Below are 64,040 nucleotides of genomic sequence, written 5' to 3'. Positions count from 1 at the left end.
CAGGAAGCAAGAGGAAGAAAATCGCTATCAAGTAGGCATGATCAAAACAGGGAGGGAAAACCCAAGTCAAAGACTACAACTAGAAAAAGACTTAAGGAGAACAACTCAAATGGTATCACCTTCATTAGCAACCCCGGGTGAAAATACTCCTAGATTCATTCAAAAGCCAAAAGAAAGAAGAAAAAGCGACATCGAGGTAGAACTATGGAAGTAGGAAGTGTCTTGTTGCAAAAGGTGGACTCTATCTCTGAAAAAGATGGTTTCTTTGTTTCGAAAAAGAAAAGCAACAAGGCGTGGAAGCTAAAGTATCCCCCATAATTGGGGGAATGATGCGTCAAGCTAATGACAGTAAATGAGCATTGTTTGGGAACAAAGGAGGTATTCATAAATTTTATTTTACAATAATTAATTTTAAATTAATTTCTATTTTTTTCAGCTGGGTTATTTTTTGGGTTTTTGCTTTCATCTAGTAATATGATAATTATAACTTTACTGGTTGTGAGAAAACATACCCAGACTAAATGCTTGTGTGTCCTCTGCGCATGTCAGTATCCTTGAATTTTGATATTTCTGAAATGATTTGATGTGGTCTTCTTGAGATCTACTAAAGGTGGAACATGGTTATCATAACTGAGTGAGAAGTTGCATCACACAAGAGGTATTGTGGAGGTTATCAGCTCTATCCAACATGGTGAGAGCAGAAAAAGCCAAACACAATATTCATCATGAGAGAACATTCATATATGTCTTTATCATTTAGAACTTGCATACGTTCTTATTTAATTTTAGCTGCATGATTATACACACTAAGGTACATTTTTTGTGTTATCCTTAAGCCTTTCTAGCCATCCAATTTCATTATTATTATTATTATTATTTTTATTATTATTATTATTATTATTATTATTATTATTCGTTGTTAAACCCAGTTGAGCCTGTATCCATTTGTTTGTTACTATTACCGTATATTTTTAGCCAACGACCCAACACTTCCCTACCTTGTTCATAGAAATTGAATTGAATTATAGGATCTATGTTTCATTCTAAGTCTGGGGTTGCTGTTGGAATAGCAACCTTTAAGTTTGGGGTAGTTGTGCAACATTGGTAAATGTGAGTGCACCTGAAAAAAAAAAAAGAACAAATTTAGATATTTTGAAAAGAAAGAGAGAAAAGTTAAAAAAATCAACTGATATGAAATAAATAGAAAGTCATCATTAAAGGACTCATCAGAAGGAACCTCAGTTGGATACTATAGCGGTGAAATTTGTGAGACTAGAACTATTGATTGACTTAGCTCATATGTTTTGACAGAGTCGCCACCGCGCTTTATTGTTTCCAAAGGAAATGGGAGAAAGAGCAAAATAAAACCCACATAAGTTTTTAAAATCAAAACTAATAAACTTATCAGAAATTTGCGTACGAGGGGTTTGTTGTGCAAGGGGGAGGTTTTAAGCACCCCTCACATCTACGGTACTCCGTATGAACCTTTTTAAAATATATATTATTGTTGTTATTGTTATAAAATGCCTTTGTGTTTTTTTTTAAATAGAGTGGGAGGATGAGAAAAGAAAGTTTTAAAAGTGAGCTCGATAAGACATTGCATCTTAGGCCTACATATCCCTTAAGTGCAATATGGAAGTCAGAGCTTTTGTAATTTCTCTTAAAAGAAAAATAAAAAGCCAAGTGGCAATATCTTTTTGGGCGTTGAGCTTTAAAAATACTCAACGGGTTTTTAAAATGTTAAGCTTTAACAATACTTAACAAGTTTTTAAAAGGAATCAAGCTTTAACAATACAAGGCTAGGTTTTAATTTTAAAAGAAGTTGGTTGAGTTTTAACAATACAAAACAAATGGTTAATTTTAAAAGGTCAAATTTTAACAATACAAAACCATTTTTAAAACAAGTGGAGTGCAAAGCTTTAACAATACTATGCACAAAGTAAAAGAGTTTGGAAAAGAGAGTGAGTACCTTGACAATTTTAGTCAATATCATTCTCATTCCTTTGGAGTTTAGGCAACATCTTAAGCAATCATTCATGGTGAATATCTCAAGTGATATGTGTGATATAACATGTGTATCATGGATACAATAAAGAGTGAGTTCAACAATATATCAAGGTATAAACTCAAAGATAAAAGTTGAATGAATAAAAGGGTGACATACCTCAATATCATTTCATGTATGAATGAATATGATGTAATGATGGAGGGATAAATAAGTCATGCATGTGGGGTTAGTAAACAATATGTATATATATATATATATATATATATATATATATATATATATATATATATATATATATATATATATATATATATATATATATATATATATATATATATATATATTTATATATATATATATACACACACACACACACACACACACAAAGATAAAACCATAAACCAAGTATAAATATACAAGGATATATGTCAACAAGTATATGTACAAGTGTATCAACAAGTATATGAATGTAGGAGGATCAAAGCAATAAGTTATATTAACATGGTGAAGCTTGAAGCTCACAAATCAAAATTAGGGTTTTAGGGTTTTGTCTAACCTAAATCTAATTGATTTTAGAAATTGATTAAAACTAAACCCTAAAAGTGGATTCATTTAAGGGAGCATATTATCATCAAGGTTGATTTTAACCTAGCCCTAATTAACTCACACAAAAATATATAATTTACTTGGTGAGAAAATATTAAAAGAAATGAGTTAAAAAAAGCTTTTTAAAAACATAAAAGACTTGTTTTTGATTTAATTTGTAAATGACCAAATAATAAATATTTTGTGATTTTAAATTATATTCTCAAAATAGACAAGATAAATAAGAAGTTTGTAAAAAATCAAGTCAAAATAATTAACTTTTCTAATTTTAATAAAATATTAAAGTTTGAATAAAAGGTGAAATAAACAAGTTGCAAAAAATGAAGTTTTGGTCTTTGTGGGATTTGAACCCATGCCCTTCACACTACAATCCAAAAGCATAACCACTGGGCCAAGCGCTTACGGTGATCATAAGGCCCACTCAATTCAATACATAGTATAACATGTAGTAAATGGTTAAAAAATGAAAATAATTTCACAAAGTTGCAAAGGGGGAATTCGAACCTACGCCCTTGTATACTAACACCTTAACACACACACTCCTACCATTGGATCAAATGATGAAGCCAATTATGAAACAAAAACCATTCAAAATAAAATAAACTAAGTTCATAAGTTCGAAACTTCAACTTCATCTTCAACCTCACGACATTCATGATTTCTGGAAATTCAACATCATCAAAGCTCAACCATTTTCAAAAACATAAACATGAAAGTTGTTCATATATTCAATACGAATCTAACCATGTATCATTCATTCATTGATTTAAACTGTGACTCACTAATTTCCAGAAAAAGTGATGAACCCTAAAACTTTGATTTCAAATTAAATGACTAATATGCACAATCAATCTCTAATACCTTATGGATATTATTCATCACATCAAAACAAACAAACTAGTATCGATAAATGCAAAAATTGATGCTTAGATCATGGAGTTCAGAGTTGAGACACTTACCTCTGCAACTGGAAATCAAAAGTGGACTTAGAGTAGTTCTTGAAGCGTTATAAGGATCCTGTTAGCTTCACTGAACTCCCAGGAAACTATTGCAATGCTTGGTTTGGACTGAAAGTGCCTCAACTGTTTTGGGGACATCGAGTTGCAATGATGAACAAATGAGATTGTGAGGTTTGAATTTGTGTGTTTCAGTTGAGTTATAATGCATACAAAAGTGTTTATATGCTATATGGATGGTGTTTGAATGATTAATTTCAAAGTGGTTGGAAGAAATGGGAGATTCGAAGTTATGGACTTCAAAGCTCAAAAATGGAGAAATTTCACCAATTCTCATTTGAGAGAGTTTCAGAGAGGTTTGAGGGTGATTTATGATGTTGTTTGAAGCTTAGAAGTGATATATATTTATAGGGAAACAAGAGGGCCTGAGTTTGATCACATGGAGTCTTAAGGTTTCATAACTTGTTTTTGAAGCAAAGTGGTGAACATGGTTCCAATGCATAGTACAAGCATGCTTGAAGTTGTTGGATGCTTTAGACATGTTTTTTCTGAGCTTTTGGTGGAGTGTATGCAAAAGCAACAAGTTAGGAGCTCAAGGAGAGTGGACTTTGTGATTAAAGTTGGCTTTTTCAAAATGGAAGTGTTAACTTTTGTACACAAATGACATGAAATTTGGATAATGCTTGGAACACTTGGATTATAGCTCAAAAGCAAGTTTAATCTTCTAATTATAGGGTATTGAACAAGTTATAGGACCTGTATTTGCAGATTATGTGAGTTTGAATTGGTTTTGCAACTTGATTCCTCTTGGTTAGTGACTTGAAATTCAAGAATGAGAGGCCAACTTCATGCCTTCGAAACTCTTTACTCAAGAAGGCTATGGAGATATGCTAGTACTCTTTGGAAAGCTATAATAATGCTCTTCAAGTTCCTTGTTTAGTGTTTTCCCAAATTCTTCTTGCATCTTGGTGTGAAATTCCCATAAAGTTAGGAAAAAAACTAGGTTAAAACCTCTTTGAAAAATTGTTAAGTGTTGGAAGAAACTTCATGAGCCCATAACTTTCAAATGGTTGATCTTTTGGAAAAAAAGTTGTCATTACCAAAGTTATAGTTTGGAATGAGATCTACAACTTTCATGTTGGAAGTTTTTTCAAATTCAGCATGTATCATGGTGTAACTTGTGCCTGAAGTTTGGTACTTTTAAGCTTAAAATACTTAAAAAAATTCTAAGAGCTTGTTTGGCCAAACTTTTTATCTACTTCTCTTCTACTTATAAGGAGATGGAGGGCCAAACACATTTTTAATAAAGTACTTATTTAAAAAAGTAACTTTTTTTTAAAATAAAAATATGAATAAAAAGAGCTTATAAAAAAAGGTGTTAAAACCAACTTTTGAAAGACTTTTTCGGAGCTTTATCAAATTGGGCCGTGACTCGAATCCCAATGTGGACACTTTTAAAAAAAATTATATATAAATTTCTCGTGAAATTTGTGCCCTACTTTATTTCACTGTTCCCGCAAAACGGCGCCAGAGCAGCAGAGTAAATTGCAGATTTTAGGTCAACACAGCAGGGCAGATTGCATTATTTTGCAGGTGTAGTTCAATTCTTTTTTCTCTTATTCTATGCTAGATGATTAGATATTTTTTGTTCTGCTATTGACTGCTTTTTCTTTTTTATTTTGATGTGATGCCTTATATATAATACTATTATTATAATAATATAATCTATGGCTTTACAGTTTACTGTATATGCAATACCCGATGAATATCAGTTCAAGAACTCAACTCAATCAATACCAAAAAATAATATAATCTATTGGTGTACTTTATATACAATAATAATATTATTAATATATGTGGTACTATCTATTGCTTATATGTGTGTTAGTCTGTACAAATTTTTATGGAAAAAAATGCAAACATGTGCATGTACATACATGTACATAATAAGATTTTAGTTCGTTTTTTTGAACGATTTATCATTAAATAGAATTTTTTTTAAATAATTCTGAAAATTTAGTACTATTAAACAAAGTTTTTCAAATATTTTTCTGATTCATATATTTATAATTTTTTTAACTATTGCAGTTAATGACTACTAAAGAAAGTCTTCCAAATAGTTATGAAAATGTAGGAAAAGCAAAGTGGGATGATTTTAGTACCAAAGTGTTACTTGAAAATTGTATAAATGAGATTCGTAAATGTGGAAAACCAGGAATTGCTTTTAGAAATAAAAAATGGGAAGAAATACGTGAAGAATACAATAAACGTACTAATAAAAACTATACCCAAAAACAGTTGAAGAATAGGTTGGATAGTTTGAGAACTGATTGGACTACATGGAAACAATTATTGGGTAAAGAAACTGGTTTAGGATGGAATCCTCATACAGGAAAAATTGACGCTGATCCTACATGGTGGGATGCTAAGATAAGGGTTAGTGTTGTAAATATTTTAATTTTTAATTATTTAAAGTTAAGTAGGAGAATTTAGATTGTCTAAATTTTATCTCTTGTTATTGGTTACACAGGAGAATGTGAAATATGCTAAGTTTCGTTATCAAGGTTTGGAATTTCGTGATGAATTGGAATTTATATTTGGGGAGATAGTGGAAACTAGTCAATGTGCTTGGACGCCAGCTATGGGCGTACCATTAGAATCTTCAAACCAAAATACTACTACAGATGTGGCACACGAAATTATTGATTCTGATGATGAATTTAATATTGATGAATTAAGCCCTGTGAGAAACACCCAATCAAAAAATAAAAGGAAAATTTCACCAAACATGGGTGAAAGATCAACAAAGGGTAAGGCAAAGGTTGGAACTGCGCCAACAATGAGGAAAACATTAGAAAGATTAGTTCAAGCAGCGGAAGGTCATAATGAAGTTGAAAAGGCTGAAATTGCTGCAACATCTCATATTAATGGACAATATTCTATTCCAACTTGTGTTGAAATATTAAAGAGTGCAAAGGAAAAAGGACTTTTGAATGGTCAACAATTTAGTTATGCTTTAGAGATGCTTAAGGATGAGCAAAATAGAGTCCTAATAATATCTTTAAAAGATTCTATTAACGATTTGATAGAGTGGATTCTATACAAGTATGAGTGAAATCCTCTAGTATGATGTTTAAGATTTAATTTTATGTTTTATGTTTTTATTGACTTTTATGCTTTAAGTTGAAACTTGAGTCTCTAGATGTATCCTAAAGTATCATATCATTTTAGTTTTTAACTTCTATGTTTTTGCTTAAGATATTTATGCATTTCAACTACTTCAATGAATATGTATTTGCAATTTGTAATGTTCTTGTTTTCAATTTATTTAACAGATGCATTCTAATTTCTAAACAAATCAATGAACGATCAAAAAAGGTTAAAAAAAGACGATGCAAGTTCTATAAAATATATTACAGTGCAATAGCAATTGCATTTGACTATCATATGAGGTACTTACTCAAACAAGGTAATAGATTTCTTTATTCTCATGGATGGACTTGGGTTAGAGAAACTCTTAACACCCCGGGTGAAAGTTATAACATGTTTAGGATGGAAACTTGCGTTGTATTGAAACTTGAAAAATTATTAGTTAGTAAGGGATGGCTACATCCATCCAAAGAAATGACATCATTGGAGGCTTTGACCATGTTTCTTTGGAGTTGTGCACATAGTGAAACTAATCGAAATATCCAAAATAAATTTGGAAAATCAGGAGAAACTGTAAGTAGGAAGTTCAGTGAAGTTCTAGAAAGTGTATGTTTATTAGCAAAGGAAATTGTCAAGCCTCCTGATTTTAACTTTGAAGAAATTCCATCAAAAATTAGAGACGATAATAGGTATTGGCCTCATTTTCAAGGATGCATAGGTGCTATAGATGGAACACATATTCCTGCCATTGTTCCTACTAAGGATCAAATACGTTATATTGGTAGAAAGGGATTTCCAACACAAAATGTCATGTTGGTGTGCAACTTCGATATGTTATTTACTTTTGTTGTTGTTGGATGGCCTGGTACTGCACATGATACACGTATCCTTTCATCTACGATTGAAGAAATGAAAAATGTGTTTCCTCATCCACCAGAAGGTAATCATAAAATATCATTTTGTAATCAAATTAATATATTTATTGATTTAAATTTGCATATGAACTAAAAAATGTTTAATTTGTTAGGCAAGTACTATGTAGTTGATGCTGGTTATCCAAATATGAAAGGGTATCTATCACCATACAAAGGTGAAAGATATCATATTCCTGATTTTAGAGCTGGTGGTCAAGCAGAAGGCATACAGGAAGTATTCAATCATGAACATTCTTCACTAAGAAATGTAATAGAACGAACAATTGGTGTCTGGAAGAAAAAGTGGCATATTTTATGTGATATGAGACCATTTCCGCTAATAAAACAACAAAAAATTATAGTTGCAACAACGGCACTTCATAACTTTATTCGAATTTGTGGCTTCGTAGATGAAGCTTTTAACAAATACGATAACATTTCTGGATATATGACTGGCAACATAGAAGAAAGAAATATTCATGAAGATTTAGGTTCATATAACCCAAGAAGAGTACAAGATGGAGGCTATATGGATAAAGTTCGAAATCAAATAGCCATTGAATTGATTGAAAATAGAAATCATTTGAGCTTATGATTGTTTATGTTTCTAGTCGTGAATTATATATTGAATATTATTGAACTTTTTTTAGATCATTTATTTTTAATTAAATATATTGAAAAAATATTTTATATGATAATTTATGAATTTTTATTCATATTTGTATTTCTTTTAAAAATATATTCATTTATTTATATCTTATTTATATCTTATGTTATCCTACAAATTTAATTTGTTAAAAATTATTTTATCAAACAACTTTTAGCTTAAAATTAACTTTGGAGCTTAGAAAAATAATCATAGCCAAACAACTTTAGCTTTACTTTAAAAGCTATTATTTTTAACTTTAGCTTTCAAATAACTTTTAAGACCTAAATAAGTCGGGCCAACTTTGAAAGTTATTTGAAAGCTAAAGTTAAAAATAATAGCTAATATTTAAGACCTAAATAATATAAGCTTTCAAATAACTTTAGCTTTCAAATAACTTTTAAGACCTAAATAACTTTCAAATAACTTTCAAATAACTTTTAACTTTGTATTATATGTTAGTCTCTTTAATTTTGTATTTATTTATCTTTTAAGTATTCCAAATATTTTTTTATCTTTTTGGGAAGGTTAACATGTTTTGTAGGTCGGAGGAAGTCAATGATATGGCTGGAAAAGGAACACGACGAATTTTCAGAAAGATTGGGAAAGTCTATATTTCAACATGTTTTACATTATGATAGGCGTGTGGTATTTTGATCATAACTAGATATTCGTAACTCAGAATGATGTGGCATCGACAATAAATGAAAGCTAGCATCAACGTCTACAACTTTCATGAGGAAACCAAAGACTAATTGTGTTCTGTCTATACGCCTATCAGCTGTCCCATACGCGTATCAGATCTCAAAAAGTTTGCATTTCTGCCAATACGTGTATGGGATGCACCCATACGCCTCATACGCATATGGGACACCCCCAATATGCCTAAGACATGCCCTATATGCTCTCCATACGCATATAACACCCTTCATACGCGTATGGGCACCCAGAATCATAAAAAAAGCTCATTTCACTCTATTTAACAAAAAAACACGAATTTATGGGGGTTCGACGGTTTTTGACGACAAAGACACATTTAGAAGGCTAAAAAACTCATATTTTCAAGGTGGATCAATATCTTCGAGAGCTTTTCGTGATTGAAGACTAATTCATCTAATTTTCTATAATGACTATGACTTCTTTTATGTTTTTTTAATTCTATGAGTAGTCAAACCTCCCATTACTAGGGGGTGTCCATGATTTGGATCTGGTTAATGATTTTGGATTGAACCTTGTAGTGAAAAATACTTTTTTAATCTATTTTATTTGTTTTTGATTTGTGCTTAATGCTTTCTCTTTTAAAAAAATTGAGATTTCATCTAGGGTTAATTGTTAGGCCAAACTGTCAATGTTAATGCCTGATTGAAAGTATTTTGTAGTAAATCTCACCTGAGAGTAGGGATACCCTGTGGAAACCAGATTGTTTTTGATAAATAAATGCTTAATTTCATCCATAATTCACTATGTACATATGAATTAGTTTGAATGTTTAAAGGTCTACTCACTAAGGACTTAGGAGTAGACATCCTTAAGACCTGATAGTCAATAGTATCAAGTAAGTTGTTACAAGGTTAGTTTAGAGTCGTTAATAAATCCAATCATACACCTTCCCTAGTATGTTAACTTATATTAATTTAAATTTTTTCAACAACTCTACTTACTTTTATTTATCAGTTTATTTATAATTAGCAACATTTCCAAACCAAAACCCCTAGTTGCTTCTTTTTAACTATAGTGAAATTTCGTCTCTATATCACCAAGTAGTCATCGAGATCGATACTTGGGATTTTGTATTATTACTATTCTGGAAGATTAGTACACTTGCTAATTTACTGATCAATAGGCTATGTCACCGAAAGAATGGTTGTGGCTCAAAGTTGTTAATAAGGGATATAATCATATTAAAACAAATGGCTTAAAAAGGCTCAGAGTTTTCACAAACAATTGCCTCAGTGTATTTATCAGACTAACAGACTTAAATTAGATACAATTTGAATTCGAATCCGATCATACACCTTCCCTATAAATTATTAATTTTTGTTTTTGGTCCTTATAAAAAAAGTGGCATATTTTGGTCTCTACAAAATTATTATGCACATAGTTGTAGTCCCTACTGTTAAACCAATGCGTATTTTTGAATGATTATTTTGCAGACATGTTTAGAATGTTTTTAAAAGTTTCTTAAAAAAAAGGAACTCAAAATTTGATTTCTTAGTCGAAATTTTCATTACTTTTATCATTATTTTTTAAAATTTAAAAAAGGGTTAATACCTATTTTCACCCCTGCCATATGGGGTGTATTTGAAAAACCCTCTGCGAAAAAAAAAGTTGCAATTATTACCTTAACAAATTTTAAAATTTTCAACTTGGACCTTTAGCCAGCCACATCATCAAAAAATCTGACGTGGCATTTTTTTTAAATTTATTATTATTATTTTAATTGCGTGGCAGACTTATGTGGCATAATTATTATTTTTTATTTAATTTAATTCCACGTGGCATTGTTATTCTTATTATATTGTTTAGTTTAAAAATCAAAGTTTAAAAAACTGGTCCCAAGAGGTATTGAACCCAGGAACCATAGCATCTATTTCCAACATCTTACCACTGCGCTGAGCTTCACATTAAGTCATACAAATGACTTAGCTACTTTATAATAGTTGTTGTTCACATTTCATTATTAGTTTTGATTTAATTACTATTTTCTAAATTAAATTAATATTAATATTATTAGTTAATAATTAATAGTTAATAGTTAATATTATTAATTAATATTACTAAATTATAAAATAATGATTAATATTTATTTTACTGTTAAACTTAATTAAATTTTAAACTAAATTAAATTAATATAAAATAATATTAATTAATAACGTTAATAGTAAATTAAATTAAATATAAATTTTAATATAAATTGTTTAAATTAAATTAATTAACTTAAATATAACGTTAATAGTAAAATAATATTAAATAAATTAAATAAAAATAAATTAAATTAAATTAGTTTAATTAAATTTAATGTTTATATTAATGTTTATATGTAATTTAATTTAATTAATGTTATTTTACTTTTAACATTATATTTAACTTAATAAATTTAATTTAAATATTTTATATAAATGTTTATATCTAATTTAATTTATTTTACTGTTAACGTTATTAATTAATATTTGTTTATATTAATTTAATTTAATTTATATTTTCTAATTAATATTAGTTTAATTTAATTTAACATTTATATCTAATTTAATTTAATTTATTTTTATTTAATTTATTTAATATTATTTTACTATAAACGTTATATTTAAGTTAATTAATTTAATTTAAACAATTTATATTAAAATTTATATTTAATTTAATTTACTATTAACGTTATTATTTAATATTATTTAATATTAATTTAATTTAGTTTAAAATTTAATTAAGTTTAACAGTAAAATAAATATTAATCATTATTTTATAATTTAGTAATATTAATTAATAATATTAAATATTAACTATTAATTATTAACTAATAATATTAATATTAATTAATAATGTAAACATTAAGTATTAATTTTGATAACGTAAGCAGTAGTTAGTATATAATTCCTAAGGGAAACACACATCATAAATGAAGCTGCAGCACAGTGGTTAAGTGTTTGTTATGGAGGCTATGGTACCTGGGTTCAACACACATTGGGACCAAATTTTTAAACTTTGATTTTTAAACTAAACAATATAATAAGAATAACAATGCCACGTGGAATTGAGTTAAATAAAAAATAATAATAATGCCACATAAGCCTGCCACGCAATTAAAATAATAATAAAAAATTAAAAAAAATGCCACATCAGATTTTTTGATGATGTGGCTGGCTAAAGGTCTAAGTTGAAAATTTTAAAATTTGTTAAGGTAATAATTGCAACTTTTTTTTTTCGCAGGGGGTTTTTCAAATACACCCCATATGGCAGGGGTGAAAATAGGTATTAACCCTTTAAAAAATTCATATTTAATTCTTCTCATTTTAAAAAATTCTAAAAATTTGTAAATAAATATTTTACAGTATTCTAAACTTGTACAAAAAAAAATATTTAAAAATTTAAAAGTTAAAGGGTAATTAAACAACTTTTAAAATGTTAGAAAATAATAGGGACTAAAACTGCATGCATAAAAAATTTATAGGGACCAAAATATGTTATTTTTTAATAGGGACAAAAAAATAAAATTCGATATATTTATAAAGACCAAAAGCATAGTTAACCCTTCGAGAAAATAACTAATGTACGAATACTCTCTTAAGAAGGAAAAGTGAATAATGGAAAAATTTGGCTCAAACCTTACTAGCTGAGGTATTTGGAGATTGAGTATAAATAATTGGCTTCCCTTTTTTTAATTAACTTTCAATATGAAAGGGAACTTCCATGTTGATCTCTTATTCATTATTTTTCCGGTGACTTTTTCTTTTCTTTTTCATAATGGCACTGGTAAAGTAGCAATTAAAACTGAAAGAAACAACAAAAGCAAACAAGTTAATTAATTCAAGCAACAAAAAGTTTATGAGACTGTTAGTAATATATATATATTTTTTGAATTTGTAATTAGCTTAGCTTATAATATGTTTAAATTTTTTTTCAATATATAGAGTTGTGGAGCGACCCAATATGTTGAACGAAGTTAGAAATAAAAGGCTCTGATTTTATATACGGCTATGGTAAGTGGATTACTTGTGACATTCATTTATCTATAATTACATGTGTGGTTATATATTCATGTAATGTTTAAATTTGTAGACAAGGAAACAAAAAGGAGGATACGAATGTGGTTATTATGTCATAAAACACATGATAAACATTGTCTCGACCGATATTGTTGATTCTTAGGAGCAGGTATATATATATATATATTTACAATAACATATTAATGATTTATACCGCATGCATACAAGTTTGTTATTATTTCAAACCAAGTGATCTTAAACTTCCTTCAACTTTATATAGATGTTTAACTACACTACACCATTCACACCAGAAGACTTTAAAGACGTTCGTACACTTTGGGCATCTTGCTTCAATGCGATTTATAGGCCAGACTGATCACATTGATTTTGTAATGTTTGCAATATTTTTGGGTTTGATGTACATAATATGTATGTTTGTTTAATATTTTGGTACTATATTGAAGTCATATTTTGGTGCTTATATATAATGTATAGTTTGGCTAAGTTTTTTATGTATATGTTGGTTCATATTCTATTGTGGTATAGAATATACATGAAGTAAAAAAGGGGCATATATGGAATATTTCAAAAAAATTATTATAAAATAAAGTCTTTCACCATGGTGGCACCACTCTATCGTGGTGAAAAGTGGCACGCCAAATATTATATACCATGGTATGACTGAGAATCAAACTAATAACCTTTCAAAATTCACCATGGTTGATGGTTATGAGCATGGTGATGTGTGATGCGCTATCTAGTTTCTCACAACAGTCACACGTCTGAGTGGAAAGTAGCATACTTACTACCACACCCTTTGTTACCACAGTCCATCACTCATAATGATATCCATTTTCCAGCCGTGGTGAAAGACCCTTTTTGTACTAGTGGTTTTACTTGCCCTTTCACTTAACCAACACTTCCGTCTTTAGGCTCCTTATCTTATTCTCTAGTTGTAGACCAAGGTGAACCTACTCCAATTCTATACTATCTCACTCTACGAAAACTCCCTTTGCACTAAGCTGGAAACTCCTATTTATAGAAAAAATTATGGACTTTTCGCTAGGTGCACCGCCTTCTTTCCTAGTGCGCTTACCCCGCTCTACCTAACCTCATTTTCTTCCTTATAAAGCAATGCTTGCATGTATGCCATATGTCCCTATCCGCCCTCCCCGTCTAGTGCACCACCAATTAAATTAGCGAGCTAACCCTTGCGTCACCATGAAGTAGTTGCAACTAGATGTGCCATCTGGCCAGACCATCCTTTGCCTAGCGCCTATGCTGGGCCTAGAGTGCTTTATTCTTTGGGTTTTTTCTCTGGCCTGGCTTCTGCATGGTTTTCAAGTTCTTTTTACCTATTTTTGATTAATACATATTAGAAAAGTCCAAACATGTATTTTCTTACTTTTCATAGATAAATTGGAGGTTTTTGTATTGATTACTTGTGAGTTAATAAGTGACAGCGTATTTAACATAAATATGGAACTTACAAATTCTCCCCCAATTTATCTTTTTGTTTGTCCTCAAACAAAATTAATTCGATGGTTAAAAAACATTTGAGTGCATGTTTCTTTTGACATGATTGACTAACTTAGGTCAAGAGTTTGAAGTTGTTTTTGTGGCTTGCTATTCTTTTAAATGCAAGTTCATATTAAATATCATGACTATCCATAAATCATAACATACAAATGAATCTTTTGCTTGACCAAAGTAATATTTTTAAAACATGTTTAGATCAATAGCAAATCATTTATTAGAATCATAATCTCAAGATATATCATCAGTCATGGATCATTAAGGTCTTTCTTTAGGTTTTGACGTGGTTGAGCTTATAAAAAAAATATTGGTTTTCTTTGTATTCAAAAGCCTAAAGATAAAATATTTTTTTCATGAATTTTTCTTATTTGTTTTCACTTTCTTACAACCATTTTTCGCGCCCTTTTATTTTTGTATGCTTGACTTTTGATTTTTGAATTTCGTTTTGTCAAAGCATTTTTATTCCCTTTTCATTGCATAAGTACTACTTGAGTTTTTATTTTGAAGACAATGTACTTTTTTTCTTTTTTTCCCCAACTTTCATTTTTTTCAATACCATTACTTTTGTATGATCTCCTATCCTTAAGATAAGGTAGTGAACATTGTTTTTCTTTTTAAGTTTGACTAAGAGGTTGTGACTTTGAAAGAACAAAATCTTTTATCGTACGACTCAGAGGGGTTTGTCAAAGGATTTGCACCCTTACAAGGTGGACTTTTTAGGTCAAGTAGTTATTCACTCAATACAAACAATGCCTTGATCATATCCATGACTTTCAAATACATCAAGTAATTAGCAATACTAATGCAAAGTCTACATAGTTAGCATGCATGTCTACTCTCATTATTTAAGTAAATCATGAAGTTGCATACATCTCACTTCGGTAGGCTTATGACTCCTGACTTATGACAACATGTTTTCTTAGACAGTAGAAAAATCAAACTTTGAATAAAGTAAAGAATTCATAATCATGTTATATTTCACATATAGTCATACATAAATTATGAATGAAGCATTTAAAAAGAATAAAATCTTTTTTTCATGTCATTTGTTCTTTGACCTTTTGTTGTCAACCATTAGTGGTTTCATGCATTTTGACTATTCAGATCATCATCAAAACCATGTGCAGTTAAGCTTCCTCTGGTAGGACTTTTTCAAAAAAAATCATTTTTTTAAATTGACACTTAATTATGAAAACAATTAAAATAAACAGATATAGGTTTAGCTTTGATAATCTTTGCATTCCGTCCCTGTGGAAAACATTTTCCTATCCTCAGACAACAAAATAATGAGTGGTGCAAAGATGACTTCACCTATGCATCTACGCGCTAGGCACACTGAGTCGCGCTTAGCGCGCCCTTTGTGACATCACCCAATTTGTCTTTTTTTGTTCAATTTCCTTGATACAAGCATATTAATTTTAAAAGTAGGCATTCACTTATGGTCAAAATATTTAGAAAATTTTGAACTTGATTGCGGTCATGTACTCAGTACAAAATGACCAATATGCCCAAGTTCATTGTGCATGGACAATGTTAGTAGTTCTACTACATAAACCAAAATATAGTTTTAATAATTTTTCAATCATAAAATAAAATGAAACTAATAAAAATTGTAAATACTTCACAATGATGAAGTTAATGTTGTCCTAGTCAATCACTCTCATCTGCATCATCATCATCTTTCCTTTTAGCTTATTCTTCATCCTTTGCTTGGGCTCCCGATGCTCCACTCCCACTAGCACGACCTCTGTTTCATTCATAATGAAATGGCCTATTAGTAGGCCATTGCAAATAAATGCTTTTTTCATCCCGAGTGGGAACTGACTCAAATGAAGCATCTGGCTCTTGCATCCGCAACTGCAACATGTTCAAAGAATCATTTATAGATAGCATACCTTTGTAGTATGCCTCAGAGACATTCCAATCATAGGAGAAACAAACTCTCATAGTAGGTTTCATGTTTTCCAAGCTTATTGTCTGACGTTAAGGTTCACTAGGTGCAACAAGAGGCTCTTGTGGTGGTGGCATTTTCTCTGCATCATGTGCAGTACCAGGTTATGATGCGTGTCTAATCCAACTTAACCACCTGCCTGATATGATGATGATCTAAAATGTCAACACCATGATTCTTCGTAGAATCCACAATCTCCTAGATTTTGTTGGAGATTACTCTAACAATATCCACTTGTTTCCCTTGTACCAAATCAACTATAGAGTCTTCATAGTAGCAGAGGAGGTGCGACTCACAAGTATAACATTGTTGATAAGGAAGGTCATCCATATCTAAGTTTGGAGGGTCTGACCTTTTTGATGTTAAAATTAATGATTGATCTATGTTACTTTGCCTTTTACCATAATATAAGTCAAATGATTATCTGATAGCTCTTAACTATGATACTCTCCCAACATTCATGCAATCTTTTCCATGTCTCATATTAGATTGTTTTTAATTTGACAAACTTTTATTAGTTATAAGTTAACAATTTAATTATATATATATATATATATATATATATATATATATATATATATATATATATATATATATATATATATATATATATATATATATATATATATATATATATATATATATATATATATATATATATATATTGTAAAATGAGTGGGAGCACCGGTCCATTAGTTTGAATGAGCCTATATATTAAATTTATTTATTTTCTTGAACATTTTCTCATAAAAAAAACAAAACATGAACTTTTATTTCTTCCATATTATTTCTTTTATGGGAGGGAGGATCACACTTATTAAATCGATGTTGAGTAGTTTGTCCATATTTACTTTATCTTTTTACAAAGCTCCGTTGAAAGTGATTGGGGAATTGAATAAATTGCAAAGTAATTTTTTGTGGGGTGGTTCGGAGGAGAAAAGGAAGATGCATTGGGTGAGTTGGAATGACTTGTGTCTTCCGAAGGATAAAGGGGGGCTTGGTTTTAGAAGGTTGGAGGATTTCAACAAAGCGCTTCTTTTTAAATGGAATTGGAGAATTTTTGGTGCTTCTAATGAGTTGTGGTTTCGGGTTTTAAAAGCGAGGTATGCGGATGTGAAGTTAAGGGCAACCAGTGGTTTAAATTGTAGCGTGAACACAAAAACTTCATCGGTGTGGTGGGCGGATTTGGCTTCGGTGGGGAATAAGCTTCCAATGGATTTTTTTACTAACAATTTTATTTTTCAGGTTGGGCACGGTTTTTATACTTCATTTTAGCGAGCTAATTGGTTGAACGGAGGGATTTTAAAGAACCTTTTTCCGAGTCTTTTTAATGTCTCTCTTTTGCAAAATGCTTCAATAGGTGCTATGGGAGGTTGGAAAGATGGGAGGTGGATTTGGGGGGACTTTGGTATTCCGGCAGCCGCTTCTTTGCAAGTTAGTGAGGATATCAACCGCTTTCATATGCTGCTGGAAGGTGCTCCGGTTTTGCGGTCCGACAGCCCCGACACGGTTAGATGGAAGCATGGTAATGATGGCTTATTTACCGTCTCTTCTTGTTATAGTTGTTTGAATTTACAGCACATTCCTCTTGGCCCGGATAATCGCTTCCATACCGCTTTTAGTGCCATTTGGAAGGTGGAGGTGCCCGTAAAAGTGAAGGCGTTTGGTTGGAGGTGTTTTCTAAACAAGCTCCCGACGAAAGACTCTCTTTTTCACAAAGGTATTCTCAATTCTTCCTCGAATTTAGAATGTGCTTTTTGTGGTGATTGTCATGAAACATTATTACATTCCTTCTTATCTTGTCGGAATTCTGTTATCGTTTGGAGGGAGATGTCCGATTGGGTGGGAATGAATTTTCAAAGCTTTTCGGATTTTAAAGAGGGGTATTGTCATTGGAGTTCTTTTTTCCGGAAAAAAAAAAGTCAAAAAGGGAAAGGAGGGGATCTTTTGGTTGGCTATTATTTGGAGTTTGTGGCTTAGAAGGAATGATATAGTCTTCAACAATGCTACTTGGAACTCTAGGGATGTGGTTTGGAGTGTTAAGGCCTTATTGTGGAGGTGGTCTTTCATTGAGAAAATTACTCATTCCTATTGTAATTTCTATGAGTTTAGCACCCATTGTTTTACTTATCTTAGAGTGTGTTTGGATGGAGCATTTTAATGAGGGAAAGTAATTTTTTGAGGGAATTTAAAATGATTTGATCAAAATCCATTGTTTGGATACAAAAATGAATTGTTAAAATGATGGAAATTTATGGAGTATTTCATCTAAGTTAAATTTAATCATTTTGAAATGACACCAAAAACCAAAGAATTTGAAATTCCTTTCATGTTATTTGTTATTATTATTTCTTCAAATTTTACAAATTGGTCCTCATATTTTCCAAAATTATAAAATTGACCCCAAATATTTTCAAAAAATTACAAATTGGTCCTTAATAATTTTTAAAATTTACAATTTGGTCCTTTAAATTTTTAAAAATTGCAAATTAGTCCCTACTTTTTATTTTTTAATTTGGTCCAAAAAATTTAAATTTTGTAAAAAATGACACAAAAATCTAACAATGAATTATCTTAATACTCCATCCAAACAAAATAATTTAAAAATGAATGGATTTGAATTGAATCATTTGAATTGCTTTGAATTTTAAATTCCTTTAAAATTTCTAATTACCTTATCGAAACACACTGTTAAAGTTGCAATCGATTTATAATTTTCTTTGGTTTTAGTCTTGTAATTGTTTGAACCCGTTGGTGGTTGTTTTATAATATTAGTCTCTTGCTTTAAAAAAAAAAAAAATTTCTTTTATGTTCTGTTTCTTTTTTATTAGTTGTTCACTCCCTTCTCTAAACGTGAAATATATGCTCAAATATGCGAGTCATGTAAAGCACTTGTCAAATGTTGATTGGCTTGAACGCGTCATTTGCTCTGCAATCACTTAATAGTACAGTACTTTTTGTTTTGTTTTAATATAACACGTGTCCACGTGCGATGATAAATATATGTAGTACCAAAATAAAAATGAAATAACTAGATATAAATACAAAAGTTAGCCACAGACTCATTAAAAAATCGAATGAAACAATTTCATATTATAGGGTTAGAGAGAAGTATTCATGTATAGGGTTGGAAAGTGTCTAGCAAATCAGAATTTAATTGGTTTGAAAAGTGTCTAGCAAATCAGAATTTAAAATAAAAAATGAAAAATATGATATCAATTGTTTTATATAGAGTATCTAAAATATTAACAAAATAACTAACAAACTGTATCTAATTAATCAAATAACTTCTATATTGTGTTACTTGTTTGATTAAAGGTCTTTTTTATTTTAGTTTTAAAAACATTTTTTAATATTTTTAAGAATAATTTTTATAATTTTCTAAATATTAAAGTTTTTCAAATTCATTTTTTATAAATTAAAATATTTTTACAAAAAGAATAAATTAAAAGGTAAATTTTACAATTCAATATAAATATAAATTTGAAAAAAATCAGATATTTTGTTAAAGATATTTCAAATATAATTTTTTTGAAAAAGTAATTCAAAACAATTTTAAGCTTAAGTGGTTTTTTAAAACTTTAATGTATAAAAAAGTTATTGTAATCTAGAAACATTTAAAAAAAATATTTAAATTAAGATTTTATTTAAAATTAGTTAGTAAGAGTATGCCCCTCTTAAGATTACATATTTCAATCGAGTATCGTGTATGTGGACGGTGAAATTGATCACTTGAATTAATTAATCAAATAACAAAATTTATTTTTTTAAAAAAATATAATACTATAAAAATTATATAGAAAAACCTAAAACTAAATTTTTTCTAAAACTTTAAACCACTAAATCTCATTAAAAGTTCAAAAAATAGAGAATCAATTCTTTATATTAACTATGAGAAATTGAAGTGCAATCTTTCTCCACAAGTTCAATGCCTCTATAACCACTTGAGTCACATTTATTGGGTAGTATTAATTAAAGTACTACAGAGCAAAATACTAATTTTAAAAGACTAATTTTAAATAGAAGAAGTTAATTTCAATATTTAAAAATACATAAAATAAACTTAATAATTTTTTCTTATCAGCTTAATTCCAGTAATTTAATTTAGATTTTTATGGTTTTGTTTTTAGTTAGCTTTTGGAATTAATTGAGGTATAAGATATATACAAAAATTATATTATTGATTTATGATAAGGAAGCTAAGCATGGAAACCGTGATAATCTAACTCTTTGTTTGTTCCCGTGGACTCAACAAAGAATCCATAAATTTCAAGCGAGAAATAATCTCTCTCTCTCTAGAACCCCTCTCTCTCTCTCTCTCTCTCTCTCTCTCTCGAGCTTCGCTTGACGAGTCTTGTACTTATACTCCCTTCTTCCTTTGCCAACAAATTAAGGAACTGTGACTGAACAAACATCCATAACTTCCCCATTCTCACTTTTCTTTTTTAATTTACTTTTTTTTTTCTTTTAATAAAGCAAACTGTTGATAAATAAAATCGATCTCTGAATTTTGAGATTCTCAAAACCCAGTTGCGGAAAAATGAAGCTTCAGAGCTCATCTCTGGCTTTATTTTTATATCTAGGGTTTCTCTTACTATCGTTGACGCCGTCGTGCACGGCCAAATTCCTGGTGGAGAAGAACAGCTTGCGTGTGACGTCGCCGGAGTCTATCAAGGGAACATACGATAGTGCGATTGGCAACTTCGGGATTCCTCAATACGGTGGTAGTATGGCCGGGAACGTTGTGTTCCCGAAGGATAATCAGAAAGGGTGTAAGGAGTTTGATGAGTCGGGGATTTCGTTCAAATCGAAAGCTGGTGCTCTTCCAACGTTCGTTTTGCTCGATCGAGGAAGTATGATTCTTATACCTTCGATTTTTTTGTTATGTTGTGAATTTTTTAGCTTGATTTAGTTTGTTCTAGAATATTGTTTTCGTTGTAGTTGATGGTTCTGGTTGTTGTTGAGCTAAAATTGGCTGATATTGTTTGTTTTGTAGTGTGATAGTGTCACTTTAGTGTTGTTAGGTTAGTGAAGACTTGCTATGACTTGTTTTCCTATGCTAATATGCTTGTTTATCTATTGCTTTGTGTTGTGTATGTTTGGTTTGGCTTTTGGAAGAGGCAAAAGCGATTCTAGAATTGTAGACTTGATTTTGGAATGATTTTGAGGTGTTTGGTTCTGCCTCCATAATTGAATCTACTAGAATTTGTAGCTTTTGAGTTCAAACGTGATGTTTACATTGAAATTTATTGTTCAACTCAATTTTGCAAGAATTTATTTGAACATAAATCACTTTATCTTCAGTTCACTTTTAGCCAAAATCAATTTTACAGAATCAATTTTTTTCACTGCAGAACCAAAGACATGTAAGTGTTACTTGATTGCTTCATGTTCAAAGGATTCTGCATGCTAGATTTAGTATTTAGGTTTTCAAAGTGCTATATGGTGTACCTTTAGTTTGTTTGAATGGATTGGTTGTTTATGGTTGTTCTTTATGTTTTAATTGATGATTGAACACGTATGGATCCAGTCATCTATATTTGTGTTTCATTTTACACTTGCACTGAGGAATTGAGAATGTGTTTGCATGATATACTTATAATGATGCTTGTTTTGATGTCTTAGATTGTTCTCTCTTGTGGATTTTTAATGCGGGTTACGTGTTTATTGCAGGTTGCTTTTTTGCTTTGAAGGTGTGGAATGCTCAGAAGGCTGGAGCTTCTGCTGTTCTTGTTGCGGATGATATTGAGGAGAAACTAATAACCATGGACACTCCTGAAGAGGATGGATCATCTGCAAAATATATAGAGAACATAACAATACCTTCGGCTCTCATAGAGAAAAGTTTTGGTAAGAAATTAAAGAGTGCCATAAGTAATGGGGATATGGTGAATGTAAATCTTGATTGGAGGGAGGCCGTCCCCCACCCAGATGACCGTGTGGAGTATGAGCTGTGGACCAACAGCAATGATGAGTGTGGAGTTAAATGTGATATGTTGATGGAATTTGTGAAGGATTTTAAGGGTGCGGCACAAATATTGGAGAAAGGTGGCTTTACTCAGTTTACCCCCCATTATATAACTTGGTACTGTCCTCAGGCATTCACGTTAAGTAAGCAGTGCAAGTCTCAGTGCATTAACCATGGAAGATATTGTGCACCAGATCCTGAGCAAGATTTTAGCACTGGTTATGATGGGAAAGACGTGGTTGTTGAAAATTTGAGGCAGTTATGTGTTTACAAGGTGGCAAATGAAACCCAAAAGCCTTGGGTGTGGTGGGACTATGTCACTGATTTTCAAATTAGGTGCCCAATGAAGGAGAAAAAATACAACAAGAAATGTGCTGATGCTGTCATTGAGTCACTTGGCAAGTGAATCTTCATTGCTTTTGATGTTTTTCTAGGGTGGTTGAAAACAACTTCTCAATTATGATTATTCAATATTTGCAGGTCTTGATATTAAAAAGATTGAAAAGTGCATGGGAGATCCAGATGCCGATTCTGAGAATACTGTTTTGAAAGAAGAGCAAGATGCCCAAGTACTCTTTTATAATTTTAATTAATTTGCTTATGTTGTCGTTTAATTGATTGTACAAGATTGCTATGGTTTTTTATGTATGTATAGAAGGATCTTTAACAAACTAGTTTTTATAGATTGGGAAGGGATCACGAGGTGATGTTACCATATTGCCTACTCTAGTTGTCAACAGCCGTCAGTATCGAGGTTTGTACAATGTGCTTCGCTCATTCATACTGCTTGGATTTTCAACTCTTAAATTATTGTTCATTTTTGTTTTTGCAGGAAAATTGGAGAAAGGTGCTGTTATGAAAGCTATTTGTTCAGGTTTTGAAGAAACTACTGAACCAGCTGTTTGTTTGAGCAGTGGTAAATATTTGCTATCCCTTGCTCATGAGGTGGATATACTTTTGTTTAACTTTTAGTTTAAAACCCAACTTTTTTTGATTGGCAAACCTTTTACTTGATAGAGGTGGAGACAAACGAGTGCTTGGATAACAATGGTGGTTGTTGGCGGGATAAAGGAGCTAACATAACTGCATGCAAGGTATTGTACTTCATTGAAAATAAGTATCTAATGACAGGCCAAATTGAATTCCAGTTTCTGTATTCAATATTCATGTATATATATGTGAATATTTATGCAGGATACTTTCCGCGGGCGAGTATGTGAATGCCCTTTGGTAGATGGTGTGCAGTTCAAAGGAGATGGTTATACGACTTGCGAAGGTTAAATACACAGCCTTTACTTCTCTATTTGCATAAATTTCATCAAAATGTTATCTAAGTCTGTTCATGTTACTTAATTGAAGAAAAAGACAGAGATTAACTTGGGATGATCCATATTTGACATTGTGAACATTAATCCATGATCTTCCTAGGCAAGAAAGTTACTCTCATGAATCATGATTCCTCATTTTTATTTTGCGAATTTATTAAACTTCACTGAAATGAAGTAGAGAGGTTCAGGGATTGGTTACTTATTGTTATCATTTCTATTTATTGTGTTTTTAAGGTTAAATTATTTTGTAGGCTCCTATAGTTCATTTCATTTTTTAAATAGTTTCTATTGTTTCATTTCATTTTTAAATCCCTATACTTCTATTTTATTAAATAGATCTCTCGCAGTTGGCGGTTGTTATTCTCTGTCAGGATATTCCCAGTCATTTTCTAGCCATTTTATGTTACTATTACTGATTTCATTGACTTAAATATACAACTTCGTAATAACTTAATATGTAGGGACCTGATTGAAAATTCAGGTGGTGTTTGTAAGAGCTTATTTGAACTTGTCTTATGACATAAACACTTGGGCAAGTGTTTGAAAGAGCTTAGAAAAATAGCTTTTGATTTTCCCATTATTCTGTTTTCAACTTATTCTCATAAGCCTCACAAGATGGCTCATAAAAACAATATATGCATAGGATATATGGACTTTATCCTGATTATCTCTTTGATTGTGAAACAGCACATGCATAAATATTCATATGATGAATACTTTTTGAATAATTACTGAATTAAATTGTTTACTCGAACACGCTCCTCAATTATACTGCAAGAACATGTTCCAAATTTTAGGGATCCTGTCGAAAACTTCTAAACGATAGAGATCTTGTCATAATTGCAGTAAAAATATAGGAACCTATAGAGTAAGTTACCTTTTTTTTAAATAATGTGTATTCATAGTTTCACTCAGCTAGTTTATTATGGGTTTACAGCTAGTGGACCTGGACGGTGCAAGATAAACAATGGAGGTTGTTGGCATGATGCCCGGAACGGACATGCATTTTCTGCTTGTTCGGTTAGTTGCTTCTCTTGACACTTCACTAACTTGTTTTGTCTTCACTAAATATTTAGCATTTGAATCTTTTTGAAAACGAATCATGACTTACATTGTCATACCTTCATGAACAGGATAATGGAGTGGTTAAATGCGAGTGTCCTGCAGGGTTTAAAGGTGATGGTGTTAAAGATTGTACAGGTCAGATTGTTTAAATGTTATTTGTTTATTTTATTTACTTTTTCTGTAATGTACCTTGAAGTATTAAGGTTACTCCGAGCACTAAGTTTATACACCTAAAATAGAATCCTGGACCTTGTGTTTAATATGTTTTTCAAAACAAATTGTTTTTAATATTTCGTCGTGATAGGTGGAAATTCTCATTAATCTACTAACATGTGAAAAATAATATCACTGTTTTTCCGTCTCAAATTAGATATCACCGTTGCCATTTTCTGCCTCAAATTATTTGTCCTTTTAGAATACCAATTACCAATGCAACATCTATAGCTTTTTCCCATTAGTTTATCCTTATTTATTGTTTTTTAATTCATCTAGCTACTCCACTACCTACTATTAATAAGTGTACCTACTATTAATAAGTGTATTTTAGTAAAGGACACTTGTTTTATCACTTGATTCAATTTGGATTAGTTGTTATAGCTTGTGTGGAAGCTCTTCAATTTTTATAAGTATTTGTTTTCTTACTAAAAGAATTCTTATAAGCTCATAGTTTATGTGAAAACATATATGAGAGCATCTAAAGTCGAGGTGCAAAGTTGGGTTTTAAGTAATGCCTGCTTTTAGAAGACGCAATGTCGTTGGCAAATGACTTAAAATACTTGATCCAAAAAAAGGAAAAGAGAAGACTTAAAATTGAAAGGCATATTGCTATCTCAGTTACTAGTTAGTAAAATATTGGTAAATTATACTTGGATAGATCTTATTTTAACTCTATCTCACGGTTGAAGTACTTAACTAGTCATAGTATTCCTTCAGCTCAAATTTGTGACATTGGTGATACCTGGGAAAGTTTTATCATAACTAGACCAAATGGATATCTGACATTGAACTCCTTTGTGCATCATCCTTGCAGACATTGATGAATGTAAAGAGAAGAAAGCTTGTCAGTGCCCTGAATGTAGCTGCAAGAATACCTGGGGGAGCTATAACTGCACTTGCAGTGGGGATCTTCTGTATATCAGGGACCATGATACCTGCATAAGTGAGCTACACACTTGTCATATTTTTTTTCATTTTCAAACATTTGAATAAGCTTTTTTTCATATTCTCTTTTCGGTATTCTGCAGGTAAAACTTCTAGCCAGGAAGGAAAGTCTGCTTGGGCTGCATTTTTGGTCATTATAACCGGCTTAGTTCTGGCCGCTGCAGGGGCATACCTTGTCTACAAATATAGAATAAGGGTAAGCTTGGTTGTACTTTCCCAGTTTAATTTGGTGATGTAGCCTTCTTTATTTTCAAATTTTGTAAGATTTATCGCATGCTTTGAGATTCATTAAATTCCATACCAAAGCTGAGGTTTTTGTTTGACACTCTACTACTGAAACACAACAAGTGTACCAGAGAAATTTGCACCAGGCTACTACATAGACATTTCTTCATTTATCATTTTCTCCTTCTGTAGAGAAGGTAGAGACATTTTCTTCATACTATTTGACTGTATTTTGTGGGTGTTTTTGCAGTCATATATGGATTCTGAAATAAGGGCCATCATGGCACAGTATATGCCCTTGGACAGTCAATCAGAAGTTGTAAATCATGTCAACGATGATAGAGCATGAAACTGGAAAGAGCATGAAACTGAAAATGCGCCAGCCTGTAGGCAGAATCATGTGTTGAGACCAAGTTGTGGCATTCCTTGTACCTTTTCAACTTTTCAGAATTCAGAGCATTGAATTTAATTAATAGACTGTATCATATGAACAATAAAAAGCTGAGAATTAGATAGATGTCCTGTGTTTTTTTAGGGCAGACGTTTAAGTTATTTGAGTAGATCTGTAGATTTTCTGTTTATGTGACATCTTGTTCCACTCATATGATTGTAACTTATTTTGCTTTTAGTACAGGTTTATGTTAACACTGTTCTTCCATTGATTGCCGGTGTGTTGTACTTTGTTTATTTTCTTTCCTTTGTTGGCTTTGACAAATTTGTCGAAAAACTAACCCTGGGGAATTTGATTTGTGGTGGCTACTTGATCACACAGGTGAGTTCGGGATGCATTATGGAATTAGTCATCATATCCTTGATCGAATGTACAGATGAATGTACATCTCTGCTGACATAAATCCATTTTAATATATATTGAGTTTTAACCATTTGGTTATTGAAGAAAGAGAGGCCTTGATAATTCATATTAGGGTTAATCTTATTCATTTATGTTGAGGTTCCAAACTCATTTAGCTGTGACAGCATTATAGGATTACAAATTAATTTTGGATTTTTGAAATTCAGTTGTGACAGTAATATGCTATTCCAAACTCATTTAGCTGTGATAGGATTATAGGATTACAAATTAATTTTGGATTTTTGAAGTATACAAGGTATGATGCCCAAACTCATTTAGCTGTGACAGGATTATGGGATTACAAATTAATTTTGGATTTTTGAAGTATACAAGCTATGATGCCATTGCCAATGACTAATGACCAGTAAAACGGTTGAAACAAACTTCAATAATCAAGAAACAATGAATAATATCTCATGGTTCAAAAATACACATGGTTAATCCTTAGGATTAAATAAACGGTGCTAATGAATAATTAAATACCTATCAACAGAATAGAAAAATCACAAAGTTCCAAAATGGCATGCTGCTTCAACTCTTTATATTCTGCTAAATATCTGAAAATTTGGTTGGTGTAATGTTGAGGTTTAATCCAATGTTCATTCCATTGTAAGCAATGGGAGCATACATCCAGTGATCATCAGAGCTAAGAAGCTGTTTATTTGAAATCAAAAGATAAACAAACACGAATTAGTCTCAATATTTCTAAAATATATAATATGAACTTTTTTGGCACTGAAGTAAAATTTGGATTCTTAGTAAGGACTAAAGAGGATTCTCATGTTCTTACCTTAATTTGGACCTGCAAAAACTTCACATATTGCACAGCTTCCTCAAGCATGGTACTGATATCAACCTATAATTCAGAAGTAAGAAAATTAATTAATTTTAGCTTAACCAATTGTTTAACTATTGTTGAATTGTCATTGAGAAAGTTACCTTGGTTCCATTGGGGACTAGGCTTTGTAGAATTTTCAACCTTTCATTTATTCTTTCTCTTCTTTTCTGCATTATACAAAATGAAAATCTACTGAGATCTAATCTTTTAAGAGTTCAAAATCTCAGCAATCTTGGACAACATTTCAAAAACAAAATTATTAATAATGATATTTTGAGGATATGCATTTGGATTTGGTAGACATACTTTTGCATAGACACCTTGTGGATCAGTGGAAGAACCTCTGTCACATCTTGATTTTCCTTTTAACTTCATAGATGTGGAATAGTTCCGGTTTACGATTGAAGACCCTTCTTCATTTAGCCTCTGAGAAGCATTGAAGTCATCCTCCTCTGAGCTCAAATTCTGCTCCTGAAGATCAGGACTTTCATCCTCTTCAGTGTTGCTTATAGACTTTGACTTCTTTCTAGGTTTGATATTTTTCTTATTCTTTTGTACCTATAGAACCAATAAAACCAAAATCATCAAATCAAGGTGAGAACAATACAAGATCAAACACATAAAAATTCTTCTGAAAAAGAAACCGACACTCACAAGACATCTTTAGTGTCGGACACTTATAACGGACACATTTTTATTTTTTCAAATTATTATGATATCTATATATAAATATCAGTGTCATGTCCTGTATCTCTGTCTGTGTCACCGTTCCATAGACAAGAAATGATTAAATTTAAAAAGACAAACAAGATTTATGTTATCCTACCTTCATTGAGCTCCTAGATCTTTTTCCTGACTTCTCCATGTTGATGTTAACACCATCTTCCACTGATTCAGAAACCAGTAACTCTTCACATTCCATGTGAGCCTGAAAATTCTTGTCACCAATAACCTCTTGACAAAACTCTTCATCAGTGTTGTTTTCAGTTATCTGCGCACTATCATTCCTTTGAACACTATAAGCGCCGAAATCACCATTCAGCATCGATATGTATCCAATGTTTGCTACTTGATCGTCATTGAAACAGTTGTAACCACCATTTGCATCAGAAATTGTGTCACTTCCATGTAAAAAACTCAAAAAATTGATGTTACTATTATCAACATTTTGAGGAAAATGGTCACTGTTATTCATGCTCACTATTGTGGAGTCATGTCCAGGCCATAATGTAGATGGAACTTCAAAATTGAAATTTGGATAATCATGCTGAGGGACTTGACAGTTATCAAGTAACTGGCCCATAAAATCAGCTTCCTCAGCTGTGTAAAATCCACTAAGTGAACTCCATTCTTCACAACTTTGCTCACAAGGATCCATTTTCTGAAGAATTTTATATGGTTTGTATTCTTTGTGAATTGTGATTGAGAAGCTTCACTTGATAATACACTGTATTTATAGGTAACTAAAAAGTGGAAATAAAATATCTATTACAAATAAACTTTATCCCTATAAAAAAATCTCAATTTATAATTGCCAATTATTAGCATCTGACTAATTCCTATAACTTTATGCAATATACATAAGTCAATGATGGAATCGCTTATAAGTTAGTATAAGTTAATTCCTTTGTTGTCCTATAAACACACGTCTTAAGGAAACTATTAATTACCCTAATTCCATAGAGAAATAATGTTTGGACATAAAAAATATTAATGTCAAATTCAATAATTTTGGTTTTTTGTTTTTATTTTTATTTTTAAAAATGTGTGTGTCTAAAAAATTAAAAGTAGGAGAGAGACATATATAAACACATACGAGTGTATAAGACATTATGTAGATTGTTAATATTTTGATGTTGAAATATAAATGTTGTGAAGGTAAAATAACATTTTCAGATGAAATTAATATACATACTACAGTAGTAGTAGGAATTAGGTGGAAAGATTAACTAATGTATCTGGTATTGAAAATCGATTTAGATATTGAGTCGACAAAATATCTAAATCATGATTTGATTTTGATTGAACCATGATTAGACCAAATGACAAGTAAATATGTAATTTTTTAAATAAAAAACTACAAAATATAAATAAAAGTTACGGAAATTAGTCAATTTTGAGAAATTTTTCATCCTTCAAAATACTATTACGAGTGATATGTTAGAACAAGATTGAGAATCTATGTTCAGAATCTGGTTTTGATGATAACAAGCATAAATTTTGTGGGTAACAATTTTATTACTAATGATTTCCTTGAAGTGTGCAAATATTATGTTACAAGCCATATACAACAATATCAAAAAATAATACATGAGTTTTCGGCAGAAGATCATCAGAAGTTCTAAAGGTGCACGCATAAGACAGATAAAAGAAACAAACAACAAAGTCACATGAGAACCTTGAAAGAAGATACAACTTCAGTCTACAAAGCGAATAAAAGACAACAGCGTTCAGAATCAAAGAAAAAAAGCCGTTAAAAACATAATCATTAGCCAAACAACTACAACACTCCAATGGAACAACTCCCGAGGTTGATTGAAGAAAGCAACCCACACGCAGTTCGTTGGAGAAAACAAAAGTAAGAAAGCAACACAGAAGTTTTTAATGTGCTCTCCAAAGATCAAGATAACAGATACAATCTAAAGGGGTACAAATAGAAGAAAGATCCATCATGGAATGTGTGGATTAGAAAGATGTAGTGCTCAAAACTGAAAAATCACTAAAGTGATTAAAAGCTTAAACAGAAGCAATCTGAAACACCACCATTGAATAAGAACTGTTGTTCTTAATCCGCTTGGAGAGAAGAATAGAAGATCAAAATAAGAAGCATCCTTGAATTAGAAATGTTGTTCTTAATCCGCTTGAAGAGAAAAATAGAAGATCAAAACAAGAAGCATCCTTGAATAAGAACTGTTGTTTTTAATCCGCTTGAAAAGAAGAATAGAAGATCAAAACAAAAAGCAACTCTACACAAATACTATGTTCATTATCTGCTTTTAAAGAAGAATTAAAGATGAAGATCAACTTGAAGAAACTCTCAACAACTGAAGCTAATGCTCTTACTCTGCCTACTCATACCAAGTTAAGATCTCATCAGAAGATGCAGACAAGAAGACTCCAACAATTATTCATTTAAAAATGATTACTGGTCATTGTATCATATAGTTTATACTTAGAATATCTGCTTATTAGGAAGCACTGTATTGAAACCAATTTAATTTGGTAATGATGCCTTGAGTGACCAAGAAAAGGTCAGAAGCTTGAGAAGACAATGATGATGTCCATTGTGGAAATTCTCTTGGAGACCAAGTGAAGGTCAAAAGTCCAGGAGTCAATGAATGTTATATCTCGTGGAGATCACTGAATAGTTCATTGGATTTAGTCAGAGCAGGTAGCTGTGCAGGGAGTTAGTCACAACAGGTAGTTGTGCAGGTTACTAGATTGATTAACGTTATATCCATATGGGATCACTGAACGGTTCAATCATCTAGGGGTTATTCACTCGCGGTAGCTTGTGCAAGGTTAGTCACAGCAGTTGGCTGTGCAGGTTGTTAGTCACGACGGATGATCGTACAGGTGTAATCAAGTTTGGTTATAATGGATTAAGTCCTCTGTTGAGAGGAAAATCACCTGAGGAAGGTGGATTGAGGTAGCTTTATTTAGAAGGTGAACCATGATAAAAATGAACGTGTCTTTTAGAACTGTACTGAAACAAGTCAGAAGTTCTGATGATATAAAAAAGTTAAAATGGATATCTCATTGGTTATGCAACTCCATTCCAAGCATGTTTCCGTAACATTAAAGCATATCCAGAAGATGAGATACTAAGAGACATAAAAGAATTTGGAGAAAGGGAATTTTAATTAAATAAAGAACACAATTCAATCCCCCCATTTCTCGTGTTTTTCTCCACCTTCATGATATACATATTTGAGTCTTGAGAGTTTAAATTTAGAACCGTTCCTATAGTGCAACACGATACTGAAAAATGTATCTGAGTTATTTGAGAAAGTATCAAAACGCCTTATACATATAATTAATACGCGAGTCAGCCTAATAATCTTTTTGTGGCAAAAATGCTTTAAAAATATTTTATTAAGAAAACAATATTGTAAAGGATTTAATGAAAATACATTGATAGTATAAAATAGTTTTATCCTGTCACTAAAATCATAACTGTTAATTTTTTTTATAGATGTTTGATTTTTTTTTAAATCTCATATAAAGTATTTTTTTTAAGGGTTGTGATGCATTGATCGTGTAAAATATTTTACACTGACAGTACACTACCTTTAAACTCTACTGTAAATATATTTCTTTCGTTCATGTCTATCAAAGATATTATCGCTTCTCGTTCAACTGTTTTTTTATTTCAACAATCTTTTTAAGTTTGAGGAAAACAATTTCAAACAAAAACATTAAAAGATGCTATTTTTCTTAACAATGACAATTTTTTTAACAAACTGACAAGCAGAAAAGGCTAAAGAATTAACCTTATGACATGAGAATGACTATAATTGCAAATTTTTATTTTAAATGAACTTGCTTATGATTTATATGACTATTACAGTGCTTACGAGACTATCAAAGAAATCAAGACTTCATTAAAAAGAAATACGATATTGAAGAAGCTAGTGCAAAAAAAATATGTTGCGAGCCTTTTCTTCAAATATCATATGACTGATGAAAAATAAATGGAAACTCGATCCTACAAAATCAAAAAGATAGCTCATGAAATGAAGTAGGGCTTTTAGATGAAAAAAAAATTCAATTGGCGGTTATAATTGACAAACTACTCCCCTCTCTTGAAAAGACTTAAAAAATTCTCTATGCCACAAAAGGAAATAGTTTTCTATAGAAAGTTTGATAACCTATTTCAATATAAGTGGGGAATCTCGGAAATAAGATTAGAAAAAAGAAGTGTTGTTTGTTTCAAACAATTATGTGAGATATTAGATCGAACTCTAGGATAGTTTTTTGGTTCGATAATTCGACACGATCTTAGCATGTCTTCGAAGTGTGTTCACATGGTGTAGTCAAAATCAAAGTATGCTAGGATCGTTAGCATGTCTAATTGGGCCTATTTGTTAAGCCCAACTGTTTAAGTTAGCTTGTGTAATGGGACTGTGTGTAAAAACCTATTAATTTAGTGTGTTAGTTTCTTATAAATAGCATACCAGTCTCTCATCATTGTACAATGCAAATTCTAATTAGGGGGAGAGAGGTTATTTGTTACTCTGTAACACTTGTAATCTTGTTTTAAAGAGAAAGTAAAAATAACAGTTTATAACTAATTCATTGTATTCTTCTTGCTTGCCTCTTTTCTACCCTTGTGGGTTTCTTGTAGATAAAGAAACCGATTATACTTTGTTATTTAGACATTGTTTTTCACAACAATTTGGTGTGGTGAGCATGGAGAAGATGCCGTCAACAAATTATGAGATTAAAAAGTTCACCGGAATGAACGATTTCGGTCTATGGCACTTGAAAGTCCTACTGGTTCAGCAAGGTTGATCAGAAGCATTGAAGGGAGCCGAAGCCATGGGTGATGCGTTAACGAAGAAGGAGAAAATGACTATATTAGAGAAAGCCCACAAATCTATCTTATTGAGACCTGGTGATAAGGTTCTCCAATAGGTTTCGAAACAGACGACAATGTCGGGTTTGTGGTCAAAACTCAAAAGTTTATACACGACCAAATCGTTGGTCAACCGCCTCTACCTGAATCAAGCTCTATATTCATTCAAGATGAGTGAAAACAAAGTCTTGGCTGAGCATTTGGATATGTTCAACAAGCTGATTCTTGATCTTGAAAATATCGATGTGAATATCAATGATGAAGATCAAACATTATTGTTGCTGTGTGCTTTACCATGTTCTAATGATCACTTCAAAGAAACCCTCTTGTATGGAAGATAGTCTTTGACCTTTGAAGTAGTTTAACCAACCTTGTATTCTAAGGATTTGAACGAATGTAAGGATCATAAGCCATCTTCGACTGATGAAGGCCCATCGGTTAAGGAAAAATTCATAAGAGATGGCAAGTTCTACAAGAAGAAGGGTAAAAGTCAACAGAAGTTTCTTGTAGATAAAGAAACCGATTATACTTTGTTATTTAGACATTGTTTTTCACAACAATTTGGTGTGGTGAGCATGGAGAAGATGCCGTCAACAAAGTATGAGATTAAAAAGTTCACCGGAATGAACGATTTCGGTCTATGGCACTTGAAAGTCCTACTGGTTCAGCAAGGTTGATCAGAAGCATTGAAGGGAGCCGAAGCCATGGGTGATGCGTTAACGAAGAAGGAGAAAATGACTATATTAGAGAAAGCCCACAAATCTATCTTATTGAGACCTGGTGATAAGGTTCTCCAATAGGTTTCGAAACAGACGACAATGTCGGGTTTGTGGTCAAAACTCAAAAGTTTATACACGACCAAATCGTTGGTCAACCGCCTCTACCTGAAGCAAGCTCTATATTCATTCAAGATGAGTGAAAACAAAGTCTTGGCTGAGCATTTGGATATGTTCAACAAGCTGATTCTTGATCTTGAAAATATCGATGTGAATATCAATGATGAAGATCAAACATTATTGTTGCTGTGTGCTTTACCATGTTCTAATGATCACTTCAAAGAAACCCTCTTGTATGGAAGATAGTCTTTGACCTTTGAAGTAGTTTAACCAACCTTGTATTCTAAGGATTTGAACGAATGTAAGGATCATAAGCCATCTTCGACTGATGAAGGCCCATCGGTTAAGGAAAAATTCATAAAGAGAGATGGCAAGTTCTACAAGAAGAAGGGTAAAAGTCAACAGAAGTCTTATAGTGGTGATACAGATGGTATTTGATGTTATCAGAGTAAGAAGGTTTGTTATACATATAAGAAAGCTATGCCTTGAACGCATGAAAGATCATGAAGGAAAGGATAATGGAAACACAACCATTGTTGAAGATGATTTTGACTCATCTGATATTCTTGTGGTTTCAAGCAGCAACTCGAGTAAGGAGTGGATTATGGATCCAAGTTGCACTTGGCACATGAATCCAAACAAATACTTTTTCGAGGAACTATGTGATCAAGATTGTGGATTTGTATTGCTGGGAAGAAACAAAGCTTGCAAGATTGCTAGTGTTGGATCTATGAGATTCAAGCTCCATGATGAGCCAATAAGATTGTTGACTGAAGTCAAGTATGTACCTGATTTGAAGAAAAATTTGATTTCTCTTGGTGAATTTGACCAGAAAGGATATGTTTTCCAATGAGAGAAAAGTATCCTAAGAGTCATGAAAGGGTCGAAGGAAGTCTTGAGAGGCGTGAAGAAACAAGGCTTGTATACCCTTGTGGCTGAAGTTATAAGTGGTTATGCAGATGTTGCATCCACGAAATCTTTTTCCAAGATAAAAATTTGGAACATGAGATTGGGCCATGTCAGTGAAAGGGGCCTGGTCGAACTGGGGAAACAAAATCTGCTTGGTGGAGACAAAGTCGAAAAGCTGAAGTTCTGTGAACCATGTGTACTTGGAAAATCTTCCAGAGTAAAGTTCAATAAAGGCAAACAAATAACACATGGATCCCTTGATTATATCCATGCTGATCTTTAGGGGCCTGTATGTGTCCATCACATTTAGAAGCAAAGTATTTTCTATTCATAGTTGATGATTATTCCAAAAAGTTATGAGTATTCATCCAAAAGACTAAGGATGAAAATTTTGAGAATTTTAAAAGTTGGAAGACTTTGGTTGAAAATCAGACTGGCAGAAAGGTCAAGAGGTTGAGAACCGACAATGACCTTGAATTTTGCAATGAGGTGTTCGAGAGTTTTTATGCAACCTATGGTATTGCAAGGCATAGAACTACTGCAGGTACTCCCCAACAAAATGGTTTAGCTGAAAGATTTAATCAAACCATTTCGGAAAGAGTTAGATGCATGTTAACTAGTGCTGGATTAAAAAAGGTCTTTTGGGTAGAGGCTGTCTTAGCATCAATATATCTGATAAACAAATGTCTTTCAACCGTGTTAGATACGAAGACACCTGAAGAAGTTTGGTTGGGACATCCACTAGATCTCAACAAACCTAGAGTATTTGGCTGCGTAACCTATGATCACATTAGGCCAGACAAGATCGAACCTAGAGCTTTGAGATGCATGTTCACGGGATACCCCAAAGGAGTCAAAGCTTAGAGGCTATGGTCACATGAGGTCTATCACCAGTTGAGATGTATTTTTTAATGAGTCTGAGATGACTTTCAAGAAAACTGGTGACGTTGTTCGAAGTGCAGAGATATCTGAAGAAGAGCCGGAACAAGAAGAGATTCCTGTTGAGGTGGATCATGTCGATGCTAAGTTGCGTATCCCAGATCAAGTCAAAAAAGAAACACAAGATGCTGAAGAAACTTAGGAAGTTGAGGAAACTGTCGATAACTACTTGTTAATAAGAGATAGACTTAGAAGAGTCATCAAGCCACCTAAGAGACTTAGATATGCATATCTCATATATTATGTATTAATTTTTGTAAGTGAGTTTTATATGAAGAACCTAAAGACTATAAGGAAGTTACGAGGATTCGAAATAAGACTACATGGATAAAGGCCATGGATGAAGAGATGAAATCTATTCATGATAACCACACTTAGGAACTGATCAAGAAACCAGCTGGAGCCAGGTTAGTCAACTGTAAATGGATTTTCAAAGTTAAGTAAGGAATCAAATGAGTGACGTCAAAGAGATACAAGGAAGGATTGGTCGTAAGGGGTTTCACTCAAAAAGAAGGTGTTGACTTCAATGATGTATTCTCTCCTATTGTGAAGTACAAGTTCATTCGAATGTTACTTGCATGGTGGCACATTTTGACCTAGAATTGGAAAAAATGGATGTAAAAATTACTTTTTTGTATGGAGATCTAGATGAAACAATCCTGATGAAACAACCTGAAGGGTATGCAGAAAGAGGAAAGCAAGATTATGTGTGTAAGCTGAACATGTCATTATTTGGTCTGAAACAATCTCCTCGATAATGGAATAGGAGATTCGACAAGTTCATGGCACACATAGGTTTCATTAGAAGTTTGACCACTGTGTTTACTTCAGATTTCGACCTTGAAATTCATTTATTATTTTGTGGCTTTATGTGGATGATATTCTCATAGCAAGCAACAATTTTGAGGATGTAATGAAGGTGAAGGCTGAACTGAATAAGAAGTTTGACATGAAGCATCTAGGAGTTGCATCCAAGATTCATGGGATTGACATCTGAAGAGATACAAGGAAGGATTGGTCGTAAGGGGTTTCACTCAAAAATAAGGTGTTGACTTCAATGATGTATTCTCTCCTATTGTGAAGTACAAGTTCATTCGAATGTTACTTGCATGGTGGCACATTTTGACCTAGAACTGGAAAAAATGGATGTGAAAATTACTTTTTTGTATGGAGATCTAGATGAAACAATCCTGATGAAACAACCTGAAGGGTATGCAGAAAGAGGAAAGCAAGATTATGTGTGTAAGCTGAACATGTCATTATTTGGTCTGAAACATTCTCCTCGATAATGGAATAGGAGATTCGACAAGTTCATGGCACACATAGGTTTCATTAGAAGTTTGACCACTGTGTTTACTTCAGATTTCGACCTTGAAATTCATTTGTTATTTTGTTGCTTTAAGTGGATGATATTCTCATAGCAAGCAACAATTTTGAGGATGTAATGAAGGTGAAGGCTGAACTGAATAAGAAGTTTGACATGAAGGATCTGGGAGTTGCATCCAAGATTCATGGGATTGACATCCGAAGAGATACAAGGAAGGATTGGTCGTAAGGGGTTTCACTCAAAAAGAAGGTGTTGACTTCAATGATGTATTCTCTCCTGTTGTGAAGTAAAAGTTCATTCGAATGTTACTTGCATGGTGGCACATTTTGACCTAGAACTGGAACAAATGGATGTGAAGACTACTTTTTTGTATGGAGATCTAGATGAAACAATCATGATGAAACAACCTGAAGGGTATGCAGAAAGGGGAAAGCAAGATTATGTGTGTAAGCTGAACATGTCATTATTTGGTCTGAAACAATCTCCTCGATAGTGGAATAGGATATTCGACAAGTTCATGCCACACATAGGTTTCATTAGAAGTTTGATCACTGTGTTTACTTCATATTTCGACCTTGAAATTCATTTGTTATTTTGTTGCTTTATGTGGATGATATTCTCATAGCAAGCAACAATTTCGAGGATGTAATGAAGGTGAAGGATGAACTGAATAAGAAGTTTGACATGAAGGATCTGGGAGCTGCTTCCAAGATTCATGGGATTGACATCCGAAGAGATAGAAAACAATTTACTTCATGCTTATCTCAAGAAATATACCTATGGAATATTCTCGACAAGTTTGATATGTTGAATTCAAAGCCCATTGTAACTTCAACAAACCCTCAACTCAAGCTGATTATAAATCGGTGTCTCAATACTGAGGTCGAAAGAACTTATATGAATAGCCTCCCATATGCTAACATAGCATGTTCTTTGATGTATGCTATATAATGGCTATATGTGGCATCTTACCAAAAAATGTAAAAGTAACTATAACCAAATAATGCTTATTCTTTAGTGCTATATGCAATAAAGTTCTTGATTTAAAAAAATTAGAAAAATTAGAAGATGAGGCTGCAATAATCTTGTGTCAATCAGAGACGTATTTCTCTCCATCATTTTTTGATATTGGAGTTCACTTAACTGTTCATCTAGTCAGATAAATTAGATTTTATGGTCTAGTTTATTTAAGGTTGATGTATCTAATAGAGCTATACATGAAGATCTTTAAAGGATATACGAAGAATGATTACTAACCGAAAGCTTCGATCGTAAAAAGGTACATCACAGAAGAAGTTGTTAAGTTCTGTTCAAACTATTTGTTAGAAGTAGAGTTTATAGGAATTACAAAGTTTCATAATGCTGAAAGATATTAAGGTAGAGGTACTCAAGGTTTAAATGTTATGCCAATCCTTCGGGATATATTTCTTCAAGCAAATTTGTACATATTGAATAATGATGATGAAGTTCAACCTTACTTATCTACTCATAAAAGACTTATCAAGGAAAATATTCCCGAATGAGTGACAAGTGATTGTTGAAAGAGTATAACAAAAATTTAATAAGTTGGTTTAATGAAAATATTTCCAATGGTGGTAGTGCATCCAAGACAATTAAATGGAGATGACATTAGTAAGTTTTTATTTTATACAAAATTAAAATATGATCATAGTATAATGCAAATAGAAGGGTTATGGTTGAGGCCGAATCGATGTGATTCTCTAGTTCGAAAGATAAGAATCCTATACTGGCATCTAGAGCGTACTTTGGGGTCATTGAGAAGATTTGGAAGATTGATTATGTTTTATTCAAAGTGCCTTTATTTAAACAGCAATGCTATTTGTACACCAAAGTGTACACCTACACCATATGTACGGACGACACTGTTCATGTACGGACGGTACTATTCACCGTCCGTACATGAACAGTGCAATATTATATTAATATATATATTTTTTTAAATATTAATTTTTTTAAAAATATTTTTTTTATGTTTTTTAAAAAAATATTTGACAATACCTGCAGATTTACTTCCGGATTTACCTGCATTTGATATTACCTGCGGATTTACCTAAATTCGTAGGTAAATTCGCAAGTAAATCCGCAGGTATTGTCAATTTCGTAGGTAAATCCGCAGGTATTGTCAAATCCGTAGGTAAATCCGCAAGTAAAATCTGCAGGTATTATCAAATTCGTAGGTAAATCCGCAGGTATTGTCAAATATTTTTTTAAAAACATAAAAATTTTTTTTAAAAAAAAATATTTAAAAAAAGCGTAAAAAAAAATTAATATAATATTGCACTGTTCATGTACGGACGGTGAATAGTACCGTCCGTACATGAACAGTGCCGTTCGTACATACGGTGTAGGTGTACACTTTGGTGTACAAATAACATTTTTCTTATTTAAATGCAAGTGAGGTAACAATAACACTGATGTACAAACTGATGAGTTAGGATTCACACGAGTTGACCTTAGCAAGACAACTTATATGACCGAGCCATTCATCACGACTACCCAAGTAAAACACGTGTTTTATGTGATTGACCCTCATGAAAAAAGATGATCAATTGTTCTAAAAAAAACATTCCTCACAGTGATGAAAATCATGATTTAAAATTTGGTATTTCTCCGACTTCTTACGATACAAGTGCCAACTTTATATGAAAAAGTTGATAGGGATGATGTGCATGCTATTCGTAATGATCATAAAGAATGAATATGGGAAAATTAACAAGTAAATAATTTTTATTGTTTATTCATAATTTATTTTATGCTATAATTTATGAGGTTACATATTAACAAATATTATTATTTAAAATTATAGGTGTTTAGAGTTTAGACTTCAAGAGACAAGACACATTTCTCAAGTTGTAGATATTATTTAATGTAGTGATGTGTAAATTGTATGTTGTTTTGTGACATTTTAATTTTGATTTAATACAACTTTTAGTTCTTAATAGTTTCCAACTACGAGTGTGGTTCACAAATGATTTGTGTTGCTGTTTCTAATTTATTTATGATTCACAAAAATACACGTTAAAAATTAGAACTATCTAAATTAATAAACGCCAAAAATAGCGTTGCTGGGTATTGAACCAGAGAATTTTTAAATTAAATTTTTTCACTATAGCTGTTGTTTTTCTTCTTCTTCACTACAGTTGTTTATTACAACCATGATAATGTGTAGCGCGCTTTCCGATTTATTATCACGACCAATAGTCCGTGATAATAAGTAGCTCACTTACTATCACATCTTACTTTACCACAGACAATCAACTGTGATTATATGTCCATTGTATGACCAAAGCATTACAAGTTAATGCATTATCTTTCTAATTAAGCCATTTGACAATAATATATATATATATATATATATATATATATATATATATATATATATATATATATATATATATATATATATATATATATATATATATTATTCTCCTCTTAATATTTTAAAAATTGGATCAGTCATCAAATCAATGTGGGTAGGTCACTAATTTATAAGTCGAATTATTTAGTAACCGATCGAAATGCATGGCTAAATTGGATTAAATTGAGTAATTCACTTGAGAAATCGAATAACTCAGTTGAATAAACCGGTTTTTCTAACAAGACTATATAATTATTAAATCTATTGACCAAATGATTCGATCCCTATAAAAATCACAACACCGACCACATTTCAAAATTTAAAAATATCATAATTTAACAAATTTATTCTTTAAATTCAATTTTTAAGCATAATCGCCGATTCTCATTGATTTAATATCTTATCCGATCTAAAAATCAAATCAGATCGACGACCCTTCTGATTTTCGGTTTGATTGGCAGGTTCAGTCCGGTCTTTGAAACATTATCACCACCTCTCAAATTTCTCTTTCACTTTTATATTTCCTAATCTCTCATATTTGATAGACGATTTTAATTATAAATGCATTTCCTTAATAATATTATTTCTTATTCTTAATATAATTTATTTTATTTTTAAACACACTAATATATAATGTTTGGATCTGCCCCTACCTTCAACCATTATAAAATGTGTATTCTGTAATAGTGTGTGTGATAGCGAATATTTTTTAGTAAAACTTTCATCCATTATGAAAAGGTATAAAATTTTCATCCTAATTTTTTCATCACATCCTACTTTACCACGCACAATCAACTGATTATATTTCCCTTCAATCATTATGAAAAGGTATAAAATTTTCATCCTAAGTGTTCACTCTGTATTTTTTTTTTTATGGCAGTTCACTCTGTATCTACATACAATAATAATAAGTTTTATTTCACTAACTGAGATGATATATGGATCAAATTCTCCCTAAATATTTTGGGAAAAAAATTATATTTATATGTGGACTATTCAAACCGAGTTCTATCCTTAATGATGAAAAATAATATCATTAGTAACCCTCTTTGTGCAGATTTGCAAGATCTAAAAATTCCTCCACGGATGAGAGAGATGTACAATATTTAAAAAAGAGAGTTACATCTGTCAATTATGAAACAGACGTGGGGTTGATATTATATATATGCAATGTGTTGTAAGATAAAATGAATATGACGTATCCATTAGGACGGCATAAGATCGTGGTGAAGAGTCTGAGTTGAAATTCCAAACTCGTTTTGAAGACAACATAATCTGCTTACTGTGTTTTTGTCTGTTAAAAATCTACTACATGTTTTCAGTTTTAGATTTTTATACCATTACGTGGATGTATATGATACGAGTTCTTCATTGGTCTGGTTTTTATTTTTATTTTTTATGGTAAAGATGGCAATAATCCAGATGTGCATTAGTAGGCTGAAAAACTTGGGGGAGATTAATTAATAAGTTATATATATATATATATATATATATATATATATATATATATATATATATATATATATATATATGAATGAACATTAATTCTGACTTAAGATGATATATTCTCTTGTATTTTATTTTATTTGGTGGTGGCCTTGAAATATATGCTCAAAAATATATTCTTTTTGACTCTAACTTAATTATTGATTAATGTGATTTTATTTTTTTGGTTTTGAATCTGTTTATACGTGTGGATGAATGTGTGTACACCTGTTGTGATATGAAGGGAGACATCATTCCTTCTGTGAGATCTCTCTTACACTAAGATATGAAAACAATGCTGTCCAATATGTAGAAAATACAATAGGTTTGCTTCTAAAGTTTAATGACGATGCACCGTCGGTAAGAAGTATTATACAAATATTTAATTAGAACATTTTAAAATAATAAATTATATAAATAATTTAAAATTTATAAATTGATTTGACGAAATATATGATTGTATGATTGACAATGTAAAAATAATTTACACTATCAGAGCACAATCACTTCTCTCTTTTCTCTTACTTTTAATATATTTCAAAATTATAATTTAAATAAATTAGTTTAAATCTTTAAATTTAATGAGTTTATTTTAATGAACTTCATATATCATGATGAATTTTCCAAAAAATCTTCAAATCTTATGGCACTTATTTCATCTATAAAAATTCACAAATTTAATTATTTTCAATTTTTGATCGAGCAAGTATACTTTGCTTCTTACTTCTAAAAACACTACTACAAATAACACGTTTCATCTCGAATACGAAATATATTTAACCTCGACTACATAAGCGAGGTAAAGGAGGACGTCATGAAAAACTGTTACTTTACTCATCAGTTAATAAAAAATTGAGGAGTTAAGTTATCTGCGTATGAGTTCGAACCCCAATATCAGCATTTTAATTATTGAGAATTTCTTTGCCCACCTCCCAACCTTCTAGGTCACCTCTGGTGAAAAACCATATATACCCCTGACTTCGGAAATGCAAGAAAAAGGTGTTTCCGGAGATGCATCTCCGAAAGCGTCTTTTTTTTTTCAAAATTTGTCTTATTTCGGAAATGCATTTCCAAAAACAGCATTTCAGAAGTTCATTTTCGAAATACTGTGCGTTTTACAGATGTAGCAAAACAGCCCCCTCCCCCATTCATTTTACCCTAATCTTCTTCCAAACTCAGCCTCTCTTCAAAATTTCTGCAAAAGCAAGTGTGAAGTATCAGAGATTGCCAAAATCTTCTTCCAATCTCAACCTAAATCATCTCAAACTCTATTAGTGGTAAGTTTAACAATTTTTTTCAATTTTTAGATCCATTATTTATATCTCTATTAGGGTGTTTAGAAATTGCAAAAATCACATTAAGGTAGGTTGGTACTGCTATTTAGGTTGTTTACAATGAATAAAAGTAGTTTTGATTTAGGGTTTTGGGGTCTGCCATGGAAGTTGCAGAAAACTTCATCGTAGGGGTGTTTCGGAAGTTCATTTCCGAAAACACCTCCATTTCCAGTTCCGAAAATGAACTTCCGAAGTGTATCAGAAATGCAATTTTTTTTAGTTTTTTCTGTTGTCTCGCATATTAATCGATTTCAATTGTTTTCAAGAACATGTCAAGCAACCAAGCACGTATCAGACAGGGTAGAGAGACCTAGACTGCGTCGAATAGACGCGAGCGGGCGGCGCAGCTGGCGTCGACGCAGGGACGGGGGCAGGGCCGGGGACGACGTGTGCGAGTTCCCGTGAAGATGGACGAGGGTACCTCTACATTTGGATCGAGGAGTCGTCTGGCTCGGGTATCTTCTTCCCGCCAGCGAGAGGAGGAGGAGGCGGAGGAGGAGGAGGCAGTGACATACCACGAGGCGGAGGAGGTACCGGATGTTGACCCTCCACACGGGGAGGAGGGGGAGCAGGAGGAGGGCTACCCGGGAGGGCCCAGTGACACTTCCGTGCTGATTACCTACCACGAGCACGTCGCTCGACGTATCTGGAAGGGATAGGTATTTTTTATAATTTTCCCGACTTTATAATTTAGCCGTTTATTCAATATTTTCTTAACGGTCTATTTAACATACTTTTTTATTTGTTTTTTTTGTAACAGGAGAGAGAGCCTTTGAAAATGGTGAACCACTCCCGGAAGGTTTTCAGTCTGTTTAAACCAACTGCTGAGTGGTTTAACGACGCGGTGAGAGCTTCAGGGCTTAGTGGGCTCTGCATGACGGGGTATACCACCATCAGCCACCGCATGCAGGGGGCCTTTGTGGAGCGGTGGCACAGGGAGACGTCTTCTTTCCACTTACCGGTTGGGGAGATGACGATCACCTTGCATGGTGTGCAGTGTCTTCTCCACCTTCCGATCAGGGGGGCGCTGTTGCACCACTCCCGGATCCAGAGGATCGAAGCCAGTGAGTGGATGGCGCTCTATTTGGGTATGGAGCCCGAAGTTGCTGACTATGAGTGCATCACGACATCTGGGCCTCATATCCGGTTCACCACACTGAGCACTTATTTCGAGCACCACCTGGTGGCGTCAGCCGAAGCCGAGGATGCGGGTGACGACCTATTTACACATTATCACCGTGGCTGCGCTCTCCGGTGCTGGTACATGTTTGTGGTAGGCGCTGCAATCTTTGTGGACAAGAGTGCAAGGTACGTCGACGTGACCTACCTCCGCTACTTCATGGACTTGACTACCGTTCACCAGTGGAACTGGAGGGCAGCTACTCTGGCATACCTATACCAGAAGCTGAATGAGGCCTCCAACTGGAAGACGAGGCAGTTGACCGGATCCTGCACACTACTTACGGTACGTTTCATTTTAATTGTTTCGTATTTATTTATGTTTCGTATTTATTTTTAATACATTATCGTGTTTGTGTTTCAGAGCTGGATCATCTCTTACTTCTCTCGCATCCACGACTTCCACGTTGATCCTGAGTACGATGACGCCATGCCCAGGGCCGCCAGATACGTTCTCCAGAGGGGGAACAATGCAGTGGGACCATACCGTGGGTACCTCGACCGCACGATGCACGATGACGTCACTTGGAGGCCATTCAGTGACTACACTCATGTTGTCCCCTTTGACGGCTTATCTTTATATTCTGGATGGTTGGCATGCGGGACCAGCACCATGATGTGGTATCTCCCTGAGCGGTGCATGCGACAGTTTGGGTATGTGCAGATGATACCCAGGTCACCTTTTGAGGCTGTTCCCGACACGGTGACCCGAGTGCAGCTCACTGGCATATTTGAGGATTGGGAGCGTCATGTGGTACCGGAGGAGTATCGTCGCATTCGGGTCACCCAGGACTGACACAGTGTGGAGGGGTATGTCACATGGTTCTATCGGGTGTCACATCCTCTGCTGAGACCCGACGCTCTCGGCGCTCCTAGGCCAGCACACGAGGAGATCCTGGAGAACCAGCAGGCCGAGGATGACTACGCCATTGATCTCCTTCTGATCTGCTAGCGGATAGAGATGCTTGGGCGGGACGCGTTGGATCGAGGTGTCGTTCATCAGGGCGGTCCACAGGCAGTCGCCGTGATGCAGATGATCGTCATTGATGCGCGCCGTGCGGCGGCATACAGGCGACATAGGAGGTCCCAAGGAGAGAGGGTTAGGCATACCCATTAGGGGTCCGAGTTTATTTTTTTTTGTTTTCGGATTGTATCTCTCGCACACTATTACTATTTGGATCGGCTTGTATATATTATTTGGATTTGATTTATCATATTAGTATTTTCTGTTTATATGTCGCTTATTTTATTTGGCGTTTTCCTTTAATTAAAAATACGAGACTGTTTCGAAAAACATAAAAAAAAAACACAGTTTCTGCATAATTCGGAAGTGCATTTTCGAAACCCCCCAAAATCTAAAAAAAAGTGTTTTCGGAAGTGCATCTCCGAAAACACCCCCCATTTGGTGTTTTCGGAAGTGCACTTCCGAAGTCTGGGAAAATTTAGAAAAAAAATACTTCGGAAATGCATTTCCGAAGCAGGGGTAAAGTGGGGTTTTCGCTGGGGGTGACCCCCATAGGGAGGTGGGTAAAGAAATTTTCTAATTATTTTCACAACTATCGCATCATACCTCTCGATTTATAAATAAAACCGAACGGTAAGATATTTTTTTTAAACTTGTTACATTGTTTACACAGAATATTACATTGTTTACACAAAATATTAAAGTAAAGTTTAATTTTCTTGAAGATCTAGATTTTAGATCTTCGAATCTTAGAATTTTGGGGAAGATAAAATATTGGGTGTAGGATATTTTGAATTGCTTTTGTATGTATTTGTTTCTGAAATAAAAAAAGGGTTAGATAAATAAATAATTTTCTGCTCAAATAAATATATAAAAACACAAACCTTAAACCCAAACAATTTTCATGACAAATGCTCTTACAAACCTTAAAGTGGTGGATGTAGATAGTTTCAAGCGCTTCATGATGCTTCACTTACTTTTTGATATTCAGAATGTTTTTTAATGGAAGTTTTTTATGTCTTACGCGAATCACTAATGGTATTGTCTTGAGCATTGATAGTCATGAAGTGGACAACAAAGATTTGTTTAAGGACAGTTATCAATATCTTCAATAATCACATCAAAATTATTCCCTCGGTTTTAGAAGAAACTGACAAATAATCTTTTTTTTTTTAAACATTACGTTGTTTATATAGAATATTAAACAAATCTAGATTCATTATCGTCGTTGTAATTCTAGATTTTGTTGCATATCTTTTATGCATCCAAATTTTAATCTTTTCAAAGGTTGAACTTCCTTCTTTGTTTAACCAGAAGCAAGAATGATTTTTTGTACTTGCAATCAATATCGAGAACCTTTTCAACCTTCTTTAACTGAGCGTTGTTCACAAAATACAACAACAACATCAACACCATTATGTGAGGTAGATTGCAAGGGCATAAAAAATATTTTGTTCAAGGATAGAAAAACATTGAAGATTTTTTCTATCTTGCAATCCATCCTAAAGAATGATGCGTGCGAGTTTGGGGCGGCTACATATAAATTAGGATTAGCGTATAATCTATTTAACGAGTATTTTTATAGTAAAATCTAGTTATTTTATCCCTCACTTACTACGAAAACCGCAAAGATAGACCATTTAGTATATACTTGTAAACTAATAAAAACATAAACTATAATAGTTGAGATTCGAAGCATGTCTTGAATTGTTTTCCCCTTGGTTATATTAAAAACTGAGGGAATATGTGATTTTTTTATTAAAAAATAAAACATGGTGCGCATTGGAATTATACCTCGATTTTATTTTGGCTGAGGTGAAATTTTTTTCATGAAATGTATTATTTGTAGTAGTGAAAAATAGGTTTTTACACATGAAGGTACAATAGTCTGAAGTATATCTTATATCAATCACTGAACATGCGTAATCAACATTAGTGTAATCCTTTATAGTTGGAATTCCATCTTTTTTAAACAAGAGTCATTTACCTAGGGCGACTTTGAGATATTGTAGAACACAATCAATAATTGCAAGTGTCTCACCCTTAAATCATGCACAAATTGGCTCACTACACTAATTGCATATGACAAATCCATCATAGTGTGTGCCAAGTAAATCAATTTTCTCACTAACATATGATACTCACCTTTGTCAACTTTGGCACTTTCCTTCTCATAACTAATCTTATGACTTTGTTCAATAGGTACATTAGTAGGTTTGCATTCGAGTTTTTATGCTTCCTACAAATAATCAAGCACTTATTTTCTATGAGAAATAAAAATGTCATTATTTGAATGAGCTACCTCAATTCCTAAGAAATACTCGAGTGCTCCAAGGTTCTTCATTTGAAATTCTACTGACAATGTATTTTTAAGTAGTTGTCTCTTAATTAGAACATCTTTTGTCACAATAATATCATCAACATAAACAAGAAGTGCAATTTGCTTTCTTCCTTGTGTATGTTTAAAGAACAAGGCGTCTCCTTGGATTTACTTATAGTCCAAACACAACATTGCCTTTGTGAATCTCCTAAACCATGGCAGAAGAAACTTCTTTAGTCCATATAACTTTTTTCAAATCGATACATCTTGTTGGCTCCACCCGTGGTACAAAAATCGGGTGAGATGTCCACATACACTTTCTCTTCTAAATTTCCATAAAATAACACATTTATATATGAATGAATGAACATTAATTCTGAGTTAAGATGATATATTTTTTGGTTTAGTCCGGTTCGGGGGCGAGTTCTGGCATCAAGTGATTCCGTCCCCCTTCCGATTGTAGTTGCGAGGGATCGAACCGCTGTTCTCCCTAACAAGTCCAGCGCCAATCACCACTGGATCAACTAACGATTGGTATGAACCTCATATTAATAAAATAAAATAATTATAAATAACACTTTTTTTAAGCTTGTGAATTAATATGAATCATTTCAAACTTCTAAGTAGTAAGTTGGTTGGATCATCATCTTATTAAATTTTTTGTTAACACATATGTCAACTGATTTCTAGAGGGTATATAATCGATAGTTATCATTCCACTATCCAACATTTTTAATAAAATGTCAGTCAATCTCAATGTATTTTATTCTGCTATGTTGAACTAGATTATGTACAATTTTGATGGCCAATTTATTGTTACAAAACAACTTCATAGAATCCTTACATTGTATCTTTAAATCCTATAGTACTTGTTTCATCCATAATAGTTCACAAACTCCTAATGTCATAACTTTGAATTCTACCTTAGCGATTGATCAACACTTTGCTTCTTATTCCTCTGAGAAACAAGTTTTTCTCATAAGAAGATACAATAGTCTGAAGTAGATCTTCTCACAATTACTCTATTGTCTCCTTTGGCGCTAGAGATTATGGTTTCTAAAACACCTCCTCCTGGCGGAAAGGAGTTTCTCTTCATGCGTTTAAGTAGGAAGATCCTTCAGACTAATTATTGGATAGTACCATTAGAAATGTCAGATCTGGGTTTTGGACATCTTTATGTACCAATCCTTGGATTGGGGAGTGTTGTTAGTCTGGTTGGTAGGTGGGTCGGTGACATCTTATTTTGTGACTTCAGGTGGGTGATATCTTTCTTTGTGCATGAGGAACATGTGGTTGCTGATTTTCTCTCGGTCATTCGATAGCGTATTTTTTCCTTGGACAAAGATAAGTTGGTTTGGAATATTTTAAAGGATGGTGTTTGTTAGGTGTCCTCTGCTTATCATTTTCTTTTGACTTCTTCTAGCCACTCATCCTCTGATTTCGTCATACTTTTCCATAGATATGAGATAGTTGGGCACCATCTAAGGTGATTGTGTTCTCTTGGCAGCTTCTCCTTGACATGTTTCCGTTAAGAGAAAACTTATTCAAGAGAGAGGTGGCTGTCAATCCCGGTTTTACTTTGTGTCTTTTTTTGTGGTGTTTCCGTTGAGACGATATCTTACTCGTGACTTGGTTAGTATAGTCTGGTATAAAATTTTTAGTTGGTTAGGTTGACATATATTTCTTCCTAGGGACTAGAGTATTATTTTAAAAGTTTCAACTCTTTAGGTGGTAGAGCAAAGTCTTTGAGGTCTTTCTATGATCAGGCATGTGGTGGTTCGATTTATTTGGAGGGTTAGGGATGAGGTAGTGTTTTCTGTGTCTTCAACAAACATGAAATATTTGGAGGAGAAGAATATTTTTTTGGATTGGAAATAGTTTTTAGGGAGATCACTTAAGAAATCTTGCACCTTCACCGACTGACTTCAGAATTTTATCCTTCGAATTAACCAATAATTGATTGAGATTTATGTTTAGGTTGTGAGTATGGATGTTCCTTTCTTTTTCATGGTAATCTTTGATTCGATGTTGGTGGTCATACTGGCTTGAGATCTAGCTTATTCTTCATTGTTGTGCAGTTTTGAAGGCGAGTTTTTTAAAAGTGTTATTACGATGGTTTATACTGTCACAGTTTACGCAAAACATGTGAAACAATTGCAATTGGTTAACCGATTACCTTATTTTAAATTAAGATAGATGATTAATATCTTTTTCACATAAGATTGATATAGATCCAATTTGAAACATAACAACGGCTTCTCTCTAAAAATGTTTTACAATTGTATAAATTAAGTTTAATGCTGATTAAAATGATGTTTGACTTGAATAACTTGAATGAGTTCAACTACTTTTTGGTTTATGGTAATTAACTTTGATATAATTAATAAGATGTTTGACTTGAATAAATTGAATGAGTTCAACTCTTTTTGGTTTTGTTTTATTTATGGTTTTGCTTTATTTAATGGATTGACATTTAATTTTTCAACCAATTAACTCTTACAATATTGGATGAGTTAAAATCAACAAGAAGTCAAAAGGAAAGAAATTTAATGTCCATTTTAAATATTGGTTGAATTTATATTGAGCTCCATTATTTAAATATCACTTCTAGAATGTAAATTGATCAACTCTTATAATTTGACTAGCCAACTTCTTTTTCGCAAATTTTTAAAGCCACTTGAATTTCAAGATAAACTATTACATTTTAGTACTAGAATATGCAATGTCTATTGAAACTAAATTTATGTATTTGTTTGAACTTCAAGTAAAATATGAACAAACATGAATCAGTTTCAATAACACAAATAATGTAATGCCAAAATGGGATTGGATTCACCTATTCAAAAAGATCCCATTCATAATTGGCAAGAATCTGCAACAGAATGGACAAAGTACAATTCTCAAGGCATTGATTGATCTGTATTAAAATAATATTATAAAAGTCATTGAATGAGGCTTAATAACATTCCTATTTCAAGTGGGAAATAAGCATGAAGACTTGGTAGTATATATATAGATACATTGATTGGAAAACCTGAATAGTATGAAAGTAGTAATATAAACAACTATCTTATATTATATTCGTTCCTTGGAAAAGTGCCTGAGTTTTGCATAAAGATTTACTATCTCCAAATCTTTGCTCAGTTTTATTACTAATTATCACGTTCAATATACTATGCTTTCTAAGATATTGATCAAGCTTGCAAACCACATTTATTTGAGTGGGAGATTTGTTGTTAGCCTAATATATATAATCTTGGCCAAATATAGTTTCAAAACTGTTAACAAAACAGAATCTTAACCTGAATGAACTTGAAAGGTTTCAAACTGGCTTAGGTGGATACTTGTCTCCAGTTGTCCAACAACAATAATGTCATTGTCATATTCAAATAAAAAATGTTTGACAGATAATAGACACCCCACCCCATGCCTAAAACTCAAACCCTTTCTATTCTATATTCTCTCATGTCACTTTCATTCTACACAACCATAACCACCCTCATTTCTAAATATTAATCCATTTAATTCATACCTGTGAATATGGCTTATATTTAAAAAAGAAGGAACACAATATATGTGGAAATTTCTAACGTCTCTTAGATATAACTCTTTGTTGTGGGTAGGTGATTGAGAAGTGCAGAGTCGGTAATTCCGCAGTACATATATTGTTTGTAACCTGATAACTCTAAGGGTATGTTTGGTTGGAGAGAAGTTGGTAAGAGAGAGTTAGCAGAGAGAGAAGTTGGAAAGAAATGCACTCTTTCTCTTGTTTGGTGGGCAATGAAATAGCAAGGAGAGATCCAAATATAGTGGGTCCCATCAATACTTCCAATCTTCTCTCTTGAGCGAAGAAACATGAAGGATACATGTTATTTTTTTAACTTTCCATATATACCCTCATTCTTTTTGTTCAAATGTCACTTTATAATATAGGTGAGAAACAATATTGTCAATACATATTATAAATGGTAGAGAAACAAAAAATATGCACAACAATAATAAATTAATAATAATAATAATAATAATAATATATAATACTACTGGTTTTTTTTTCTTTTTACCTAAAACAAATTGGTAGACCAATTATTACGTAACATAATTTAAATCTATTTACAAAATTCATTATATAAACTAATATAAATTTATTTATAATGAAAATAAAAAAATTTTAACTAAGAAATATTAAAATAATATATAAAGTTAAAAATAAAAATCAAGTAATTTATTTAGCACATATTATTATTTAAAAATTAACTAATAAAATTAATAAATTTATTTATTTTAACCAAGGACATTTATGTCTTTATAATAAAATAAAACACTTCTTTCTCTTCTATTTCTCTCTTCTTTCTCTTATACCAAACACTACATCAAATCTACTCTACTTCTCTTCTTTTTCTCTCTTTTCACACTCTTTCTCACATCTTTCTCTCTTTTCAAATTCTTCTCTCTTCCAAACATACCCTAATTGATCATAGAAGTAAAAAAAGAACTATAGCTATTTTATAGTCATAGAGGTAGGTATCATTGGCCAAACTACATTAACAAAGACCAGCCGTGTTCATTGTCTTTTACTTTCGTTTTTCTATAATTTTCGATACTGGATATTAATTGTTAACAATTCGTCTCAGATGATGATAAACTCTCATGGAAAATTCGAGATGACATAGTTCGACGGAATGAGTAATTTCATAATATAGTAAAGGAGGGTTAAGGACATGGTTTTAAATTGCGGTTGCGGCTGCGGTTGTGGATGTTGCGATTGCGGTCATTGCGCTTGTTACAATGCGCATTGCGGTTGTTGCGGTGTGAATTTTTAAAAGGAAGTGTTTGAAATATTATATGGAAAAACACTTAATGTTATGTTTTTTTAATATATAAGAATTAAATTGAGTTTTAGAATTCTAATATATTGATTTTTGATAAAAATATTTGAAAAAACATAATTAAAATTGTCAGATGTGGTTTCTAATATAGTCGGAGACGAGATTTTAAAATCATACCGCAATTGCGGCCCGATGCAGTTGCGGAGAGAACCGCATCCGCAATATTGAGGGTGCAATTGCGGTTGCGGACCGCAATTTAAAACCATGGTTAAGGATACTAATTAGGTAGAGACGAAGGAGAAGACCGCTGGATTGATCTGCCTATGTGTTTCATACGAAGTGGTGTATCTTATGCTAGACCTAACAGCGCCAAAGGAGATTTGAGACAAATTGGAGATTTAGCATATGTTTAAAGACGCAGTGATCTAATTTGCAACACGTCAATATCTTCAATAGTATAACCACTGATTTGGTGAGACTTGATGTGAAGATTGATCACAAAGATAAGGAAATTATCTAGTTCTACTCATTACCAGATTCTTATGAGCACTTGGTGACTACTCTTACCTATGGAAAATACATTATCAGTCTTGATGTAATTACTGCTAAACTTTCGTCTCATTCTCAAAAGAGATAAAGTGTAGAGGGAGGAACTCAAGGCGAAAGTTTAAATGTGTAATGGGGTCAAAATCGTGGGAGGAACAAGGGTAATAAAGTTTTGGTAAATGAGGTCTAAATCCAAGAATTGAAAAAGAAAACTAAGTGTTATGGTTGCAAACAAAGTGGACATTGGTAGAAGGATTGGTCCAAAGAGAAAGCATGGTTCATCCAGTTTTGTAAATGTAATTCAAACTGGTAATTCTAGCAGTGAAGCAAATACACCATGTTTCATCCACCAAGTGCACAAATGCGTGAATTCTTGACTTTGCTTTTATCTATCATATGATGTTGCATCGAGATGGTTCACTACATCTAGATCTGGTAATTTTGAATTTATTTATCTGGGAGATTATAAAGCATGTACTATCACTGGAATAGAACAAACAAATTAATATTGTCATGGACGATGATGGCGTGCGAACATTTAACGATGTTAGATATATTCTAAAATTGAGGAAGAACTTGATTTTCCTAGGTGTTCTACAAGAAAATGGTTTCTTCACATTTTGAAGGTTAGCAAGAGTACTTTGATTATGACTAGAGCAAGGAGGGCTACAGATAACATCTACAAACTGTTAGGAAACACTGTTATAATATATAATGATACAACTAAACTCTGCCATATGCATTGGGGCCATCTCAATAAGTTTGGGATAATGAAACTTCGAAAAAGAAATCTATTAAAAGATGTTTGGATTTGAAACATGGATTTTTTTCAAGTAATATGTACTTGAGAAACTGTTGTGTTTGGTTCAAGTGTGAAAAACAAATATAGAGTAAATTTTAGACTACGTGCGTTTCTAATGTGTGGAACCTATCAAAGAGGTCATCCCAAATAAAAGTAAAAGTGTGGGATATAGAATAAACTTTTCCAAACAAAGAGAGTCTCATACCATATCATAGAAAATTCCTAACCGAAGGCAATGCAAGTCAATGAAGGCAACAATTATATTAATTTTGATACTAATTTGATCTTTGACTTGAATAACTTGAATGAGTACAACTCTTCTGGTTTTATTTTATTTAATGAATTGACATTTTATTAGTCAACCATTTAACTCTAACAATATACTCAAACAATATGGAATGATTTTAACTACTTTAAAACCACATTAAGTATAAAAAGGAAGTCCATTTTAATATTGGTTGAATTTGTTGAGCTCCATTATTTTAATTTCATTTCTAGAACTGATCAATCATTATAATTTGACTTTCCAATTTTTTTCCACAAATTTTAAAGGCATTTGAATTACTAGATAAACTAATAGTATAATTTAGTACTTTAATATGCATTGTCTATTGAAATTAAATTTGTGTATTTGTTTGATCTTTAAGGAAAATATGAACATACATGAATTAGTCTCAACAATTAATACAAATAAACTAAATATCATAATAAAACGAAAGTCTATTATGCTATGAAATTCTATATTCTCCTTAATTTTAATTTGTTGGAGAAGAAAAGGTGAGGTCTAATCCAATGTTGATTCCATTGTAAGCTAATGGAGCATACATCCACATATCCTCAGAGCTTAGAACCTATTTCATTTCATCCAAATAAATTAACAAAAAATGGATTAAAAGTTATCTTTTTGCATGTAAGAAATTGAAAATGGGAAGGTTATGAAAATGTTGTTACCTTAATTTGAAGCTGCAAAAACTTGACATATTGAACAGCTTCCTCAAGCATGGTACTAATGTCCACCTTAGTTCCATTTGGGACAAGGGTCTGCAAGATTCTCAACCTTTCATTTATTCTTTCTCTTCTCCTCTACACAAACACAAGAGGAAAAAACCTTAATAAGAGGAAAGAGACACGTGTGAGAGTGATGGTTCTATCTGACTACACCTTCCAATCACATTTATAAGCAAATATTTCATTTCAGATTCATTGAATAACTGATAAATTTGGTTTATATTTGAACTTAGACTTACTCTTGCATAAATGCTCGGAGAATCCGTAGCAGGACCATTTCTTGCTCTTGATTTTCTACCTAAATTCGTCACTGCGCTTTCTTTTGGGTTTAGACTTGGAGATGTTCCTCCATTTAGCACCAAAAAAGCATTTGAGTTATGTGAAAAACAGTTGTTGGAGCCATTTCTCGTGTTTTCTGAAACCTACACAATAAAATCATGATCATAGTCTCACATTAATATTCGGAAGTGAAAATCGATATACACTTAAACACTAGGTACTAGCTTTCAAATTTTGAACTTGATAATATAATTTTACCTCTAATGAGCTCCTAAATCTTTTAGCAGGGTTCTCCATGTTTATAGTTCGATCCGCTTGTGAAGGCGATTCAGAACCAAACATCACTTCATACTCCCTTTTAGCTTGGATATAGTTGTCAGGAGCATGAGCCAGTTTCACTGGCTCTAAACATGACCTTTCATGATCAATGCCTTCATAGTTTATCTGTTTGATTAAGTTATCATCCAAATATTGTGGACTAAAAAACATTGGCTCTAAACATAACCTTTCATGGTCAATGCCTTCATAGTTTATCTGTTTGATTAAGTTATCATCCAAATATTGTGGACTAAAAAACATGGATAGTGAATCAATGTCTGTTGCCGGATTACATAGGTATGGTCCATTACTTGCTGTAATGGTAGGAAATATGTCATCACTATAATCAGTCTTTGAGCTAATCCCTTGAGAGAAATACATAAAATTAGCATTAGCATTTGCAACATTAGAAGGAAAACATGAATAGTTACCACCAAGGAAGTGAGTCATGAAATCAGCTTCTTCAGCTGTGTACTGTCCACTTAGAGAATCCCACTCTTGAGAAATCAATTGGGCAGCTTCCATTATTTTTTATAAATATTTTGAATTTAAACCTACGAGAATTGAGAGTGCTCTTGTTTTGTTTCAATGTTTTATTGATATGAAAATATAGTAGCATAGTAGTAGTATATTTATAGCAAACAAGACAAGGTAATGCCAAAATGGGATTGGATTTACCTATTCATAAAGATTCCATTCATAATTGGCAAGAATTAGAAACAGACAAATAACATTCCTCTCTCAAGTGGGAAATAAACACTTTGAGTTTACATTCTAACAACTTATTTTATATGAATATGAATATGACAATGACATTATTCTTGTTGGACAACTGTAGACAAGTATCCATCCAAGCAGTTTCAAACATGTCAAGTTCATTCAGATTAAGATTCTATTTTGTTAACAGTTTCGAACCTAATTATCCTTAGGTTATGTGTGTCCAATTCCTTTTAGTATCATTTTCGATCAATAAAATTATTAGGGTAGGATTTACGTTATATGGTTGGCATCCGTACTTCTGGTTCCTTCACTAACGAGCATTGCCCTTCTTAGAGTTGTTAAAATTTATTTTGTTCATGAACTAGAGATAGGTGATAAAGTGATGGAATATCACTTAGATGTGATGAAGTGGACCTACAAGATTAACACTTCTAATATTAGGCCATTTGAGTGCTCTCGAACCGTTCACGAAAAGATCTTGATCATTACTAGTGTGGTTCATGCTTCCTAACGTTGTGGATTGCATGATTCATCTTCCTATATAAGGAGAGATATACGGAGTTCTGGAGTTACTATGTTCCCCTTTTTTGTCATTTGTGAATTTTTAAGAGTTCTTCTCTAGTGTTTGCGACCTCCTTAATCTTTGTGAATCTTCTTCTGTCAACATTTATTTCCGACATATTTGTGTCACCTCTTTTAGCGCCTCATACAACGCATGCGTCACTAAATTCATCTTTTTCAAGATAACACCTGAACCTAAACCTTTCTCTCCTTTTCGTACTTGCTTTGCTTTATTAGGGTTTTTGAAGAGAAGAACTATGGGTTTTTAATATTTTCTATTTTGTTCTTTGGCCAATTTTCTCGCAATAGATGAATGAGGCACAAAGTTTGTCTTTATATCGACCATGTGCTTTTACTTACGATCATTTCTTTTATGTGTTGGCAATCTCTTTCGACGTGAACAACTCTCAACTCAGATTCTGAAAGACGACAAAAGATAACTCTATCATGTGGGTAGATCAAGAGACGTTGGATAGTGTTTATGCCTTAGTTAGTGAGAGAAGTATGAACCTCACATTTAATGAAATGATTCCTCCTCGAATTAGAGAGTGCTTCCTCCTAAAGGGAGTAATAGGATATGCAAAAAGTACGAATTAGGATTTGCAGTATGCAATGATGAGAGACTAGTATGCTATTTATAATAAATCTAACATACTAAACTAATAGAATTTTTTCAATGATACCCATTACAGGCCAACTTAGGGTACAAGTTAACTTAAACAATTTGACATAACAAACATACCCAATTTAAAATACTAACAACCCTGACATTTCGACATCCACATACTAAAACACATTTTGACTACAGTATGTAAGTCTTCGACACATTCTCTGTCAAAACAGAAAACTACTCTTCGACCCACTAGAGTTCAATTTAATTCTCACACAACCACAGGCAGTGATCTTGACTTATATCAAATTATTGCAATACTAGTGGAATATAAGAAAGATGTTTTGTCTCTAACACTTTTCTTTCACCTCTTTATTACTCTCTTATTTATTAATTTTTACTACTATATAGTATAGGTTATAGGCCAAGCTTAGACCTTGTAAATTTATCGTAGGTGAGACTCAGGCCTTATAAAATCTAACATAGCCTATTTACACCCTTAATTATAAATCAATATTTTTTAGCATGTTTTGTTTAGTTGTTTTATTCGGAATTTTGGAAGGCAATATGTGGCTCTGTTATTGCAAATTTTGATTTTGGAAAATACATTTAAATTTTGTACCCAAAAAAAAAAAAAGAAAATACATTTAAATTTAGCAGAGCCAAATAGTAGTTTATAAGCCGGCAGTGGAAGGAATTATTTATTTTTCAGTGCACTCGTTTTTGAAATAAAATAATTATTATGATATAGCTGGCAACACTTATCTATTTCAGATGTTATAGCTACTAGTTTTTTATTAACACGTGGCCTTTTACAGAAGACTTTATATAACTTAATTGAAGTATACATAGATATTTCTTATGATAATCAATTATTAATCTCACTATTGTCATAAAAAATTCTAACGGTTAAGTTGTGTTATTTAAAACATTAAATTTGAAATATTATAGATGAATTATATGATTATCATCTTAGCTTAACTCCTCTATTTCATTTTTTTAAAACTTTTTTATCCTTCATTTTAAAAATTAATATTTAGCCATTCCATTTTGATTTACAAAATTTTAGTCCTCCATTTTATTTTAGAGTTATTTTTAGGACAAAGCTTATGTACAATTCTTTAGATGTGGTTTTTACTATTTTCTAATGAAAATATGACAAATATACTTAAATATCATTTAGTGAGTGAAAATAGGAAAAATCTGCATACGTGTAAGTGAAAATTATACACTTGTCATATTTTTATTGAAAAATAGTAAAAGCCACACATAAAGAATTGTACCTAAGGTTTGTCCTTATTTTTAATGATGTCACAAATCATTCGATGACTAGTGATGACAATCCATCATCGTGAAATTTTATCAATAGTGTCGAATATTTATAGTAGTATTTAGCAAAGGAATAAATGATTTTGAAGTGAATTTTAATATTATTTGAGACTAAGATCAAATTTTATCAATAGTGTCGAATATTATTTGACGGACCTAAGGATTCTAGAGCAAGGGTTGAAGGTTTTTCGCATTTAAAGACTAACTTTCATCTCCAATTTCATGTATCTTTCTTCCAAGCTTTTGTCTATGAACAACTATATTATGAGTATTTAAATTTATTTTTGATTAGGCCTTTCAAATAAATTTATTTTGAACTATTTGAACCTTGTAATTATTTGAGTATTATTCTATGAAATTTCAAATCTAGAATTGTTCATTTTAATTTGTGTTTAATGTCTTTCATATATGTTTCGAATTTATAAATCGACTTTAAGTTTTGAATGATTACTAACCTTATCTTTTAAAACTCTATCTAATTTAAATGTTCAATTAAATAATTACTTTAGACATATTGAATTATCATTTGTTATACGAGAATTAACGCGCAAGAATAACTCTATTGATTACGAACTCTCCTAAGACATTAAAGGGTTGAAATTATAAGAGAGTTATTTGTCAAGAAGTTAGGTATAACCATTTTGTAAGTTCATCGTGATACTAGGGGAACAATTTTAGGGAGTAGACACAATTATCAAATACTGATAAATAAATGATTCGAAAATGCCTGATTAAGTATAGTCTTTGATAAATTTAATATATTTTTATTTTCTTCTATGCTAAACCAAACCTTATGCAAATCCTCCAAATTTATAATTTTAGTGCAATAGTATTGTTTAGTTGAAATTACTCTGTTTGTCATGAGGTGTGTTTGAATATATTCGGGAAACACATGATTTATTGTAGGGAGCTTACACACATAAAATACCGACATGACCTTGTTAGGGATGTCCTGTTTGATATATTTCGACATATCAGAGTATCTGTGAAGAAAGAGATACATGTGAATTACTTGACTCATCCATATGAGGGGATATTGTCACTTAGGCCAGCAGATGTTCTGATGTATGAGTGGGTAGGAAGGAAACATGCTTGTGTGGACTTGACTGGAGTTTCTCCACTGGTAGGACTGAAGACTGGAGGTTTTAGTGTGAAACATACAACTCTCAAAGTTGCTTCAAGTAAAGTTGACAAACATGAGAAAACATGTTCCGACAATAAATATACTTTCATACCATTCTCTTTTGACACTTTTGGTTTCCTAACACCAGAAACAGTTGATCTTTTACAGCGAGTCCAAAGGCTTATGAATAGCAATGTTGCATCTCTTATGTATATGAATGTAATTTTTAAGAGGATTGGTTTCGCCATCCAAAAAGGAGTAACGACACAACTTATTGCCTGTTTACCTTCTATTTCTATATAAACATATGAATTTTTTGAAAACACTAATGAAAATTCTATTACTTGACAACAATTTAGTACACTTTCTAAATTAACCTTCGTGTGGCATGACTTAAGTGAGATAAAAGAAATGACATGTTATTAATTTTTTTTTACATAATACAAGTTATTATTATAATAAAAAAAGAAACAAAAATAAAATTAACATATAAACTAAATAGAAAACTGGGAAAGAATATGCGATCACGATGCATCGCGTTTTCCATCATGAAACCCTAAATTGAGTTTAACTCGGCTGTTTATCATCTCTAACCATGAAACTGGATTTTTTTTATCAAAACCGGAAACTCATTGCTTCATATCTTTATCTTTGTTTCTTCATCTCCATCATGTTTGATTCTCTATTATACTGCAACAACAAATCATTACAGTTTACGAAGAAGAATAAATACATGTTGGTGTAACATTGAGAAGTTGTTGATGACATATTATGTTTGCAACAAAAGTAAGTTTTATAACTATTGTATCCATACAGACTGGTGGTTTCAAAGACCATCCAACAATTTTAAGATCTCAAGTGGAGAAGGATTTTGTATTATGTTGTGATGTGTGAATGCATATGATAGAAAATAAATGACATAAATTAAAAATGCATATTATGGTGTTAACAGTTAGAAAAATTGCTAATAGTAGATTTTTTCATTACGTACTTATCATGCTCATCTATAGGTCAGTAATATATACTTCTACTCAACAATTAAAACCACTTGTTGGTCTCATTTGTATCTCCTTTCAGTCTCAACCCTGCGAGATTAGTGCATTATCCAATATCTGATATATAGATATATTAAGCAACATAGAGCATTAAGTTCCAATAGGTATAAAGTAGCAAAACTCCATATCAAACCATACTACAATACGTCCGAATGTTGAACCTAACCTTATGTTTAAGCATTAGTATCCAATATATGATGATATTGGATCTAGTAATGACAATCGCATTTCGATGTTAGTTCACACCATGGAAATAAGTTTTAGGTATAAAATCTAAAACAAGCATTAAGATTAAAGAGTCATCAATATTAAAGTATGAGTAGAATTACATAGAACACCATGACCTATTTAGTACATGAATATGATAACTACATCTAACCCCAACAAAGATATATTAGCTATTCTTACACAACATAGTTGTCAGTAATCTTGTGAAGCACATCTTGAAAAGACCACAGTCTCCCTTGTGCTTCCTCTTCATCCTCTGCTTGGGCTCCCGGTGCTCCACTCCTACTAGAAAGACCACAATCTCACTCATAATAGAATGACCTATTAGCAGGCCATTGCAAATATTTGGTAAACTTGTCCTGCATAGGAATTAGCTCAATTAGAGCATGGGAGTCCAAGTGCAGCCAGTTCAAAGAATCATAAATAGACAACATTCTTATGTGTTCTGTCTTTGAGACAACCTCTCAGAGCAGGATCGATGCTATTAAAGTTTACTGCTCGGTTTCATAATCAAAAGGGCATGTTTCTTTATAGATTCCATAATCTCCCATATTTTATTGAAGATTATTGTGGCAATGTCCACTTGTTTCCCATTCACTGTGTACCAAAACAGTTGTGCAGTATTTAGGATAGTAGAGGAGGCATGAATCACAACGATAACATTGTTGACGAGGAATGTATTCCATATCTAAGCATGGATTTTCAAGTCAGTTTTCTGGAAAGGGATAGGAAGTTTGTCTCATCCCAATTGGTATGTTTTCCGCTATTTCATAAATATCGTCAATTATTTCATCATATTTCCAATTTCCTTTTGCCATCTATTTTGCAAATGGATCCAATTTTCTAGAGTGTGCCACATAGTTTTCTTTAATGCAACCATGGATGTCTTTCCTATTTGTATGGAACTCGTCTGCCCCGAACCCAAAAGATTATTGCCAATGGTGCATTATCAATGGGTTTGGCATTGACGTAGAACTCCTTCACTATTTCCTGATTAACAAACTCGTTAGGAGTGTCTAGAACACCCCAACTCCATGTATTAATAACTTGTACCACATCAAAATACTCTCTAGGATTGGCTCATCTTCCATACCATATGAAAAGGAAAAAATCTAGTATTGGCTCATATTCCATACCATATGATGAACCCCGTGTTCAAAATACTTTTTAGTTTAGTGTAAAACTACTGTCTAGGATCATGAATGAAGATTCTGAACACGTGTTCATCATATGGTATGGAAGATGAGCCAATACTAGATTTTTTTTCCTTTTCATTTCGATTGTTGATCTTTCACAAGCCATCTGAAACAGAGAGCAGACAACATATATGAAATTTTAACATGTTAACAAGTATGACAAAAATTCACACATTTGCAGTTTCCATGAAGAGTAAGACAGTATAACAGAAAAACATCTGGGTGCTAATTCATTATACATGTAATGGCTATTTCAAATAGTACCTATGTTTCTCTACACACGAAAATACTCTCGGTGTTCGTCCTAAAGCATACCCTCAATCTTAAAATATTTCACCTTTGAAAATTCTTTGGATCTTTAGTCGTATGGACTTCACTCAAAGTAAAAGTATATTCCTTACCCTAAATAATAACATCCTTAAAATTCTTAAAGGATCTGGGTAATGAGCTCAATAAGAATAGGGCTTTGTCTTCATCTTCAATCATCACCTCAATATTCTCAAGAACATCAATAATCTTATGAAATTTTGTCAACCGCTTCACTATGGATATGTTCTCTACAATTCGAAATGAGTAGAGTCATTTTTTCAGATACAACTTGTGAGTCAAAGACTTGGTCATATATACTGATTCAAGTTTTTCCCATTTCGAAGCCGCAGTTTTCTTCTTGGAAACTTCCCTTATAACTTTACCTACCAGACACAAGATGACACTTTTGACCTTATTTAACATATCAATGTTCTTATATTTTGTAAGTTGTGTAGGCATTGATGCCTCACACTTCATGCTTCAGTGCACTTCTCTTGAGTTAAAATTACTTGCATATTTACTTTTCACAATCCAAAATTGTTGTCTTCGAAAAACCTCTCGATATGCCATTTAGAATTCATGGTACTTACTTGTAAATAAAATCCTTTTACCCCACGCCGAGTGCCACTTAGTGCGAAATTGAAATGTTCAATCACAAAGAAATTTAATGCGTGGGGACAAAAAACAATGACAACCCAAATAAATGGTTTTCTGCCAAAAAAATTGTATGCAATACAACGACAATTTAACTTGGCAGAAGAAGATATAGTAAAGACAATAAAGACGCTAATTTGTTTACCCAGTTTGATTAAACAATCTACTCTGAGGAAGAGAACAACTTTCTGATTCACTATAATTCTAAGAGTTGTTACAAAATATTGCAAATGAGTTACATGACAATAGTCACCCAAGTTTCCAAGAATAAATTATTTTTTACGCAAGTGATTTCCAATCTTTCCAACCCACTATATATTA

The 64,040-nt window shown here is 32.3% G+C and overlaps 5 protein-coding genes across 5 annotated transcripts; 3 read left to right on the top strand and 2 right to left on the bottom strand.

Moving 5' to 3' along the window:
- Positions 1-5,661: 5,661 nt before the first annotated feature.
- Positions 5,662-6,685, top strand: LOC131610990 (uncharacterized). Its single transcript, XM_058883102.1, has 2 exons — positions 5,662-6,006; positions 6,101-6,685. Exons 1-2 carry the CDS (start codon positions 5,662-5,664, stop codon positions 6,683-6,685), a joined length of 930 nt encoding a protein of 309 aa, XP_058739085.1.
- Positions 6,686-7,194: 509 nt separating this feature from the next.
- Positions 7,195-8,229, top strand: LOC131647841 (protein ALP1-like). The gene is made up of 2 exons (XM_058917664.1): positions 7,195-7,660; positions 7,748-8,229. Exons 1-2 carry the CDS (start codon positions 7,195-7,197, stop codon positions 8,227-8,229), a joined length of 948 nt encoding a protein of 315 aa, XP_058773647.1.
- Positions 8,230-20,684: 12,455 nt separating this feature from the next.
- On the top strand, positions 20,685-26,876 carry LOC131643387 (vacuolar-sorting receptor 1-like). The gene is made up of 12 exons (XM_058913600.1): positions 20,685-21,320; positions 22,141-22,833; positions 22,916-23,004; positions 23,120-23,189; positions 23,268-23,351; positions 23,453-23,529; positions 23,630-23,711; positions 24,701-24,783; positions 24,897-24,963; positions 25,859-25,987; positions 26,073-26,185; positions 26,465-26,876. The coding sequence occupies exons 1-12, from the start codon at positions 21,008-21,010 to the stop codon at positions 26,561-26,563; spliced, it is 1,899 nt and encodes a 632-aa protein (XP_058769583.1). The 5' UTR covers positions 20,685-21,007; the 3' UTR covers positions 26,564-26,876.
- A 569-nt stretch (positions 26,877-27,445) lies between these two features.
- On the bottom strand, positions 27,446-29,283 carry LOC131643388 (transcription factor bHLH84-like). The gene is made up of 5 exons (XM_058913601.1): positions 28,732-29,283; positions 28,212-28,463; positions 28,007-28,072; positions 27,858-27,923; positions 27,446-27,721 (listed from the first exon to the last, which is right to left on the bottom strand). Exons 1-5 carry the CDS (start codon positions 29,281-29,283, stop codon positions 27,617-27,619), a joined length of 1,041 nt encoding a protein of 346 aa, XP_058769584.1. The 3' UTR covers positions 27,446-27,616.
- Positions 29,284-55,084: 25,801 nt separating this feature from the next.
- On the bottom strand, positions 55,085-56,459 carry LOC131610970 (transcription factor bHLH139-like). Its single transcript, XM_058883081.1, has 6 exons — positions 56,186-56,459; positions 56,015-56,137; positions 55,875-55,939; positions 55,577-55,759; positions 55,281-55,412; positions 55,085-55,180 (listed from the first exon to the last, which is right to left on the bottom strand). The coding sequence occupies exons 1-6, from the start codon at positions 56,457-56,459 to the stop codon at positions 55,085-55,087; spliced, it is 873 nt and encodes a 290-aa protein (XP_058739064.1).
- Positions 56,460-64,040: the final 7,581 nt, after the last annotated feature.

Source organism: Vicia villosa, linkage group LG1, assembly GCF_029867415.1.
Source record: "Vicia villosa cultivar HV-30 ecotype Madison, WI linkage group LG1, Vvil1.0, whole genome shotgun sequence".
NCBI classification, from domain to species: domain Eukaryota; kingdom Viridiplantae; phylum Streptophyta; class Magnoliopsida; order Fabales; family Fabaceae; genus Vicia; species Vicia villosa.
This window is presented reverse-complemented; position numbering and strand designations above follow the sequence as displayed.

Excerpts from the sequence above, each read along its gene's own strand:
- LOC131610990 (XM_058883102.1), top strand. The coding sequence starts at position 5,662 with ATGACTACTAAAGAAAGTCTTCCAAATAGTTATGAAAATGTAGGAAAA. Across the intron at positions 6,007-6,100 it reads GGTGGGATGCTAAGATAAGG|GAGAATGTGAAATATGCTAA; the intron begins GTTAGTGTTGTA and ends TTGGTTACACAG.
- LOC131647841 (XM_058917664.1), top strand. The coding sequence starts at position 7,195 with ATGACATCATTGGAGGCTTTGACCATGTTTCTTTGGAGTTGTGCACAT. Across the intron at positions 7,661-7,747 it reads GTTTCCTCATCCACCAGAAG|GCAAGTACTATGTAGTTGAT; the intron begins GTAATCATAAAA and ends TTAATTTGTTAG.
- LOC131643387 (XM_058913600.1), top strand. The coding sequence starts at position 21,008 with ATGAAGCTTCAGAGCTCATCTCTGGCTTTATTTTTATATCTAGGGTTT. Across the intron at positions 23,712-24,700 it reads TGGTTATACGACTTGCGAAG|CTAGTGGACCTGGACGGTGC; the intron begins GTTAAATACACA and ends ATGGGTTTACAG. Across the intron at positions 26,186-26,464 it reads TCTACAAATATAGAATAAGG|TCATATATGGATTCTGAAAT; the intron begins GTAAGCTTGGTT and ends GTGTTTTTGCAG.
- LOC131643388 (XM_058913601.1), bottom strand. The coding sequence starts at position 29,283 with ATGGATCCTTGTGAGCAAAGTTGTGAAGAATGGAGTTCACTTAGTGGA. Across the intron at positions 28,464-28,731 it reads GATCTAGGAGCTCAATGAAG|GTACAAAAGAATAAGAAAAA; the intron begins GTAGGATAACAT and ends TTGGTTCTATAG. Across the intron at positions 27,924-28,006 it reads TAGTCCCCAATGGAACCAAG|GTTGATATCAGTACCATGCT; the intron begins GTAACTTTCTCA and ends TCTGAATTATAG.
- LOC131610970 (XM_058883081.1), bottom strand. The coding sequence starts at position 56,459 with ATGGAAGCTGCCCAATTGATTTCTCAAGAGTGGGATTCTCTAAGTGGA. Across the intron at positions 55,413-55,576 it reads CTCCGAGCATTTATGCAAGA|AGGAGAAGAGAAAGAATAAA; the intron begins GTAAGTCTAAGT and ends GTGTTTGTGTAG. Across the intron at positions 55,181-55,280 it reads TTTTGCAGCTTCAAATTAAG|GTTCTAAGCTCTGAGGATAT; the intron begins GTAACAACATTT and ends GAAATGAAATAG.